The sequence below is a fragment of the Salvelinus alpinus genome, chromosome 28, assembly GCF_045679555.1.
Source record: "Salvelinus alpinus chromosome 28, SLU_Salpinus.1, whole genome shotgun sequence".
Lineage (NCBI taxonomy): Eukaryota > Metazoa > Chordata > Actinopteri > Salmoniformes > Salmonidae > Salvelinus > Salvelinus alpinus.
The window spans coordinates 24283074-24354284 of NC_092113.1; the positions used below are offsets into that span (position 1 = coordinate 24283074).

General features: G+C 42.0%; 4 protein-coding genes across 13 annotated transcripts; 1 reads left to right on the top strand and 3 right to left on the bottom strand.

Annotated features, from left to right (window-relative positions):
• Positions 1-1548: 1548 nt before the first annotated feature.
• On the bottom strand, positions 1549-20375 carry LOC139557470 (N-fatty-acyl-amino acid synthase/hydrolase PM20D1.2-like). 2 transcript variants are annotated; one of them, XR_011671396.1, is made up of 14 exons: positions 20073-20375; positions 19863-19949; positions 16184-16419; positions 15896-15982; positions 14088-14221; positions 9793-9912; positions 7131-7206; positions 6945-7006; positions 6708-6786; positions 5841-5912; positions 5192-5357; positions 4943-5042; positions 2578-2792; positions 1549-2442 (listed from the first exon to the last, which is right to left on the bottom strand). XR_011671396.1 is itself a non-coding variant. In XM_071372308.1 (13 exons), the coding sequence occupies exons 1-13, from the start codon at positions 20290-20292 to the stop codon at positions 2663-2665; spliced, it is 1569 nt and encodes a 522-aa protein (XP_071228409.1). In that variant the 5' UTR covers positions 20293-20375; the 3' UTR covers positions 1549-2662. The 2 variants fall into 2 exon arrangements, 1 of the variants encoding a protein (XP_071228409.1); XM_071372308.1 differs by having other exon boundaries at positions 1549-2792.
• A 258-nt stretch (positions 20376-20633) lies between these two features.
• Positions 20634-45282, bottom strand: lemd1 (LEM domain containing 1). Of its 9 annotated transcripts, none has more exons than XM_071372315.1 (12): positions 45032-45282; positions 42846-42924; positions 42353-42386; positions 40731-40861; positions 31499-31601; positions 31282-31404; positions 24749-24813; positions 22663-22755; positions 22430-22525; positions 22170-22259; positions 21627-21691; positions 20634-21323 (listed from the first exon to the last, which is right to left on the bottom strand). In XM_071372315.1, the coding sequence occupies exons 4-12, from the start codon at positions 40788-40790 to the stop codon at positions 21044-21046; spliced, it is 975 nt and encodes a 324-aa protein (XP_071228416.1). In that variant the 5' UTR covers positions 40791-40861; positions 42353-42386; positions 42846-42924; positions 45032-45282; the 3' UTR covers positions 20634-21043. The 9 variants fall into 9 exon arrangements, with proteins under 9 accessions (XP_071228416.1, XP_071228417.1, XP_071228415.1 ...); XM_071372316.1 differs by having other exon boundaries at positions 40731-40857; positions 42846-42921; positions 45032-45278; XM_071372314.1 differs by having other exon boundaries at positions 40731-40857; positions 45032-45278.
• Positions 45283-57907: 12625 nt separating this feature from the next.
• mfsd4ab (major facilitator superfamily domain containing 4Ab) lies at positions 57908-61940 on the top strand. The gene is made up of 10 exons (XM_071372309.1): positions 57908-58324; positions 59009-59207; positions 59306-59554; positions 59739-59901; positions 60101-60216; positions 60317-60490; positions 60668-60815; positions 61019-61089; positions 61169-61289; positions 61402-61940. The coding sequence occupies exons 1-10, from the start codon at positions 58095-58097 to the stop codon at positions 61488-61490; spliced, it is 1560 nt and encodes a 519-aa protein (XP_071228410.1). The 5' UTR covers positions 57908-58094; the 3' UTR covers positions 61491-61940.
• Position 61941: 1 nt separating this feature from the next.
• On the bottom strand, positions 61942-70092 carry LOC139557472 (acidic mammalian chitinase-like). The gene is made up of 11 exons (XM_071372310.1): positions 70018-70092; positions 69891-69920; positions 69174-69375; positions 69005-69061; positions 67978-68143; positions 67707-67831; positions 67401-67524; positions 67106-67291; positions 64346-64465; positions 62622-62763; positions 61942-62488 (listed from the first exon to the last, which is right to left on the bottom strand). The coding sequence occupies exons 1-11, from the start codon at positions 70040-70042 to the stop codon at positions 62184-62186; spliced, it is 1482 nt and encodes a 493-aa protein (XP_071228411.1). The 5' UTR covers positions 70043-70092; the 3' UTR covers positions 61942-62183.
• Positions 70093-71211: the final 1119 nt, after the last annotated feature.

Below are 71211 nucleotides of genomic sequence, written 5' to 3' on the forward strand. Positions count from 1 at the left end.
ATTTTGAGTGTGACTCCAAATCCAGACCTCCATGGGTTGATAAATTTGATTTACATTGATCATTTTTGTGTGATTTTGTTGTCAGCACATTCAACTATGTAAAGAAAAAAGTATTTAATAAGAATATTTCATTCATTCAGATCTAGGATGTGTTATTTTAGTGTTCCCTTTATTTTTTTGAGCAGTGTAGCTTACTTACTTGTGTTTTTATTGTTTTTATTTCTCGTGTTTTTGTTCTACTTTGAGACAAGGATATCCCTGCCGGCCAAACCCTCCCTAACCCGGACGACACTGGGCCAATTGTGCGTCACCCCATGAGCCTCCCGGTCGCGGCCGGCTGCGGCAGAGCCTGTGCTTGAACCCAGAATCTCTGGCGGCACAGCCTTAGACCACTGCGCCACCCGGGAGGCCATCATCTGCTCATTTATTCTGCTAAATTGTAATTACTTCGCTACTATGGCCTATTTATTGCCTTACCTCCTCACGCCATTTGCACACACTGTATATATACTTTTTTATATTGTGTTGACTGTACGCTTGTTTATTCCATGTGAAATTCTGTGTTTGTTTGTGTTGCACTGCTTTGCTTTATCTTGGCCAGGTCGCAGTTGTAAATGAGAACTTGTTCTCAACTAGCTAACCTGGTTAAAGGTGAAATAAAAAATATCACATTCATTTGTATACAGGCTAACCTCTGTATAGCCTACATGAAGTTGGTTCCTTTTTCAGTCATGTCTTTGGTCACATTCGTGTGGGTCAAACAAAAACACCATAATTACTTGACAAAAGTAATCCGCTCGAACGCGCCCATTGTATCATTCCATGCTTGACAATAACACATTTTGTGTACGACAAATTTGCCAACCCTTCCTCCCACGACCACTCCACCACCACTGTGCCTACATTAGTTTAGATTCTAATGTCAAAATATGTACACCAATATTTGGCTCAAAGTGAGCCAAAAATAAAGTACTTGTACAATGTTTGTATGTAATATTTGTTGATGCTGCTGATCGTGATTTGCCTTTCATTTGAAATGTTTGAAACCCTTGTTTGTTTGTTACGCCATTAATTCCAACTGTAAAGTAGGCTACTACTTAGTAGTAAGTATATAGTCTACAATAGGTGAATAAGAAAACAATATTGCGAGGCTACTTAATGTGGCATAGATTTAGACCTGTCTGAACACGGTTCGCTAACCGGGATTCCTTGGGACATCCCTACCCTGAACCCTACCCCAGGGTTTCCCAAACTCAGAACTCGGGACCCCAAGGGGTGGAGGTTTTATTTTTTTCCCTAGTACTACACAGCTGATTAAAATAATCAACTAATCATCAAGCTTTGATCAGCCGTGTAGTGTTAGAGCAAAAACCAAAACGTGCACCCCTTGGGGCCCCGAGGACAGTTTCAGAAACGCTGCAACCCTTACCCTAACCATCTTGAATGTCAACTTCAGTTGGGTAGAGATGTCCCAAGGATCCCGGGATAGCAAGGACTGTCTGACTACATTGTTTGGACACACCAACTGGAAACAAAGATTGCCGTCACCACAGTGCATCTTGTTTATTATCCATTATGTTCACTACACCCCCACATCAACGATATCTTTAGCGTCATTGGCACAGTACCTCTGACACTAGGCAGCAGTATTTCAAGAAAAATAGATACTTTCACAGTTATCATCTGAAACAGAGGATTAAGTATCGCACCTCAATTAACCTGTGTTTTATATTCACAATTAAAATTTAAAAAATGCTCTCATACCTCAGAAATCAGCAAGTAAAATAGCATGCAAAATTATCTCCTTTTAAAAGCTTGCGATTTCAATCTTCATACCATTAATGTGCATTGAAAATAATTGTTTTACATAATATCTTTATAATTGAATATTCATTTACAGATGCCATTCCACAGGGAGGAAATTTTGCCAGCAAATATCAGATAATATCTCTCACACATGCATGCTGCATACACTTCATCAATCACCTACTTCAAGCTTCATGTTGCCAATGACCAGTAACAAAATAATAGTAACATATCAAATTGATTTTGTACCAATTAAAAACAGCTTTTCTATGGCCATACCAACATCTAACTCCATATCTCTACTGCAATACTGTCACCAGGGGGGGTTATTTTCTTTATAAAATGTAACACAGATCAAAATCTCTGTTGTATTATTTCTGTTCCTCGTAAGACTTTGCCCCCTTTTGATGTCTTCGTAACATTGAATTGCTGTACTCATTAAAAATACAATCCGATTGTCTCATTCAAACTATAGCATTGATGCTAATGTGCACATGGTTTGTTGCTTATCATATAGTATCACCACGAGACAACTGTGCTTCTTCCAAAATATAGGAGGGACCAAACCTGACAGGGTAAACAGAATGTAACACAGTGTAATCTGGATTATGAATGTAAGAGGCTGCGTTTACACAGGCAGCCCAATTCTGAGATTCTAATTGGTCTTTTGACTAATCACAAACTTTTCACATCAGATATTTTTCAGATCTGATTGTCAAAAGACCAATTAGTTAAACAAATATTAGAATTGGGCTGCCTGTGTACACACAGCCAGAGTGGCATACACTTGCAGCAATGGATAAGTGAACCACCAAAGCACAACCACTGCCCCCAGTACCCATAATGCCCTACAACTTTAGAGCTCATGACCAGCACTGTGGGGAGAAGGGAGGTCCTTGATGTCACAGTTCTGGATTAGATTGAAGTAAAAGACCACCAGTTCCTCATAGTTCTTCTTAGAAATCCTCTCATTAATACCATGGAACCTGAAAATGTAGAGGGAAAAGATAGAAAGATCGTCTCAACTTAATGTCGCTTGGCCACTTTCTCATTTGTCGAATGCAGTATAGTGCATTGTTTAACCCTCCTTGTCGGCACTGTGTGTATAGGGCTGACTTACATTTTATGGTTCAACCGTGTCATATGGCTAGATCATAAGACTGTGGAGTATTAGTCTCATGATTAACAAAATAACAGGGCCTTGTGTTCAAACAATCTTATGACTACATCGTTATGACTACATTCAAAACCTTGCTTCCGGACAAACTAAACACCTTCTTCGCCCGCTTTAAGGACAACAGTGTCACCGACGCGGCACACTACCAAGGACTGTGGGCTCTCCTTCTCCGTGGCAGACGTGAATAAGACATTTAAGCATGTTAACCCTCGCAAGGCTGCAGAGCAAGACGGCATCCCTAGCCGCATCCTCAGAAGATGCGCAGACCAGCTGGCTGGAGTGTTTACGGACATATTCAATCTCTCCCTATCCCAGTCTGCTGTCCCCACTTGCTTCAAGATGTCCACCATTGTTCCTGTACCCAAGAAAGTAAAAGGTAACTGAACTAAATGACTATTGCGCATCATGAAGTGCTTTGAGAGGCTAGTTAAGGATCATATCATCTCTACCTTACCTGACACCCTAGACTCACTTCAATTTGCTTAACGCCCCAATAGATCCACAGGCGATGCAATCGCCATCGCACTGCCCTATCCCATCTGGACAAGAGCAATAGCTATGTAAGAATGCTGTTCATTGACTATAGCTCAGCATTCAGCAACATAGTACCCTCCAGGCTCATCATAAAGCTCAAGGCCCTGGGTCTGAAACCCGCCCTGTGCAACTGGGTTCTGAACTTCCTGACGGGCCACCCCCCAGGTGGCGAAGGTAGGAAACAACACCTCTACTATGCTGATCCTCAACACAGGGGCCCCAACAAGGGTGCTTGCTCAGCCCCCTCCTGTACTCCCTGTTCACCCATGACTGCGTGGCCACGCACGTCTCCAACTCAATCATCAAGTTTGCAGACGAAACAACAGTAGTAGGCCTGATTACCAACAATGCCGAGACAGCCTACAGGGAGGGGAGGGCCCTGGGAGAGTGGCGCCAGGAAAATAACCTCTCACTCAACAAAACAAAAGGAGCTGATTGTGGACTTCAGGAAACAGCAGAGGGAGCACGCCCCTATCCACAGACGGGACCGCAGTGGGGAAGGTGGAAAGCTTCAAGTTCCTCGGTGTACACATCACTGACAAACTGAAATGGTCCACCCAAACAGACAGTGCGGTGAAGAAAGCGCAACAGGAGGCTGAAGAAATTTGGCTTGACCCCTAAAACCTTTACAGATGCACAATTGAGAGCATCCCGTCAGGCTATATCACCGCCTGGTACGGCAACTGCACCACCCACAACTGCAGGGCTCTCCAGAGGGTGGTGCGGTCTGCCCAACACATCACAGAGGGCAAACTACCTGCAATCCAGGACACCTACAGCACCCGATGTCACAGGAAAGCCAAAAAGATCATCAAGGACATCAACCACCCGAGCCACGGCCGGTTCACCTCGCTATCATCCAGAAGGCGAGGTCAGTACAGGTGCATCAAAGCTGGGACCGAGAGACAAAAAAAACCAGACTTAAATAGCCATTAGTCGGCTTTGACCCGGTTACGCAAACCCGGCACCTTAAAGGCTGCTGCCCTATATGCATAGACTTGGAATCACTGGCCACTTGAATAAATGGAACACTAGTCACTTTAATAATGTTTAAATACTGCTTTACTCATCTCATATGTATACACTGTATTCTATTCTACTGTATTTTAGTCAATGCCATTCCGACATTGCTCGATCTAATATTTATATATTTCTTAATTACATTATTTTACTTGTAGATGTATGTGTATTGTTGTGAATCGTTGTTAGATACTACTGCACTGTTAGATACGACTGCACTGTTGGAGCTAAATACATTTTGATTTGAACACAAGCATTTCGCTACACCCACAACAACATCTGCTAAATATGTGCATGTGACCAATAAAATGTGATTTGATTGGAGCTGGAGAGAGCTCTTCTATACAGAATATTTCCTTGTGGGTGTTATGGCTCACAGTACTTCTGTTACAGTGTGTGTCCTACCTCTGGGCGTCCCCTGGTCTGAACCATGTAGGAGCAAAGCGATAGATGTCCTTGGCCAGGTCAGTGTAGTGACGGCTGTCTGTGTTTCCGATGCAGATACCTGCACATTGGAATATGATAGTAGGTCTCGACATAAAAATGATAAAACATTGCCTGAACAACCCATTTCATAAGCAGAAAACATTTTCAACACCATGGTGGGCAAACCAAACTAATACCATTCCCTCTCCACGTACTCCCATTTCTTACCAGGGGCAACAGTAACTTGTGGGAACTGGTCCAGCACAGTCTTCTTGATGATCTGGAACCCAAAGGATGTTTCATCGTAGGAGCTGACAGGCAGCGGGTCAAAGCCATCCACTAGCTCCATCTTCACCCTCTCATCTCCCACTGTGGACTGGATCAACTCCAAAACCTGACGGGAGGACAAATACACTATCATTGTGAAAACTGAACAGTTTCCTTCAACTGTACTTCAAAGTTGCGAGCATGACTAAATTAAATAAATGTTCTACTTTTGTGAGAGGGACATATGATTCTAGCTAATATAACAGATAAGTAACATGAGTTTTTAATATAGCATGTGGTTGAACCATATAGATAGCAGTAGATTTGCAATGTCACAGCACCATTCATTAGACCAGGGATCACCAAATAGATTCAGCCGCGGGACAATTTTCCTTGAGCAGATGGTCAGGAACATAATTACAAATAATTTGTAGACTGCAAATTGCCCGCAAACAGATATAATATTTGACTAAAACAATAATTTAAAATATTTTGGGCTCAGAAAACTTGGGGTGCCAAATAAAAATCACCCATTGGCCAATTTGGTCTGTGGGCCACCAGTTGAGGAACCTGGCTTTAGACAGAGCTTGCAGTAAATACTAATCCCCACCTCTTGTAGTGACTGTGCGGAATGTATCCGCAGATTCACATAGGCCTCAGCTTGGGAAGGAAGAATGTTAACCTGTGAAAAAATAAAACATATGTATGTAATTAAAGGACTCCCCCAGAGGAAGTTGAAGCCACTATTTCAACGTAATTTCCTGTCCTAGAGATGTAATACACATTTAGGTTCCACAACTAAAGTATGACAAAGGCTACTTATACATATTCACGAATTGGGTGTGGGAATTTCCACTTGGAGTTGATAAACATCAACCAATAGGGCACCGACAGCAGCATAGTTAGCATGCTAACCTTATCTAGCTAGCTAATGTTCTCCGTTGTTCCTGTTTATTTTTTTCTCTACACCGAATTCAAAATATTAGCTAGCTGGGTCTATGGCTGGTTCTGGAACTGGATCTGTCATAAGCACTGATTTAGGGAAAACTTTGCCGCAGATGGAAACCACTGGACGCGAATCCACCATAGAAATAGAAGATAATAAGATGAAGCTCCGGAAATACAGATAACTATTGAAAGATAGCTGATATGCATTATTCTATATTTGGAATGGAAACGATGCAACCTTTGGTAGGCTGCTGACAGGCTTTGGCACAGAAAAGCCAAGTCAGCCAGTGTTCAGGGTTCTCACAGGGGAAGTGAAATGATAGGCTACAATGACTTTGCTCATGATCATGCACGCCGAAAATGACTTGTAACTATAAGTTCCTTTGCATGTGCCTTCTCATTATCTGGATAGACACTTGTGGTTTCTGGCCATTGTCTTTCAGCTCCGAAAAGTGGATTTTTACTAGTGCGGGCATTTAACAGACAACTTTATGCACAATATATAATTTATCATGACTAGATATTGTACCTTAACTCCTGAGTTGAACATAGTGATTGCAGTTGTCGTTCTCACAAAAGCATTTGTATCAGGTCTTCTTTCCATTACTCTGCAAATAAAAGCTGTTAAATTAGGTTTAATAACTAAATCAACACCATAAATTCCCACAACATAAGGTATCTTTATTTTATAAGAGTCCCCTCTTACCTTTGTAATTCAAATAATCAAAGATGGAACAAGCCAGTGAAATTCAGAGTGGAAAATTACCTTCCAAGGAGTGGGGAGAACAGCCACATATTCGACATGACAAATTTGAGTGGGAGCCTAAACTGTGAGAAAGAAAGTGATAAAAAAAGTTTTTTACTGACAAATAGATGTTGTAATTTTATGGAACTTTCCCTTTAACACTCTATAGCACTCATAGGATGTCTGAGGCTAGAAACACAGCATTACCTTGTGAGCCAGGTGTTCAAAGGTCCCACGTTCAGGGCCTTCACCAAACAACCTGGGCATTGGGTTCTCCTCCAATCTGACGAGAATTTTGAGAATTTGGGTTTAGGTTCACAAAGGTTCCTCCCTTTAATGAGTTTCCTAATATTATTAACTGAAAAGGTCCTAAGAGGGAACTTGGACCTTGTAAAATGTTGTCTCATGCTCTATATACTGAGTACATCAAACATTAGGAACACCTTCCTAATATTAAGTTGCAACCCCCCCCTTTGCCTTCAGAAGAGCCTCAATTCATTGTCTCTACAATGTGTTGAAAGCGTTCCATAGGGATGCTGGACCATGTTGACTCCAATGCTTCCCACAGTTGTGTGAAGTTGGCTGGATGTCCTTTGGGTGGTGGACCATTCTTGATACAGTCGGGAAATTGTTGAGCGTGAAAAACCCAACAGTTCTTGACACAAACTGGTGCACCTGGCACCTACTACCATAACACGTTCAAAAGGGACTTAAATATTTCTTTAACCTGACATCAATAAGGGATAAAAGCTATAACCTGGATTTGCCAGGTCCGTCTGTGTCATGGAAAGAGCAGTTCTTAAATGTTTTGTATACTCAGTGTATGTTCATGGCTGACCATGCAAGGGAAATTGAATTCCCTTTGATTGCACAGTACCTGTAGTTGTTAAGCAATGGCTACACACAGTAGATCCATCTAGCCTTTGATTAGTAATGAAAAAAAAGTATATATATATATATATATATATATATATATAAATAAATAAATACACATTCGATACAGTTACAGTGGGGCAAAAAAGTATTTAGTCAGCCACCAATTGTGCAAGTTCTCCCACTTAAAAAGATGAGAGGCCTGTAATTTTCATCATAGGTACACTTCAACTATGACAGACAAAATGAGAAAAAAGAATCCAGAAAATCACATTGTAGGAATTTTTATGAATTTATTTGCAAATTATGGTGGAAAATAAGTATTTGGTCAATAACAAAAGTTTCTCAATACTTTGTTATATACCCTTTGTTGGCAATGACAGAGGTCAAACGTTTTCTGTAAGTCTTCACAAGGTTTTCACACACTGTTGCTGGTATTTTGGCCCATTCCTCCATGCAGATCTCCTCTAGAGCAGTGATGTTTTGGGGCTGTTGCTGGGTAACACGGACTTTCAACTCCCTCCAAAGATTTTCTATGGGGTTGAGATCTGGAGACTGGCTAGGCCACTCCAGGACCTTGAAATGCTTCTTGCGAAGCCACTCCTTCGTTGCCCGGGCGGTGTGTTTGGGATCATTGTCATGCTGAAAGACCCAGCCACGTTTCATCTTCAATGCCCTTGCTGATGGAAGGAGGTTTTCACTCAAAATCTCACGATACATGGCCCCATTCATTCTGTCCTTTACACGGATCAGTCGTCCTGGTCACTTTGCAGAAAAACACCACCAAAGCATGATGTTTCCACCCCCGTGCTTCACAGTAGGTATGGTGTTCTTTGGATGCAACTCAGCATTCTTTGTCCTCCAAACACGACGAGGTGAGTTTTTACCAAAAAGTTCTATTTTGGTTTCATCTGACCATATGACATTCTCCCAATCTTCTTCTGGATCATCCAAATGCTCTCTAGCAAACTTCAGACGGGCCTGGACATGTACTGGCTTAAGCAGGGGGACACGTCTGGCACTGCAGAATTTGAGTCCCTGGCGGCGTAGTGTGTTACTACAGGTAGGCTTTGTTACTTGGTCCCAGCTCTCTGCAGGTCATTCACTAGGTCCCCCCGTGTGGTTCTGGGATTTTTGCTCACCGTTCTTGTGATCATTTTGACCCCACGGGGTGAGATCTTGCGTGGAGCCCCAGATCGAGGGAGATTATCAGTGGTCTTGTATGTCTTCCATTACCTAATAATTGCTCCCACAGTTGATTTCTTCAAACCAAGCTGCTTACCTATTGCAGAGTCAGTCTTCCCAGCCTGGTGCAGGTCTACAATTGTGTTTCTGGTGTCCTTTGACAGCTCTTTGGTCTTGGCCATAGTGGAGTTTGGAGTATGACTGTTTGAGGTTGTGGACAGGTGTCTTTTATACTGATAACAAGTTCAAACAGGTGCCATTAATACAGGTAACGAGTGGAGGACAGAGGAGCCTCTTAAAGAAGAAGTTACAGGTCTGTGAGAGCCAGAAATCTTGCTTGTTTGTAGGTGACCAAATACTTATTTTCCACCATAATTTGCAAATAAATTCATTAAAAATCCTACAATGTGATTTTCTGGATTTTTTTTTCTCATTTTGTCTGTCATAGTTGAAGTGTACCTATGATGAAATGTACAGGCCTCTCTCATCTTTTTAAGTGGGAGAACTTGCACAATTGGTGGCTGACTAAATACTTTCTTGCCCCACTGTATATATCATCATATTATAAAATCGATACTTTGACTAAGTAACAATTTGTAAAAAATAAATAAATAAAAAATAAAAATCTAGGTAGCGCGAGTGTCCTGTAGTTTTCACCAAAACTGTGGTATTTTTCATTCTATAGCTTGTTCTCCATCTTCTTTTGAATAGCAAGCCAACCTCAGCACCTAAGTATTGTGATAATGTATCTGGAGGTCCCTGACAATTAATTCCCAGCCGTACCTGTGACGATTCACTAATCCCCTCTTACCTTTTGACTGCTCCTGCCAGGATGCCTATGCTGCTCTCACTGGGAGGCATGGAGGAGTGACCCGGGGCCTTGGAAACGCTCAGCTTCACCGTTGCTAGGCCCTTCTCACTGATCCCAATCCTGACATATACACACACAGGCAAATCAAAATCTAATATTATTTGTCACGTGCTGACCTAAGACAGGGACATTTTACTAGGATTAAATGTCAGGAATTGTGAAAAAAGGAGTTTAAATGTATTTGGCTAAGGTGTATGTAAACTTCCGACTTCAACTGTACAAGCGTTTGAAAAAGGAACACAAAGTAACAATAACGAGGCTATATACAGGGGGTACTGGTACCGAGTCAATGTGTAGTTGCACAAGTTAGTCAAGGCAATTTGTACATGTAGGTAGGGGTAAAGTGACTATGCATAGATAATAAACAGCAAGTAGCAGCAGTGTAAAAATAAAGGGAGGGGGGGGAAATCAATGCAAACAGTCTGGGTGGCCATTTGATTAATCGTTCAGTAGTCCTATGGCTTGGGGGTAGAAGCTGTTGAGGAGCCTTTTGGACCCAGACTTGGCGCTCCAATACCGCTTGCCGTGCAGTAGCAGAGAGAACAGTCTATGACTTGGGTGACTGGAGTCATTTTTGGGGCCTTCCTCTATAGGTCCTGGATGACAGGAAGCTTGGCCCCAGTGATGGAATGGGCCGTACGCACTACATTCCGTAGCGCCTTGCGGTCAGATGCCGAGTAGTTGTCATACCAGGCGGTGATGCAACTAGTCAGGATGCTCTCGATGGTGTAGCTGTAGAACCTTTTAAGAATCTGAGGACCTATGCCAAATCTTTTCAGAGTCCTGAAGGGGAAAAGTCATTGTTGTGCCCTCTTCATGAGTGTCTTGGTGTGTTTGGACCATGATAGCTTGTTGTTGATGTGGACACCAAGGAACTTGAAACTCACGACCCGCTCCACTACAGCCCTGTCGATGAGAATGGGGGAGTGTTCGGCCCTCCTTTTCCTATAGTCCACAATCAGCTCTTTTTTCTTGCTCAAGTTGAGGGAGAGGTTGTTGTCCTGGCACCACACTACCAGGTCTCTGACCTCCCTATAGGCTGTCTCATCATTGTCGGTAACCAGGCCTACCACTGTTGTGTCGTCAGCAAACTTAATGACGGTATTGGAGTCATGCTTGGCCACACAGTTGTGGGTGAACGGGGAGTACAGGAGTGGACTAAGCATGCACCCATGAGGGGCCCCCGTGTTGAGGATCAGCGTGGCAGATGTGCTGTTGCCTGCCCTTACCACCTGGGGGCGGCCCATCAGGAAGTCCAGGATCCAGTTGCAGAGGGAGGTTTTTAATCCCAGGGTCCTTAGCTTAGTGATGAGCTTAGTGGGCACTATGGTGTTGAACGCTGAGCTGTAGTCAATGAACAGCATTCTCACATAGGTGTTCCTTTTGTCCAGGTGGGAAAGGGCAGTGTGGAGTGTGACAGATTGCGTCATCTGTGGATCTGTTCAGGCGGTATGCAAATTGGAGTGGGTCTAGGGTTTCCAGGATGATGGTGTTGATGTCAGCCATGACATGGGGCAGCAGGTAGCCTAGTGGTTAGAAAGTTGGGCCAGTAACCGAAAGGTTGCTGGATCGAATCCCTGAGCTGACAAGGTAAAAATCTGTTGTTCTGCACCTGAACAAGGCAGTTAACCCACTGTTGCCTGGTAGACCATCATTGTAAATAAGAATTTGTTCTTAACTGACTTGCCTAGTTAAATAAAAAGGTAAAAAATAAAAAATAATTTAAAAGGCCAGCATTTCAAAGCACTTCATGACTGCCCGACGTGAGTGCTACGGGGCGGTAGTCATTTAGGCAGGTAACCTTTGCTTTCGTGGGCACAGGGACTATGGTGGTCTGCTTGAAACATGTAGGTATTACAGACTTGATCAAGGAGAGGTTGAAAATGTCAGTGAAGACACTTGCCAGTCGGTCCGCACATGCCCGGAGTACACGTCCTGGTAATCCATCTGGCCCCGCGGCCTTGTGAATGTTGACCTGTTTAAAGGATTAGTGTCCGGATTAGTGTCCCGCTCCTTGAAAGCGGCAGCTCTAGATGTTGCCTGTAATCCATGGCTTCTGGTTGGAATATGTATGTATGGTCACTGTATGGACGATGTCGTCGATGCACTTAAGCCTGTGACTGAGGTGGTATACTCCTCAATGCCATTGGTTGAATCTCAGAACATATTCCAGTCTATCCTAGCAAAACAGTCCTGTAGTGTAGCAGTCGCATCATCTGACCACTTCCGTATTGAGTGAGGCATTGCTTGAATTTTTGCTTGTAAGCAGGAATCAGGAAGATAGAATTATGGTCAGATTTGCCAAATGGAGGGTGAGGGAGAGCTTTGTAACCATCTCTGTGTGTGGAGTAAAGGCGGTCTAGAATTTTTTCCCCCCTCTGGTTGCACATGTAACATGCTGGTAGAAATTAGGTGAAACAGATTTAAGTTTGCCTGCATTAAAGTTCCATGGCCACTAGGAGAGCCGTTTCTGGATGAGCATTTTGTTTGCTTACGGCCTTATACAGCTCGTTGAGTGCAGTCTTAGTGCCAGCATCGGTTTGTGGTAAATAGACGGCTACAAAAAATATAGATGAAAACTCTCTTGGTTAGATAGTGTGGTCTGCAGCTTATCATGAGGTACTCTACCTCAGGTGAGCAATACCTCAAGACTTCTTTAATATTAGACATCGCGCATGAGCTGTTTGACAAATAGACAAACACCACCACCCCTCGTCTTACCAGAGATAGCTGTTCTGGCCTGCAGATGCACGGAAAATCCAGCCAACTGTATATTATCCGTGTCGTCGTTCAGCCACGACTCGGTGAAACATAAGATATTACCGTTTTAAATGTCCCGTTGGTAGGATAGTCTCAAACGGAGCTCATCCAGTTTATTCTTTTTCACTTGGCAGGCACTTGGCAAGCATATACACTTTTAATATATTGTGATAGCAATCTATGACGTAAACCATATTTAAGTTGTGTTTTATATCATATTGTACAACAGCTGATGAAACTAACACCGTAAATGTGAGAAACTTTGATCAGTAACCAGGTTTCCATCCAACCACTTCATGCAGATGAACTACGCGACGCATGGGGAAAAAATCATGACCTGGTTGATGGAAACAGCTGGTACAATTTTATAAATGTGGACAGACAATTTATTCATTTGACATAGTGGGATCTTTTTGTGTGCGTAAAATTAATTACACGAGAAATGACGCAAATATCGATAATAAGCATCATATCGAAGTAAACTTGGAGTCACGAGACGATATGTTGTGTGTTCCTCCCACTACGACTCGGGAAAGCATGCAGTTTATTAGGCTACAGATGAAAGAAGTTATGATGAACTTCACAGGGTGGTGGAAGTGCACAGTGATGATCTTGATGCTCCTTTCCAAGAAATATTGAGGATCTTATTCTAGTGACATGATGATCAATGCTTGGCTTCCATTTGACAATTAAAAATGATCTTGCTCTCATCCATAATAATCTCATCATGTAGGTAGCCTACCAGCAATCTATCTGCAAGCCGTTGGCTAGAGTGGTCACATTTGCTATATAAACGCAACAGTTTTGGTTACAAAACTATCAGTAGAGTTGAAAATGCGATAGAGACCCATTTAACTTTTTTTGTTTTTATTCGGGAACTTAACCGCAAAAGTTATGTTATCACACATAGCCTTTTATACACAATAAGTCCGGTTGATGGAAACTTCTCTGGTGGGAAAATGTGTATATTGTTGTACGCACATTTTTAAATAGTCGCATGAAAATCTGTCGCCAATTGGATGGAAACCAAGCTAATGTCATTTTCTGATAGTTTCTGGTTGAAAATACAATTTACTACGCAGGACCTTGTAATCAGCAGTTTTTGCAAGGGAGGAGTTTTGGCTTGCCTGTTGACATCACCAGGCAGTATAAGTTAATAGACCAATAAAGAGATTTCCAAACCTCTCTGCCAATAACAGATAGTTTTTTCAGGTTACATATCCCTCCCATTAGGACCTTCCAATTACACCCCTCACTCAGACCACTCCCACAGTCCTAACTAAATTCTGTCTAAGAAATTATTTTTGCAAAAAATCTATTTGGATTTTTGACAATTTTAATGGAAAACTATTATAAATGGTACTTAATTGTTACCCAGAAATGAGTTCATACTGAGATAAAAATGGCTACATTGGGCCTGTGGTTAGTCACTTACAAAGACACTAAATATGAGAAAAGAGTGAATGAATGCTTACAGAGCAGCAGGCCCCTGCAGACCACTGATGACTCCATCCAGCACAGCCAGACCCTCATCCAGTACAAACGCCAGCTGTACCCCTTTCTTCTTCAGCACCCTCACTATGTTCATTGCCCCCTGGTAGCCACTCACCTACAGTAGACAGACAAAATCCTTTTTTTGATTTCTGTCCCTTTTCAGTTAGTGAAATAAAGTTGAAGTCGGAAGTTCACATACACCTTAACCAAATACATTTAAACTCAGTTTTCACAATTCCTGACATTTAATCCAAGTAAATATTCCCTGACTTAGGTCAGTTAAGATCACCACTTTATTTTAAGAATGTGAAAAGTCAGAATTATAGCAGAGAGAATGATTATTTCAGCTTTTATTTATTTCATCACATTCCCAGTGGGTCAGAAGTTTACATACACTCAGTATTTGGTAGCACTGCCTGTAAATTGTTTAACTTGGGTAAAACATTTTGGGTAGCCTTCCACAAGCTTCCCACAATAAGTTGGGTGAATTTTGGCCCATTCCTCCTGACAGAGCCGGTGAAACTGAGTCAGGTGTGTTGGCCTCCTTGCTCGCACGCGCTTTTTCAGTTCTGCCCACAAATTTTGTATGGGATTGAGGTCAGGGCTTTGTGATGGCCACTCCAATACCTTGACATTGTTGTCCTTAAGCCATTTTGCCACAACTTTGGAAGTATGCTTGGGGTCATTGTCCATTTGGAAGACCCACGTGCGACCAAGCTTTAACTTCCTGGCTGATGTCTTGAGATGTTGGTTCAATATGTCTACATAATTTTCCTCCCTCATGATGCCATCTATTTTATGAAGCACCCCCACAACATGATGCTGCCACCCCGTGCTTCACGGTTGGGATGGTGTTCTTCGGCTTGCAAGCATCCCCATTTTTCCTCCAAGCATAATAATGGTCATTATGGCCAAACAGTTATATTTTTGTTTCATCAGACCAGATGGCATTTCTCCAAAAAGTACGATCTTTGTCCCCATGTGCAGTTGCAAACCGTAGTCTGGCTTTTTTATGGCGGTTTTGGAGCAGTGGCTTCTTCCTTGCTGAGCGGCCTTTCAGGTTGTGTCGATATAGTACTCGTTTTACTGTGGATACAGATACTTTTGTAACCGTTTCCTCCAGCATCTTCACAAGGTCCTTTGCTGTTGTTCTGGGATTGATTTGCACTTTTCGCACCAAAGTACGCTCATCTCAAGTAGACAGAACGCGTCTCCTTCCTGAGCGGTATGACGGCTGCGTGGTCCCATGGTGTTTATACTTGCGTACTATTGTTTGTACAGATGAACGTGGTACCTTCAGGCGTTTGGAAATTGCTCCCAAGGACGAACCAGACTTTTTTCTGAGGTCTTGGCTGATTTCTTTTGATTTCCCCATGATGTCAAGCAAAGAGGCACTGAGTTTGAAGGTAGGCCTTGAAATACATCCACAGGTACACCTCCAATTGACTCAAATAATGTCAATTAGCCTATCAGAAGCTTTTAAAGCCATGACATCATCTTCTGGAATTTTCTAAGCTGTTTAAAGGTACAGTCAACTTAGTGCATGTAAACTTCTGACCCACTGGAATTGTGATACAGTGAAATATAAGTGAAATAATCTGTCTGCAAACAATTGTTGGAAAAATTACTTGTGTCATGCACAAAGTAGATGTCCTAACCGACTTGCCAAAACTATACTTTGTTAACAAGACATTTGTGGAGTGGTTGAAAAACGAGTTTTAATGACTCCAACCTAAATGTATGTAAACTTTCGACTTCAACTGTAAATACCTCTACCAACTTCACAAACCTCCTCATCATGACCCAGACCAATGAAGAATCCCCTTCGCGGTGAATAACCTCTTATCAACAGGTACTCCAGCGCCTGGAGAATTCCCTACAGTGAAAAATTTGTCTGGTTAAATTCTCACAATGTGAAATCGTATTATTGGGTGAGAAAAACAGCAACCGCATTGTTGATTACGCAATGCTCTTGGGCCTCTAGCTCAAAGATAAAACATATCATAGATTTGGTCCTTGTTCTTGGAACACCCAGGTTCCATAAACATCTACCCACTGTCAACCCTCACGGCCTCACCATGACAGACTGCTTGTTATCGATGGTCCCTCTCCCGTAGATGAATCCATCTATCTCCTTTGCAGAGAATGGTGGGGCCTCCCATCCGTCTCTCTCCTCAGCAGGCACCACATCTATGTGGGCCAGCAGCATGTAGGGGACGAGGGCCAGGTCAGAGCCTGGCACCCAGAACAGGTGGCTGTAGTTGGCCACAACCTCATGCTGGACCAGGTGGGAAGAAAACACTGTAGGGAAAGCTGGCAGAGGGGGGGGGGGGGGGAATCTGTTAAGTGTTAGGAAATGCAGGACACCACCCTTACGAGAAAAAAAATGCACTCAGAGTGCAGTATAACTGCAGTATTCTGCAGTTTCAAAACTGAAATCTTTTTTTGTGAGGGCATTTCTAATAAGCTTTTAAAATAGTGGATTTGAAGTAAACGCAGATGCATTTCTGCTTGAGTATCAGAAAGCAGTGTCGAAATGCTAATTGGTAACTTTATATGCTCAAAGCCCAAAGGACGGCAGATGGCGATATTGAGTCGTTTCATCTTATGGTCTAAAGGGAATGCATGCAGCAGGCTATACACTAATGTCCCCCGTGAACAGTTTTGTTGTTGTACATTCTCCATTCAGGCTGCAAAGACATCAATTTACTCATTAACTCAATTTAAAAGCGAGAAGGCAGAATTTATTTGGAAAGTATGCATACTTTCTTGATGAAACAACATTTTTCACCCCCATGGTAGTGGCTAATGCTACTTCCTGATGTTTAGCCAGGGTCATGTCTAGATGGGACACAGCTTGTCAAAATTGAGGTCAAAAGTTATTATTTTTACATTTTAGCTAACCGTACTCTTTTCCTAACCTTAACCAAATTATCCTAACCTGGGGGGTTATGAAGGAACCAATGGGATGCTCAAGGTGGGGCATTCCTGCAGGGAACCCTTAAAATATTATCGTGCAGTTGCACACATGGATTTATCGGGCTTCACTAAGGGGCTGTAACATTAACGTTGTAACAAAGTTGACATTTGGGTATAGCAGCCATTGTTTGTCACGACCCCCAACACCCTACCATAATACTTCACCTAACAGTATATGGCCAGTGCGCATTTTTAGCACTTCACTGAGCTGGCAAGCCTCCAGCTACACAGCACTCACGTAGAAGCAGTAATAGTTAGTTCAGAGTATTTCTGAGTCAACTCTTTAGATGACATGCGTCCTATTATGCCTGATTTAAACCAACCACTGCATTCCACAGTAAGAACCTCATACCAACAGTCAAGCGTGGTGGTGGTGTGATGGTTTGGGGATGCTTTGCTGCCTCAGGAGATATAGGCCTATGGGTTAGGCAACAATGATTTGAAAGTCGCAAAATAAAGCAAATGCTGTTTCTTGCCTTAAGCTGGGAATCACTCACAAGTAATAGGCTAATATTGTCACCCATCAAACTATTCTTGATTTAATCTTATCGTTGCATATACTAAATATGTGAAATTTGTTTTGATTTAGGTGCATGATAATGGTCAGTTCTATCTCGAAACAAGGGCAGCAGAAGAAATACTTGTCATCTATGCACTTAAATAGCAAATAGAGGACGCTTTTCCCGTGATTCATTATCATGCCAGCCAGGTAGGCTATACTCCTGTTGTAAGGAGAAGCAATGTGCTTAATATTAGGATAATGTATAAATATATATATAGTAGGCCTAGCCTATAGAATGCTGGATGGGAACCTCTTCTTTTAATCTCTTCGTTCTCTCACGCAACAGCATAGCCTATAGAAATGTTGCGCAACATGAGCTCTCATGAAATGTTTGATTTACATGTTCGAATACATTTGCATTGATTTCAGAGTGATTAGAGGGACAATAGAGTGCTGAGTACCAGGCAGTTAACAAGCCTGGTAGGCTACTAATGACCATCAGCAGCATCAGAGCTTTTTAATTTATTTTAAATTTAACCTTTATTTAACTAGGCAAGTCAGTTAAGAATACATTCGTATTTACAATGACGGCCTAGCCCGGCCAAACCGGAAGACACTGGCCCAATTGTGCACAGCCCTATGGGACTCCCAAACCCGGCCGGTTGTGATATAGCCTGGATTCGAACTAGGGTCTGTAATGACGCTTCTTGCACTGAGATGCAGTGCCTTAGACCGCTGTGCCACTCGGGAGCCTAATTACCGTGACTAAGCGGTCACGTGGAATTAGACTGCCTTCATGACTCGTCCCCGCCGTTGTGACGGTAATATGGTCACCGTAACAGCCCTAGTCCACATACACATATCTGTCATGCTGCTGCTCCAGTTACAACTGTTCTGCCTGCGGCTACCTTGTCCCAGACCTGCTGTTTTGGACCCGCTCTCACCCTCCCTCTACCACACATGCTGTCTCAACCTCTTAATGCTCAGCTATGAAAAGCCAACTGACATTTACTCCTGAGGTGTTGACTTATTGCACCCTCTACAACTGTGATTATTATTTGACCCTGCTGGTCATCTATGAATGTTTGAACATCTTGAAGAACAATCTGGCCTTAATGGCCATGTACTCTCAATCTCCACCCAGCACAGCCAGAAGAGGACTGGCCACCCCTCAGAGCCTGATTCCTCTCTAGGTTTCTTCCTAAGTTCCTGCCTTTCTAATGAGTTTTTCCTAGCCACCATGCTTCTACATCTGCATTGCTGTCTATTTTAGGCTGGGTTTCTCTATAAGCACTTTGTGACATCTGCTTATGTAACAATGACTTCATAAATACATTTGATTGTTTTATAATGTTAGCTAAATGTAGTAATAAATAAATAGGCTACATTTCTTTAAATGGACAATTCTGTGAACTGTCTTGTGAAAGTTTTAAATTGACACAATACCCATTAGTAAAGGTATCAGCTAGAGATGACATGCAGGAACTTGCAGAGATTTGTAGTTTTGACATGATGTCTAAATTGATGCCAATTAGCATTTTTGAACCTGAGAGTAAATAGAGCCAAATATATTGATATAAGAGAGAGAGATGTACATGGTTATCAAAACCTCAAGCCAAGGTAAGCCTACACCAAACACAGCCCTTATTTTAAGTGTTTCTAAAATCCCTTATGGGGAAATGGGGTAAAAATGATTGGAACCATTTCCCTGTTTGACTACTAGGTTTTATGAGTATTATGACACCTCCACTGTGGGATTCTACTCAGAGATGTGGTGAGGCTACACCTCAAATTACATACTAGTCATGAAAAACATGCAGTTACTTGCTGTATATAACTGATAGAGCTAAAATGTGCGCAATTGTTTTGCATGGAATAAACATACATTTGTAGTTCTGACTATGTTCTTCAAGAGGTGATGACATTCCAAATAGTTAACATGTATTTAATATTTCCTTAAACGGCACGCAGTTGTCAATGCTTTCTGCGGAGCTGGGGGACTACATGCACCCCAGCAGGCAAATCGAATCCTCTCTTATTGTGACGTTTTGTTGAAAACGACCAGCGCCATGCATTCCTTTTGGACGGTAAAATTAAACGAATCCTTATCGCCATTTGCCGGCCTTGTGCTCAGTGGGCTAATGGGCCTTGTGTTCAGTTGGCTAGTGTACTCAGTGAAAACATGTTTCCTACAGTAACCGGTTATAATATAACCGCCTATGCAGCATGTACCTGCTCCTAAACCAAGTATAACAGTAGGTATCCGGTAGCTTACCTTTCCTCAGGAGGCCGTCGAACTCGCGCAATGCGGTGGTGTTGAGCTGTGTCTCCGTGGTTGACACGGTGGGAATCCGGATTGCGTCTGCGTACAAAAAAGCAGGCGGCGTTGAGCAAATTTAGTGAGCACATTATAGCGATTATTCATTCACACAACATAGGTTGACAAATCTGCTCAGCTTGATGATCGAATTAGTCCGGATCTCACCTCTGAAATTCGCTAGAAGCTCCTCTCTCTGGTGCTGGTTTATGTCAGACGCAATATTGTTCGTCTTCTCCCAGTGTGCAAGTTGAAGTCCTGCATTCACATCAAACGTTAGTGTCCTTACAGTGGCTGCAACGAAAAAGGCTAATATAACTAATAACAAGCTAAACGACACAATTTTCACAAACTTGAGAATGTTCAATTTTGCACTGCGTTCGGTCATTTTTTAATTCGACAGTGCACAGCGTGTTGTTGTGAAGAGTGCAAGCTGCTCGTGACGTGTTCTGCTAATTTGATCTATGAATGATCGTTTGAGCGCCACCTTTTGGGCTGGAAATAGGTCACCAGATAATAATTTACCTTATGCACTTCCAATCAAATTGCCATGTAGCACTTATTTTATTAGACAGAACATGTCAAATGCTCTTTATTCAAATTAACTCAGACAACTACACAATAAGCAACTCTTGAAAAATAATGTTTTCATGTTTCATATTACACTGAAATCCCTGACATCTGGTGAGCTCCACATAACACAAACAAAACCAACAGTGTAACTTATACTGTAACTCCATGAATGTCATTGAGACATACTTTTATTAAATAGAAAAACTCCATTAAGTTAAATTTCATACATGTTTTTATTATTTTAAAAAATGTAGGCCTAGTCATTCGTTTTCTGCACTTGCACTGATCCTGTATGCATTTGAACAGCACACAGTAGGTTCACCGTAACATTTTCGAACCAACAGGATTGTCCAAAGGAGAATGACACCAGAGCCATATATAGAGATTTTTTTAAAGGCTTTGAATGATGGTAACAAAATGATGTGTCGCTCTGGATAAGAGCGTCTGCTAAATGACTTAAATGTAAATGTAAATGTAAATGTTCCGCACAACTGTAAACCAATGTGTGGAGTATTGAGGAGGAGCAGGGGAATTATGCCTCCCTAGAGAACGAGCTGAGGAATATCCTAGGGTTCAGCCTGGAGGGACAGGCCCTCAGTCTCCGTCTCCATGCTGAGGTTGTCCAGCAAAGCCACAAAGGGATTGGCCAAGCTATCCTCTATGGCAGCATAGATGAGGTAGAGGAGGCAGGCCACGATGAAGAAGACCAGGATCTGGACCCACAGAGGAACCAGGCGATGCTCCACTGCCCATCGCTGTAGGGTCATGGGACTAGCAGGGAGGTCTGGGTATTTAAACTGGACCGGTCGCCCCGCTGCACCCTTGATAGGCCTCCGACGGGTGGCACTGAAATAAAGGGGGGAATTAGCAACATTGTAGTACCCAAATACTATAGGTACATGGAATATAAATAGACTTAGGTAAACCAGAATTGTCCAACCCTGGTCCTAAAGAGCTGCTGCATTTTGTTTTAGTACTGTATATGAAGGAACCAATAGATTGCAGAATAACCCAGACAGGGTACCTTTCAATTAAAATACCGGTAGCAACTGACTGCTTAACCAGGTTTGGATAGAGGCTGATGTGACTGCAGGCTTCCTTAATTTCTCGTCTACTGTGTAGTGTATTTTTATGAGAGACTGGACTTACGCAATGCCAGTTGGTGTGGGTTCTGTCTCTGGGAACATCTCCATCAGAACATCTGTGACTGGCTCCTAAAGATCAGACAAACAGACGCACATATCAGAGACTGACACACACCAAAATAGATGAGAGGAAAGAGAAGTGTCCACACCAGTGTCCACCCTCACCACCTTAAAACAGGTCAGGTAGAATGCCAAAAATAGATAATTAAAAGTTAGGGGAAACAGGAAAGTCAGATAGACACTTGTGGTTATTGTGCTAGCTAGACCATAAGATTAAAGTCCTCAAGTGACAGTCAACTAATGTATCAACCTTTTCTTAGTAAAACATTAATTAAGGTATGAATGAGCACTAATTAAACCACTGGCTTGGTTATATACATGAAGACCCACCCAATTAAACTCACATACTGACAGTCAATTTATAAACAGAGTAATAGAATGAGCCCTGCAGATCTGCATGTAGACATGAAAGCACAAGTATATGAACTGTTGAAAAAGCGTAAAGAAAGAATCTAAAAGACTTGGATAAACAAGCTAATGTATGTGCCTTGATTTGCCGTTTGAAAAGGGATGTCTTAGGGGTGATGAATAGGGATCTGTTAGTCATCGTGTACTTGTCCACCGTCGCCGCTTCCTGCTAAAATAGGTGAGAAACAACGCAAATTAAATGTTACATCCTTGTTTCCCTCTCAGCCCTGTACACCCACACAATGTTTACCATAGCCCAGTGAATCACAGAAACCCTATAACCACCAACACCAGCCTGTCACTGATAAGATTATTGAACTGTTTGTCAGTACTACTGACCCAGTAGGGCCTGGGGCAAGGTCCTTGATTACTACTCCTGTTATTCCCTCTCTTGATTTCTGGTCCACTACTGGACAGAGGGATCCGACTCTCAAACTGTAGTTCCAGAGGAAAAGGTAAATACAGCATATCACTCCCTCATCACTCCAGTGAAGATTGATAGAATTGCATATTTTACATAGTAAATATGATCATTAAGACTAGATACCAAAACCAGTTCAAAACAAACTTCCCTCCTCCACCATCTGAGTAATGCTGAAGCTCTTAGAGTACGAAGAGGAGTCAACATCACAACCGCCTCTCAGAGACACTGACTGTGGCGACACCTGCAGGGGTTAGGACAGAACTTAAAAAGAAATATACACCAACAGCTTGCTGAATCCCTTAGAAGATACTCTCCATAAGTGAAAGAAACCCACCAAAATCCTTGCACCATCTTTGGAGTGAGAAAAGGGTGCCCAGACTCATGCACATTTTATAATGAACAAAAATATAAACGCAAAATGTAAAGTGTTGGTCCCATGTTTCATGAGCTAAAATCAAATATCCCAGAAATGTTCCATATGCACAAAAATCGTATTTCTCTCAAATTTTGTGCACAAATATGTTTACTTCCCTGTTCGTGAGCATTTCTCCTTTGCCAAGATAATCCATCCACCTGACTGGTATGACATATCAAGAAGCTGATTAAACAGCATAATCATTACACAGGTGTACCTTGTGCTGGGGACAATAAATGGCCACTCTTAAATGTGCAGTTTTGACATACAACAAAATGCCACAGATGTCTCAAGTTGAAGGAGCGTGCAATTGGCATGCTGACTGCAGGAATGTCCACCAAAGCTATTGCCAGATAATTTAATGTTAATTTCTCTACCATAAGCTGCCTCATATTTGGCAGTATGTCCAACCGGCTTCACAACCACGTGTAACCACACCAGCCCAGGACCTCCACTTCCGGCTTCTTCACCTGCGGGATGGTCTGAGACCAGCCACCCAGACAACTGATGAAACTGAGGGAGTATTTCTGTCTGTAATAAAGCCCTTTTGTGGGGAAAACTCATTCTGATTGGCTGGGCCTGGCTCCCAAGTGGGTGGGCCTATGCCCTCTCAGGCCCACCCATGGCTGTGCCCCTGCCCAGGACTACTCTCTGTTTATTATCTATGCATAGTCACTTTAACTCTACCTACATGTACATATTACCTCGACTAACCGGTGCCCCTGCACATTGACTCTGTACCGGTACCCCGTATATAGCCTCGCTATTGTCATTTTACTGCTGTCGTTGAATTATATTGTTATTTTATTTATTTTTTACTTAAGAAGATTTAAGAAAAATAAGTGTTAAAGCATTGTTGGTTAAGGGCTTGTAAAGTAAGTATTTCACCTGTTGTATTCGGCGCATGTGACAAAGAAAATTGTATTTAATTTTTATGAATTTATTTCAATTGACTGATTTCCTTATATGAACTGTCTCAGTAAAATCGTTGAAATTGTTGCAAGTTGCGTTTATATTGTTGTTCAGTATATATAAAATTAATTGCTAGCAGAAGGGGAGAGATCCCATGCCCATTGAAGAGGAATGTCCGTAAAAAGTAAGTCGTTATGAAAGTGTCACAGTAGGAGGAAGTTAGGTGAGTGTAGTGGTATATCCCTAAATCTGTGGGCAGTCCTAGTACAGAGGATGTTCTGCTCAGCACATGCCCATGTGAGGGGGGAAGCTGCTGCCCCCACTCTGCTGTGGCAGACGACTCAGCCACATTCCCATGATACCCTGCATTCCTCCTGTGATCGAATTCAAAGCGGCCCGGATCTCTTCGAACCAGCTGCCAGGGTGGCACTATTATCATCCCATTACACAAAAGCATTACCCTCATGAAATAATTCCATCACCCATTTTAAAACATTGAATTTGTGAATAAATAATACATAATGGTGTTGGTGGTATAATGAATAGGCAGATTTACCATTCTGGACAAAGGCATAAAACACTGATGATAGTGATATTCCGTGTTTTTATTATTCCGTGAGTGCGGTACCATCTATTAAAAGTAAGGAATAACTTAGCTGAGAACCACTCCTAAAATATAACTTATCTTTACATTGAGAGTTTTCATTATTAGATCCATGTCCAGAGATACCAATTACTGCCACCAGATGGCACTGCAGGCAATGTTCTCTCCTTTCATATCTTGAGTAACATGACATACTGTAACTGCAAAGGACATTTACTATTCTTAAAGGAATGAGAGGCTGAACATAGGTACTGATCTTTGCTTTGATCACAGGTCTGAAAACCAGAGTATGAATGCACTCACCCGCATGTCAACGTGCAGGTTTTCCTCCATTAATGAAACCGTCTCTGGGCTTCCTTGTTGTGAACCTGCAAAATCAGAGGCAGAAACCCATTAGATTAGATTGATTGCTGGTATATCAGCACAGTATGAGGGCAATTTATTTATATATTCAGTACCAGTCAAAAGTTGACATCTACTCATTCAAGGGTTTTTATTTATTTTACTATATTATAGAATAATAGTGAAGACATCAAAACTATGAACTAACACATATGGAATCATGTAGGAACCAAAAAAAGTGTTAAAAACAAATAAAAATATATGTTATATTCTTCAAGGTAGCCACCCTCTGCCTTGATGAGTTTTGCACTCTTGGCCTTCTCTCAACCAACTTCATGAGGTAGTCACCTGCAATGCATTTCAATTAACAGGTGTGCCTTGTTAAAAGTTCAAATGTGGGATTTATTTTCCTTCTTAATGCGTTTGAGCCAATCAGTTGTGACAAGGTAGGGGTGGTATAAAGAAGATTTGGTAAAAGACCAAGTCCATATTATGGCAAGAACAGCTCAAATAAGCAAAGAGAAACGACAGTCCATCATTACTTTAAGACAGGAAGGTCAGTCAATCCTGAACATTTTAAGTACTTTGAAAAAGTTTCTTCAAGTGCAGTCCAAAACCCATCAAGTGCTATGATGAAACTGGCTCTCATGAGGGCCGCCACATGAATGGAAGACCGAGTTACCTCTGCTGCAGAGGATAAGTTCATTAGAGTTACCAGCCTCAGAAATGGCAGCCCAAATAAATGCTTCATAGAGTTCACGTAACAGACACATGACAACATCAACTGTTTAGAGGAGACTGCGTGAATCAGGCCTTCATGGTCGAATTGCAGCAAAGAAACCACTACTAAAGGACACCAATAATAAAATACTTACTTGGGCTAAGAAACACAAGCAAAGAACATTAGACCAGTGGAAATCTGTCCTTTGGTCTGATGAGTCCAAATTTGAGATTTTTGGTTCCATCCGCCGTGTCTTTGTGAAACGCAGAGTAGGTGAACGGATGATCTCCGCATGTGTGGTTCCCACCGTGAAGCATGAGGAGGTGTGATGTGTGGGGGTGCTTTGCTGGTGACACAGTCAGTGATTTATTTAGAATTCAAGGCACACTTAACCAGCATGGCATCCCATCTGGTTTGCGCTTAGTGGGACTATCATTTGTTTTTCAACAGGACAATGACCCAACAAACCTCCAGGCTGTGTAAGGGCTATTTGACCAAGAAGGACAGCGAAGGAGTGATAACCCGATCACAACCTAATTGAGATGGTTTGGGATGAGTTGAAGGAAACGCAGCCAGCAAGTGCTCAGCATATGTGGGAACTCCTTCAAGACAGTTGGAAAAGCTGGTTGAGAGACTGCCAAGAGTGTGCAAAGCTGTCATTTAACACTTTTTTGGTTACTACATGATTCCAAATGTGTTATTTCATAGTTTTGATGTCTTCACTATTATTCTACAATGTAGAAAATTGTAAAAAATTAAGAAAGATCTTTGAATGAGTAGGTGTGTCCAAAGTAATATATACAGTGGGGAGAACAAGTATTTGATACACTGCCGATTTTGCAGGTTTTCCTACTTACAAAGCATGTAGAGGTCTGTCATTTTTATCATAGGTACACTTCAACTGTGAGAGACGGAATCTAAAACAAAAATCCAGAAAATCACATTGTATGATTTTTAAGTAATTAATTTGCATTTTATTGCATGACATAAGTATTTGATCACCTACCAACCAGTAAGAATTCCGGCTCTCACAGACCTGTTAGTTTTTCTTTAAGAAGCCCTCCTGTTCTCCACTCATTACCTGTATTAACTGCACCTGTTTGAACTCGTTACCTGTATAAAAAGACACCTGTCCACACACTCAATCAAACAGACTCCAACATCTCCACAATGGCCAAGACCAGAGAGCTGTGTAAGGACATCAGGGATAAATTGTAGACCTGTACAAGGCTGGGATGGGCTACAGGACAATAGCCAAGCAGCTTGGTGAGAAGGCAACAACTGTTGGCACAATTATTAGAAAATGGAAGAAGTTCAAGATGACGGTCAATCACCCTCGGTCTGGGGCTCCATGCAAGATCTCACCTCGTGGGGCATCAATGATCATGAGGAATGTGAGGGATCAGCCCAGAACTACACGGCAGGACCTGGTCAATGACCTGAAGAGAGCTGGGACCACAGTCTCAAAGAAAACCATTAGTAACACACTACGCCGTCATGGATTAAAATCCTGCAGCGCACGCAAGGTCCCCCTGCTCAAGCCAGCGCATGTCCAGGCCCGTCTGAAGTTTGCCAATGACCATCTGGATGATCCAGAGGAGGAATGGGAGAAGGTCATGTGGTCTGATGAGACAAAAATAGAGCTTTTTGCTCTAAACTCCACTCGCCGTGTTTGGAGGAATAGAAGGATGAGTACAACCCCAAGAACACCATCCCAACCGTGAAGCATGGAGGTGGAAACATCATTCTTTGGGGATGCTTTTCTGCAAAGGGGACAGGACGACTGCACCGTATTGAGGGGAGGATGGATGGGGCCATGTATCGCGAGATCTTGACCAACAACCTCCTTCCCTCAGTAAGAGCATTGAAGATGGGTCGTGACTGGGTCTTCCAGCATGACAACGACCCGAAACACACAGCCAGGGCAACTAAGGAGTGGCTCCGTAAGAAGCATCTCAAGGTCCTGGAGTGGCCTAGCCAGTCTCCAGACCTGAACCCAATAGAAAATCTTTGGAGGGAGCCGAAAGTCCGTATTGCCCAGCGACAGCCCCGAAACCTGAAGGATCTGGAGAAGGTCTGTATGGAGGAGTGGGCCAAAATCCCTGCTGCAGTGTGTGCAAACCTGGTCAAGAACTACAGGAAACGTATGATCTCTGTAATTGCAAACTAAGGTTTCTGTACCAAATATTCAGTTCTGCTTTTCTGACGTATCAAATACTTATGTCATGCAATAAAATGCAAATTAATTACTTAAAAATCATACAATGTGATTTTCTGGATTTTTGTTTTAGATTCCTTCTCTCACAGTTGAAGTGTACCTATGATAAAAATTACAGACCTCTACATGCTTTGTAAGTAGGAAAACCTGCAAAATTGTCAGTGTATCAAATACTTGTTCTCCCCACTGTATATATACACATAGTATGTATACATCATATAGACATATATATATATACACACACACATCATATAGACATATATATATATATATATATACAGTGGGGCAAAAAAGTATTTAGTCAGCCACCAATTGTGCAAGTTCTCCCACTTAAAAAGATGAGAGAGGCCTGTAATTTTCATCATAGGTACACTTCAATTATGACAGACAAAATCAGAAAAAAAATCCAGAAAATCACATTGTACGATTTTTAATGAATTTAATTGCAAATTATGGTGGAAAATAAGTATTTGGTCACCTACAAACAAGCAAGATTTCTGGCTCTCACAGACCTGTAACTTCTTCTTTAAGAGGCTCCTCTGTCCTCCACTCGTTACCTGTATTAATGGCACCTGTTTGAACTTGTTATCAGTATAAAAGACACCTGTCCACAACCTCAAACAGTCACACTCCAAACTCTACTATGGCCAAGACCAAAGAGCTGTCAAAGGACACCAGAAACAAAATTGTAGACCTGCACCAGGCTGGGAAGACTGAATCTGCAATAGGTAAACAGCTTGGTTAGAAGAAATCAACTGTGGGAGCAATTATTAGGAAATGGAAGACATACACAAGACCACTGATAATCTCCCTCGATCTGGGGCTCCACGCAAGATCTCACCCCGTGGGGTCAAAATGATCACAAGAACGGTGAGCAAAAATCCCAGAACCACACGGGGGGACCTAGTGAATGACCTGCAGAGAGCTGGGACCAAAGTAACAAAGCCTACCTGTAGTAACACACTACGCCGCCAGGGACTCAAATCCTGCAGTGCCAGACGTGTCCCCCTGCTTAAGCCAGTACATGTCCAGGCCCGTCTGAAGTTTGCTAGAGAGCATTTGGATGATCCAGAAGAAGATTGGGAGAATGTCATATGGTCAGATGAAACCAAAATATAACTTTTTGGTAAAAACTCAACTCGTCGTGTTTGGGGGACAAAGAATGCTGAGTTGCATCCAAAGAACACCATACCTACTGTGAAGCATGGGGGTGGAAACATCATGCTTTGGGGCTGTTTTTCTGCAAAGGGACCAGGACGACTGATCCGTGTAAAGGAAAGAATGAATGGGGCCATGTATCGTGAGATTTTGAGTGAAAACCTCCTTCCATCAGCAAGGGCATTGAAGATGAAACGTGGCTGGGTCTTTCAGCATGACAATGATCCCAAACACACCGCCCAGGCAACGAAGGAGTGGCTTCGTAAGAAGCATTTCAAGGTCCTGGAGTGGCCTAGCCAGTCTCCAGATCTCAACCCCATAGAAAATCTTTGGAGGGAGTTGAAAGTCCGTGTTGCCCAGCAACAGCCCCAAAACATCACTGCTCTAGAGGAGATCTGCATGGAGGAATGGGCCAAAATACCAGCAACAGTGTGTGAAAACCTTGTGAAGACTTACAGAAAACATTTGATCTCTGTCATTGCCAACAAAGGGTATATAACAAAGTATTGAGATAAACTTTTGTTATTGACCAAATACTTATTTTCCACCATAATTTGCAAATAAATTCATTAAAAATCGTACAATGTGATTTTCTGGATTTTTTTTTCTGATTTTGTCTGTCATAGTTGAAGTGTACCTATGATGAAAATTACAGGCCTCTCTCATCTTTTTAAGTGGGAGAACTTGCACAATTGGTGGCTGACTAAAATACTTTTTTGCCCCACTGTATATATATACACTGCTCAAAAAAATAAAGGGAACACTTAAACAACACAATGTAACTCCAAGTCAATCACACTTCTGTGAAATCAAACTGTCCACTTAGGAAGCAACACTGATTGACAATAAATTTCACATGCTGTTGTGCAAATGGAATAGACAAAAGGTGGAAATTATAGGCAATTAGCAAGACACCCCCAAAAAAGGAGTGATTCTGCAGGTGGTGACCACAGACCACTTCTCAGTTCCTATGCTTCCTGGCTGATGTTTTGGTCACTTTTGAATGCTGGCGGTGCTCTCACTCTAGTGGTAGCATGAGACGGAGTCTACAACCCACACAAGTGGCTCAGGTAGTGCAGTTCATCCACGATGGCGCATCAATGCGAGCTGTGGCAAAAAGGTTTGCTGTGTCTGTCAGCATAGTGTCCAGAGCATGGAGACGCTACCAGGAGACAGGCCAGTACATCAGGAGACGTGGAGGAGGCCGTAGGAGGGCAACAACCCAGCAGCAGGACCGCTACCTCCGCCTTTGTGCAAGGAGGTGCACTGCCAGAGCCCTGCAAAATGACCTCCAGCAGGCCACAAATGTGCATGTGTCAGCATATGGTCTCACAAGGGGTCTGAGGATCTCATCTCGGTACCTAATGGTAGTCAGGCTACCTCTGGCGAGCACATGGAGGGCTGTGCGGCCCCACAAAGAAATGCCACCCCACACCATGACTGACCCACCGCCAAACCGGTCATGCTGGAGGATGTTGCAGGCAGCAGAACATTCTCCACGGCGTCTCCAGACTCTGTCACGTCTGTCACATGTGCTCATGTGCTCAGTGTGAACCTGCTTTCATCTGTGAAGAGCACAGGGCGCCAGTGGCGAATTTGCCAATCTTGGTGTTCTCTGGCAAATGCCAAACGTCCTGCACGGTGCTGGGCTGTAAGCACAACCCCCACCTGTGGACGTCGGGCCCTCATACCACCCTCATGGAGTCTGTTTCTGACCGTTTGAGCAGACACATGCACATTTGTGGCCTGCTGGAGGTCATTTTGCAGGGCTCTGGCAGTGCACCTCCTTGCACAAAGGCGGAGGTAGCGGTCCTGCTGCTGGGTTGTTGCCCTCCTACGGCCTCCTCCACGTCTCCTGATGTACTGGCCTGTCTCCTGGTAGCGTCTCCATGCTCTGGACACTACGCTGACAGACACAGCAAACCTTTTTGCCACAGCTCGCATTGATGCGCCATCCTGGATGAACTGCACTACCTGAGCCACTTGTGTGGGTTGTAGACTCCGTCTCATGCTACCACTAGAGTGAGAGCACCGCCAGCATTCAAAAGAGACCAAAACATCAGCCAGGAAGCATAGGAACTGAGAAGTGGTCTGTGGTCACCACCTGCAGAATCACTCCTTTTTTGGGGGTGTCTTGCTAATTGCCTATAATTTCCACCTTTTGTCTATTCCATTTGCACAACAGCATGTGAAATTTATTGTCAATCAGTGTTGCTTCCTAAGTGGACAGTTTAATTTCATAGAAGTGTGATTGACTTGGAGTTACATTGTGTTGTTTAAGTGTTCCCTTTATTTTTTTGAGCAGTGTATATATATACACACAGGACAGACAGAGACACACACATTTCACTCTGATTCCAAAGTTGACATTAGAAAGTTACATCTTAATGATCATACCCGACTCTTCCTCCCCTTCACTGTCTGAGTACTGGTCTGCATCCCCTGTGCCACCGTTCTGCCTGGGCTGGGCAGGTTTTAGTAGCCTCTGCAACTTCCTCTCATATATAGACCTAGTGGTGGCTATCACACACACAAATATTAGATGAGAATACATTGTATAATAATATAGATAAATCGACCGTCTGTAAACAGTGTAGTCTGGGAATAATCTCACCTACAATGGGTCCAGCTTCCACTCCATATTTCAGTAGTGTGGTCTTGAGCTCATCATCTGTCAGTACACTGGGGTCTAACATCTCTGGATCTTTCTCCTCTTCCTGTGGGGACAACAAATTACCATGTATGATGAAAACACATTACACAACTTTTACCATAACTGAGAACTGTCTTTTAAACTAGACAGGGTAAAACAGTCATGTTGATCGTACTGATAGAAACATATATGTATCATGTCTACTATAATGACAATTGAATGCTGAATCAAACATCACGATAAGCTAGCTGTTACAGCAGAACATCAATATAACGGCAAGTTGTACAAAGTGGTTTAACAGCGGTTCAAATTCCACCCCCATTACAGCTTCTATAGAAGACACCCTGTTTTGTCTACAATTCAACTTATCCATAATGCTTGGTTCTAGCCTTTATTGAAAAATACTTCAGTGTTCATATATATTCTTTGACAGACTAGCAGACTAGCTGACAGTGCTGTAAGTTGCAAAGACGGCAATCAGGTACAGCATCAGCAGCCTTTGAAAGCATCAAGCATGTGTTCGACCAGAGAAAGCAGCTGAGAAGACATCTGAGAACACAACCCGGGTGTTAGTTACCAGAGCCAAAGTCACTATTACAGCTAAACCAAATCAAATCGGATTTGTCAAATACGCTGAAAACAACAGGTGTAGACCTTACCGTGAAATGCTTACTTACAAGCCCTTATCCAACAATGCAGTTAAGAAAATATTTACTAAATAAACCAAAAAAAAGTAACACAATAAAATAACAATAATGAGGCTATATACAGGGGGTACCGAGTCAATGTGAATGGGGTACAGGTTAGTCAAGGTAATATGTACATGTAGGTAAGGGTAAAGTGACTATGGATAGATAATAAACAGCAGCGTAAAAAAAAAAGGGGGGGGGGGGTCAATGCATATAGTCCGGGTATCCATTTGATTAGTTGTTCAGCAGATTTATTGCTTGGGGGTAGAAGCTGTTAAGGAGCCTTTTCGACCTACACTTGACACTCCGGTACCACCTGCCATGCAGTAGCAGAGAGAACAGGCTATGACTTGGGTGGCTGGAGTCTGACAATTTTTTGGGCCTTCCTCTGACACGCCTAGTAGAGGTCCTGGATGGCAGGAAGCTTGGCCCCAGTGATGTACTGGGCCGTATGATAGTGATGCGCGGGTTGACTCATAACCCGCCAGTCCCCACAGGCTGGGTTTAGGGTCATTAAATATTGTGTGGCTGTAGGGCGGGTGGGTAGCGGGCAGGTGGAATAAAGAGAAACAATACCTTTAAAAAACAGAAATGTATCATTATTGTGCAATTTACATAATGTACATTGAGGTTTTTCTTTCATTATTTTAGGCTATCTGGAATGAGTGCATAACCCTAAACTTTAGGGCTTAACTGTATGCGCGCCAAATTGCCTACACAGCCAATCCCCAAATGATGCTTTTGGGAATGGGCAGAAAAAGTTATCAATCCACAGAGGCAAAAAGAAAAAGATAAATGCTGCGAAATGAGAGTTGAAAATAAAGAGAAGGGAGGGCCAGACAAGTAATGTTAGGAAAAGATTTGGTGAAGTGGTAAAAGAGGATGATAGCAGTGCCGGCGATGTTATGTGACCCGATTTAGGAAACTAGGCGTATGTCACAAGTCACAACTTCACAGGAGAGCTGTTTGAATGTAAAAAAATATTTTTATGTGATGATTGTGAGGTGCTTTACAAATTTGACAGTCACAAGACAGGACTTCAAATAGGCCTATGGCATGTCAGGGGAACTGTAGCCTACTGTTTAGATGGGTTAAATGAAAACTGAAATCTAGACGACTAACCAGAATAACCTACTGTTAATAATACTAGTCCAGTGTGAATCGACATCCCTGTGTTTTGAGAGAAAATGTCTGAGTTTTACAGGTGTTGCTCACGGTTTGAGCAAGAAAACAAGACCTGAGTGGATAAATTGAACAAAGTGCTACACATAGCCTATATATGAATGGCCTACACGTAACAACTTTCACAGTGAATGCTTTTGTTTATATGTTTTGTGCAAATGAATTGAACATCACCAAATGCACCATTAAAAAAATATTGTGCCTGTTTAACGCAACCCTTGCTGTTAATAGATCGCAAAGCAGCATCCAACTGAGCTACACGTTTGGAACAAGTTCACTTTCTCATCCATAGCCTGAAAACGCATATCAAGCGCAAGTTAACTGTTAAACACATCTGAAGGTTGGGGGGCATTTAGGAAGTCTTCTACTGCGGATCGGTAAAATATCCTAATGATTATGATCACACTTCCTCAATTCAAATATTATGGCGACACTATAATAAAGATGGTTTGGTATGGTTTAGAAACTTGGGAACCAAGCTCGAATTATCAGTGTATCCTGTTATCGCCTGGACTTGTTGAAATATCTTCACACCTAGAAAAACAAACCTCCAGGATTCCGTCAAAACGGTCAATTTAAAAAACAATAATTACTGGGGGCATATCCCGTCTGAATTGTCCTCAGGAATAACGTATATTCTGGGGTAATAAATACATAACCAACGTTCTCTAGTAAAAACTAGTCCTGTGCAAATTGGGCTATAGTCTTAAGCAATAAGGCTTAAGGTTTATGGCCAATATACCACGGCTAAGGGCTATTCTTAGGCACGACGAGTGCCTGGACACAGCCCTTAGCCGTGATATATTGGCCATATACCACGAACCCCCGAGGTGCCTTATTGCTACTGGTTACCAACGTAATTAGGGCAGTAAAAATAATATGTTTTGTCATACCTGTGGTATACGGTCTGATATACCATGGCTGTCAGCCAATCAGCATTCAGGATTGGTAGCACAGTTTATAATTAATAATAACTCATGCAAAATTAAGCATTTCTTGCAGTAAAATAATACACCAAATGTCATCAAAATTTGGATTTGGTAACAGGAGTGGAGAAATATGATTGATTTCTTTCTGCATCTTGAGAGAATGCAATGCTCAGTTAGATACGATCTGTAGAGGTGCTGTCTTCATAATAAAAGTTGATAGTATTTCAACTACATAAAATATGCATTGCTTTATTGTATTTTCATCCCAGTCCATAAACGTCTTTGCTCCGCAAAAGATGACAGAAAAAACTTTACCGATGTCAACTACTATAGATTGAAGAATTAATTCTATCGATCTATTACATTATTCTTTTGTGCAAGGGTATATTTAGTCGTCAAGGGCAACATATGACAAAAGAAAAGCTATAAGTATCTCATTATAGACAAGTTGACTAACAAATAGCCTACCAACATGTTGTAAATTATAAGCAGAAACATATCTAAATCGGGCAAAACAAAATCGTGCACCCCCTGTCAAAAAAATCGTTCCGCAGTCTTTGAATGTCGCCTATAGCGCATTTTCTATATTTGCGGGTTAGGGTTGGGAGAGAGCCTCAGATTTTCATTTTATCACATATAGTCGTGCGGTTGCAGATGGGTTATTAGAAATGTCTTGCCGGTGAACAAACAGCTGACCCGAGCACCACTACAGTAAGCACTACCCTCAGTAGCGCCTTACAGTCGGATGCCGAGCAGTTGCCATACCAGGCGGTGATGCAACCAGTCAGGATGCTCTCGATGGTGCCTATTTCTACAATGTATCTTCTTAAAATCTGATTTGAAACCTAACATTAACCACACTGCTAACCTTAAATTAAGACCAAAAAGCGAATTCTTGTTGAACGCTCTAGTTAAGTGTGAAACCACACTGAATGATGGCATGGCATTGGTGACTCAGTTCTGGAAGACCCCCCCTTCATGGGCCCCTCCCTGCTCCCTTCACCCTCCCCTGCCCCCCCTCTGCAGACCAGCCAGCCAGCCAGGCCGACTATATAGCTGACCTTGCAGAGTTCAGGGTATTAGTTGATATGGGGTTACAACAGCTGCATGCAACCTTGTGTCCTGCCTTTACTATAGGCAGTCACCCTGGGACAGTATCAAGAACATGTTTAACTTAGTTTACCAGAAGATCTGACCCCATAGACATAGCAAACACTGCATGCTAAATGTTAGTATAAAGTACAGTAAAGTATAGTATTAGTTTATAGTTGACTACCTCTGCTAAGCTAAAAACCATTTGAACGTTCCCTGGTGAGCAAATGACTGAATAAGGGAGGGACACATAATATTAAACAACGGGTGGGTCTAATCCTGGATGCTGATAAAACCGCATAAATTACTTATGATCAGAGTTTATATGAGATCGATTCCTATTCCCAAATAGATTAGGAGGACTGGGTATAGAAAGCTCAATTGATCTAGATCAGAACACATATGTTGGCTTGATCCAGTATACGTTATAAAGCGTTTCACTCGAGCTACTTGATACAAAATAATTAGCTAGCCATCCGATTGACATGATAGGTCTACTTACAAAGTCCTGACTGTCCTGTACTTCAACAACATCGTCATCTTCCTCATCACTAGAGAAATCTGCAGCACTTTTCTGAACGATATGTTTCAAATATAGTTCCACATAAACTTGCTTCTTGCTCTCCACCGCAGGCAGGGTAACGTTGTGGGCTATTAACTCCGACTTCAGTCTCGGCTTGGAGAACTGAGCGGGGTCTTCTACAAACACGGGCATGTCACGCGTCCAGGGGCCGACCAATACACCAAAGCAAGCAATATGCCAACTTGTTTAGCAAGCTAGCTATTCAAGTAAAGAGACGGTCCAATGCCAATGAACCAGCAATCGTTGCTAGCTAGCTACGGCGTCACTCAGCCGGAGAAACAGGTGCTCACGCCTGGAAGAGGGCAGAGGGGACGAGTTACTTGATTTGCCAGCCAACATGGTCAAGCAAGCAGCTGCAACTGTAGGAGCTACAGTAAGTTAGCTAACTGAGCTAATTGAATCAGACTAGTCATGATTTCTTAGCTACGTCAGTGGCATTTCACTTTAATAGTATTAACTGACATTAGTTGTTGATACCGTTTTTATGCATTATTTAGCGCTTATAGCCTTAAAATAGTTACCTTTGTTTGGCTGGTACTGCAATGCAGGCACGGTTCGGTTGTCGTCTGTTTCTCTGATTTGGCGCCGAATTACTTTTGTGTCGCTTCTTGATTAAATGCTTTTTCAAGTCACACTTGCTTGCGTTTACAACTGTCACTTTGACTAAATACTTTTCTACATTTACATGTGAGGCTGGCTGGGGCATCATTTGGTGAAGCAACAGGTAGATTTTTGTACTTTACCAGGTTTGTCATATATATATATAGATACAGTTAAAGTCGGAAGTTTACCTACACCTTAGCCAAATACATTTAAACTCCGTTTTTCACAATTCCTGACATTTAATCCTAGTAAAAATACCATGTTTTAGGTCAGTTAGGATCACCACTTTATTTTAAGAATGTGAAATGTCAGAATAATAGTAGAGAGAATTAATTATTTCAGCTTTTATTTCTGTCATCACATTCCCAGTGGGTCAGAAGTTTACATACACTCAATTAGTATTTGGTAGCACTGCCTTTAAATTGTTTAATTTAGGTCAAATGTTCAGGTAGCCTTCCACAAGCTTCCCACAATACGTTGGGTGAATTTTGGCCCAATCCTCCTGACAGAGCTGGTGTAACTGAGTCAGGTTTGTAGGCCTCCTTGCTCGCACACGCTTTTTCAGTTCTGCACACACATTTTCTATGGGATTGATGTCAGGGCTTTGTGATGGCCACTCCAATACCTTGACTTTGTTGTCCTTAAGCCATTTTGCCACAACTTTGGAAGTATGCTTGGGGTCATTGTTCATTTGGAAGACCCATTTGCGACCAAGCTTTACCTTCCTGACTGATGTCTTGAGATGTTGCTTCAATATCTCCACATAATTTTCCTCCCTCATGATGCCATCTATTTTGTGAAGTGCATCAGTCCCTCCTGCAGCAAAGCACCCCCACAACATTATGCTGCCACTCCCGTGCTTCATGGTTGGGATGGTGTTCTTCGGCTTCCAAGCCTCCCCCTTTTTCCTCCAAACATAACGATGGTCATTAAGGCCAAACAGTTCTATTTTTGTTTCATCAGACCAGAGGACATTTCTCCAAAAAGTACGATCTTTGTCCCCATGTGCAGTTGCAAACCGTAGTCGGGCTTTTTATGGCGACTTTTCAGGTTATGTCAATATAGGACTCATTTTACAGTGGATCTAGATGCTTTGTACCTGTTTCCTCCAGCATCTTCAAAAAGTCCTTTGCTGTTGTTCTGGGATTGATTTGCACTTTTCGCACCAAAGTACGTTCATCTCTAGGAGACAGAACGCGTCTCCTTCCTGAGCGGTGTGATGGCTGCGTGGTCCCATGGTGTTTGTACATGCATACTATTGTTTGTACAGATGGTGGTACCTTCAGGCATTTGGAAATTGCTCACAAGGATGAACCAGACTTGTGGAGGTCGACAATTTATTTCCTGAGGTCTGGGCTGATTTCTTTTGATTTCCCCATGATGTCAAGCAAAGAGGCACTGAGTTTGAAAGTAGGCCTTGAAATACATCCACAGGTACACCTCCAATTGACTCGAATTATGTCAATTAGCCTATCAGAAGCTTCTAAAGCCATGACATAATTTTCTGGAATTTTCCAAGCTGTTTAAAGGCACAGTCAACTTAGTTTATGTCAACTTCTGACCCACTGGAATTGTGATACAGTGAATTATAAGTGAAATAAACAATTGTTTGTAAACAATTGTTGGAAAAATGACTTGTGTCATGCACGAAATAGATGTCCTAACCGACTTGTCAAAACTAAAGTTTGTTAACAATAATTTGTGGAGTGGTTGAAAAACAAGTTTTAATGATTCCAACCTAAGTGTATGTAAACTTCCGACTTCAACTGTATGTGTGTATATATATATATATGTGTGTGTATAATGTGTGTGTGTGTATATATATATATATGTGTATATATATGTGTGTGTGTGTACATATATATATACTGCTCAAAAAATAAAGGGAACACTAAAATAACACATCCTAGATCTGAATGAATGAAATATTCCTATTAAATACTTTTTTCTTTACATAGTTGAATGTGCTGACAACAAAGTCACACAACAATTATCAATGTAAATCAAATTTATCAACCCATGGAGGTCTGGATTTGGAGTCACACTCAAAATTAAAGTGGAAAACCACACTACAGGCTGATCCAACTTTGATGTAATGTCCTTAAAACAAGTCAAAATGAGGCTCAGTAGTGTGTGTGGCCTCCACGTGCCTGTATGACCTCCCTACAACGCCTGGGCATGCTCCTGATGAGGTGGTGGATGGTCTCCTGAGGGATCTCCTCCCAGACCTGGACTAAAGCATCCGCCAACTCCTGGACAGTCTGTGGTGCAACGTGGCGTTGGTGGATGGAGCGAGACATGATGTCCCAGATGTGCTCAATTGGATTCAGGTCTGGGGAACGGGCGGGCCAGTCCATAGCATCAATGCCTTCCTCTTGCAGGAACTGCTGACACACTCCAGCCACATGAGGTCTAGCATTGTCTTGCATTAGGAGGAACCCAGGGCCAACCGCACCAGCATATGGTCTCACAAGGGGTCTGAGGATCTCATCTCGGTACCTAATGGCAGTCAGGCTACCTCTGGCGAGCACATGGAGGGCTGTGCGGCCCCCCAAAGAAATGCCACCCCACACCATGACTGACCCACCGCCAAACCGGTCATGCTGGAGGATGTTGCAGGCAGCAGAACGTTCTCCACGGCGTCTCCAGACTCTGTCACGTCTGTCACATGTGCTCAGTGTGAACCTGCTTTCATCTGTGAAGAGCACAGGGCGCCAGTGGCGAATTTGCCAATCTTGGTGTTCTCTGGCAAATGCCAAACGTCCTGCACGGTGTTGGGCTGTAAGCACAACCCCCACCTGTGGACGTCGGGCCCTCATACCACCCTCATGGAGTCTGTTTCTGACCGTTTGAGCAGACACATGCACATTTGTGGCCTGCTGGAGGTCATTTTGCAGGGCTCTGGCAGTGCTCCTCCTGCTCCTCCTTGCACAAAGGCGGAGGTAGCGGTCCTGCTGCTGGGTTGTTACCCTCCTACGGCCTCCTCCACGTCTCCTGATGTACTGGCCTGTCTCCTGGTAGTGCCTCCATGCTCTGGACACTACGCTGACAGACACAGCAAACCTTCTTGCCACAGCTCGCATTGATGTGCCATCCTGGATGAGCTGCACTACCTGAGCCACTTGTGTGGGTTGTAGACTCCGTCTCATGCTACCACTAGAGTGAAAGCACCGCCAGCATTCAAAAGTGACCAAAACATCAGCCAGGAAGCATAGGTACTGAGAAGTGGTCTGTGGTCACCACCTGCAGAACCACTCCTTTATTGGGGGTGTCTTGCTAATTGCCTATAATTTCCACCTGTTGTCTATTCCATTTGCACAACAGCATGTGAAATTTATTGTCAATCAGTGTTGCTTCCTAAGTGGACAGTTTGATTTCACAGAAGTGTGATTGACTTGGAGTTACATTGTGTTGTTTAAGTGTTCCCTTTATTTTTTTGAGCAGTGTATATATATATATATATATATATATATATATATATATATATATATAATGTGTGAGTATATGTTATAGATGTTTCATTCTCAGGATAAACCGAAACATGCCCATACAGTACCTATGAGGAGGTCCACAGGTGACGTAACCTACCTCTGGCTCAGTCGTTTTCCATATCCTCCGGACCCTCCATAGTTATCAATTTTTCCTGTCGTCTTCTGTCATTTAGGCTGGCATAAAGAACCCAAGACATAGAAAGAATGTGGAAGCTTGAGCATACAGTCATGCTTGCGGAAGAAAAGAGGATGCTTATTGGTTTACCGGCTTCGAAAGGTAGGCCTAAGCTATGCCCTGTACTATAGGACCTGAGTAACAAATATCCTGTTACCAGTTTGTCTACCTGTATGTAGGCTATGTGTCTGGGTTTGGTTTGTTTCCCATGAGATCACAGTGGCGGGCTTGGGTCCTCGTTTTGTCACAATTGTCTTACATTATTACACCCAGTGGCTTCAGCAGCCATTCCCTCTTCCTGGCAGTTTTCTCAGAGACAGGTTTTATTTACTCCTTGAAAAGGTGGATGATGTGAGTACAACAGCTGTTTTAAAAGGATACACATGCCAAACAAGGTGACTGAGGCAGATTTACTGGCATGTGGACATAGACAGTGATAGAGTACCAACCTCATTGCATTTGCTCCAGGCAGGGAGGAATGCCAGATTTTTAAACAGTGCTCTAGGCATCTAGGCAGATGTAGATAGGGGACTGAGCAGCTGGAGGGAGGATAAGGATCTGACAGGATACTACATCCTATCTCCAACACAAAGGATAGAAGGTGTTACTGCTTTAGGCTATCACTAAATGATGGACAGCTGATTTGATTAATTTTCAGACAAAAAATATTATTTGGCTATTTAAAATGTTATATGAAGATCCTATTGTTGATTTGGAGAACAGATTTTGCGATATCTATGGTTATTTTAATTTTATTTAACTTTTATTTAACTAGGCAAGTCAGTTAAGAACAAATTCTTATTTTACAATGATGGCCTACCCCCGGCCAAACCCTCCACTAATCCTTACAACGCTGGGCCAATTGTGCGCCGCCCTATGAATCAATAAGTAATAGATGTACAATAATTAAAGAGGCTATGACTATATGCAAGTGATAGAAGCAAAATTATATTCCTTCCTCATGGTCTATGTTTAGAATAGAGTCGATACCCTGGTTGCGTTTCCACTCTGTACACAATGGCTTTAAACCCTACATGACATACCAGAGAGAAATCACATAGGAATAGAAAGCCATAGAACACAGGCGTGACTAAATGATCAGGGAAAACAACAAACTTCTGAATAGTCCCAATGTGCTTCTTTTGTTTATTAGCCTCCAAAATGTTATGCAGCAATATGTTGAGACACATTATTTTAATATCAAAAGCTGGAAAAATAGTAATTATAACGGGCAGGTTGCAGGGAGGCACTGGTCAGGATTTAAAACTCATATCCCTTTGAATAATTGACCAAAGAAACTGAACTGGTAGTATTCAAGGCCTCGAAGGAAATAAATTATAGTATCTCATTATTCTTTTATTTTTCCAACTGATTCCTCGGTGAATGAACATGAACATGTGTTTTTGACGGAGGAAACTCAAATATTAGGCTATACGTACAGTGATCCCTATTCAACGCATCATTCTAAAATATCTATCTGCAAGCCATTTAATACCCAATTACAGAAATACTCTTTCCAAATCTTTCAATCAATGTCTAAAGGGAAAAGGTAAAGCGTTAATCAAAAGGGTGTTTGTGGTTTTAAAGGGAAGCAGTGAATACAAGACAGATTATGTAAACAGTTATTTCTATTCAGTGGCAGGCCTCTTCCTGACGTTTGGAACCACAGACAAAGGATTGGAGAATGACCTCAGCATTGATTCATTCATGACTGAGACACAGAGAACTAAGCAGTTTTGGGTAATTAACTAAATCTTTGTGCAAACAGAGGCAATATTTGGGATTGGGAACTGGACGATAAGCTTTAGTTGCATGGACAGAACAGTCTGCCCATTTAAGATATGCTATTTTTAGAGACTCAGCCTTGTTCAATCAAAACTGGTAGCCTAACAGTGTTTCCAGGATAAGTCCAAAACACACAACCCTCACACCTCAAGAATTCTTTTTAATCAAAAACAATGCAATAGAAATGAATGTTCTTCTGTTGCAAACCAATTCCCTATACAGCATACCCAAAGCTATAGAGAGACATCCAAACACATTATTTAACAAACGGGCCAACTGTACCTACCATTAGTGCAATGTCTTCTGTGCAGCCCTTCTGACTGAAATACATACATAAATCACTGTTAAAGGTCAAATGCAGCCATTTTTATCTTAATATCAAATCATTTCTGGGTAACTATTAAGTACCTTACTGTGATTGTTTTTGTTTAAAATGTTCAAAAGCTTCTTAGTAAAGAGCAATTTCTCAAGCAAGAATTTTGCTAGGACTCTCTGGGAGTGGTCTGGTGGGGAGGGGGAAACTGAACACTAGCTGTTTTTGACAGAGAGGTTTGGAACTCTGTTTCTTATTGGTCTATGAACTAATTCACCGCCTGCTGATGTCACCAGGAAGGCCACAAGAACAGGCTGAAATTTCAGGCTCTATTTTCTAAATGTTCTTACACTAAAATGGCATTATCATCATTTTCATAATTTCATAGTGTGGAAATATATATAAAACACAGGAGAATCATGTTTTTGACTACATTGGGCTTTTAACTCAATCACTGTTAACTCACCCCTTCTCTTTATTGGTCTGTACCAGTCAGACACATCCCCTGTTCACTTTATTCGGGTCATTCAAGCTGGCCATCTCTGCTGAGGAAAAAGTACAAACATAAAATGCCTGGATGCTGTAGTCTAGCTCAGGGAAGAAAATGGGGAACTGAGGAGGACAGAGGCAGTATTTGTTGAAATTGTATCGAGAGCAAAGCTGAGGTATTTGAGGCACAGGGGGGCCAGGTATTTGTCAGTCAGTGTTCAGGGTTTCTGGTGCTTTCTGTGTCTCCAACTCAAACAACAAAAGCCCCATTGAGGCAAGCTTTTTTTTCTCTGAACTCGAGCACAAAGCTTCCTGTACGGCTGTGACTGTCCACTGCAGAACAGGGCTTCTGCTCTGCAGTGGACAGTTATTCAGACAAAACACAAAGAGGGTAGGACGATTATAGACTGCCAACCAATTTTGTTCTTAAACCTGCACTTTTCTATGTGGGGTTTGTAGACTGAGTATATTAAAACATTAAGAACACCTGCTCTTTCCATGACATAAACTGACCATGTGAATCCAGGTGAAAACTATGATCCCTTATTGATGTCACTGGTAAATCCACTTCAATCCTTGTAGATAAAGGGGAGGAGACAGGTTAAAGAAGGGTTTTTAAGCCTTTAGACAATTGAGACATGAATTGTGTATGTGTGCCATTCAGAGGGTGAATGGGCAAGACAAAAGATTTAAGTGCCTTTGAACGGGGTATGGTATTAGGTGCCAGGCGCACCGGTTTGTGTCAAGAACTGCAATGCTGCTGGGTTTTTCATTTTCAGTTTAAATTTCCTGTATGTATCAAGAATGGTCCACCACCCAAAGGACATCCAGCCAACTTGACACAACTATGGGAAGCATTGGAGTCAACATGGGCCAGCATCCCTGTGGAACGCTTTCGACACCTTGTAGAGTACATGCCTTGACAAATTGAGGCTGTTCTGAGGATAAAAGTTAATACTTAATATTAGGAATGTGTTCCTAATGTTTGGTACACTCAGTGTATATAGCTGTATTATAGGTGAAAAAGAGTCAGGCCATCTTAAGACAGAAAGTGTACAGAGGACAGGCCAAAATGCAATAGAACTAAGGCTACAGTACATTCAGCTTGATTTGCACTGTCCTTTGTACCTGGAATTAATGCTTTAGATATGAAGGCCCTACAGTACCTAAAATTATATGACAATGTTCTAGTAACTTACTGTACCATCTTGCCTGTCATTGTACTATTGTCCCATCTCATTATTATTCTGTTCTAATAGTCTCCCAGCCAGCCAGGGTGATCATTCATTTGTCCGGCAGACATTAGATGGCTATTATTGGTGAGAATATTCCCTGCTCACTTTTTTGGAAGGCAGTGAGCTCTCACACCCCTAATAAGTCTCCTTTCCCCAGACACCCAATTCAAACCTTGGGTTGACAGCCTCCTCTGGCCCCCTCCCTCCTCCAGATCCCATAACGCCAGGGAGCCTACTGATGCATGTCCAGGCATAAATTAGCAAGGCCTCTGCTCTGCTGTGTGTCAGACACTGGCCAGACGATAAGGTGAATCTCAGGGAAGCACAGCCAGGAGGATTAGCACTAATCCCAAACATCCTACAACGTTTCATCTCCACTGGGAGCCAATTGAAGTCATTGTCACACTGTCAGACACACCAGAAGTGTATGTCAGTGTGCATGTAATATATGTCTGTGTGGAATGTAATCACATACATACTGTGGAGTAATGGACAAAACAAAATGAAGATAAAAGAGATTCTAAGTGCAGAGGTTCTGGGTTGCCCTTCACTATTACAGTGCAGGATACGATACATTCCATTATTTGCAGTTGTGTTTTAAACTCCATCTCACAGAGGTATTTGCTTGTTTCCCTAATACACAGGAATAAGGGAGAGCAATCAAATGTCTAGCGAGTCACATTGCAACCCACTATTCATTCAATACACATGCACCTACTACTGTCAGACTACACAGTCACTATCACAGACCAAACACTGCATTCTGTAAGCAGAAGAACAACAGTAAGATCTTCTTATTTGAAGCTGCCTTTTTCATACAACCAGATAACAATTATCAAAACATGGACAAGTAGCTTTCACACACTAGCCCTAAGCCCACAGTTTACTGATGGGCAGATTTATTCGATGTAATAAATCTTTCACTTACCTCCATTTCCTCATCTTCTGGCTGTGTCCTCGCTGGAGCGAGTAGGCTATGGCATCCCCTCAGCCTGATACTGTAGAGAGACAATGGGTAGTGGGGGGGAGGAGTTAATGTGTAAGCAGGAGGCGAGAGAAGACTGGAGAGACCGAGGGAGTAAAGCAGAATGAAAACTGAAAGAGAGAGAGAGACTTTTGGAGGATCAATTGCTGACAATACTCATAAATTCACAAATCTGACGAAATGCTGCTGGAATGGCAATTTTAGAAACCCCAGTTGCCATGATGGAGAATAATCAAGCAAAAATCCCTCTTCACATGGGGAAATGAAAGGGGAAAAACACAAGGACTGGGAGAGAGAATGTGTCCTGGCTTTTAACAAGTCCTTATTTTAGGGGGTTTCTTTGAATGAGAGTTCTTAAGATTCCGAGTTGGCAGTGTGCCCATGTGTGTTGGAGCCGGGGAGAAGAGGAGGGATGCAGAGGATAAAAGAGAGGGTTGAGGTAGGGGGGGGTCTATTGTGTCCCCTTCCTTTCAACCATAGCACTCCAGTTGATCCTTGCAGGCAGTGGGCGGCTGCTGATTATTCTCAAAGAATCTTAGTTTATCAACATCCAGATTGGAAAATGTTGTACATTTTGTTTAATCTGTTAGATTATAACTGCCGAAATTGACATGAACTTCGACATCTACTCCCAGCACAGAAAATTTGTGGATTTACAGGGAAGAAAAGAGCAGGCAATCCAAACATGTCAGAGAAGCACTGGGACTCAAATCAATGCAGGAAAATCCTCATTCCTCAAAGAGCTTTTTCACTATTCTTTGTTCATGCCTTCTTTATTCCTTCTTTGTCCCCTTAAACAGTCCATCACTGGCAGAGGAAGAATGTAGTGTGCAGGGATGAAGCCAGCAGGTGCTATGCCCCTCTCTGAGCCACATTCACACTCTCTCTCTCAGCTTTCTTCTCCCTCCTTCCATCCGCCTCCCCTGTTAACACATTCCCCTTTGAGAAAATGGGGTGAAGGGAAGGGGGGAGAATATGAGCTACTGTATACGTAAGTGGAAGGGGAGAGAAATAAAGGGCAAGAAACCAGAGGGAAGAAGAAATGTGTGTGAATTGTTGAAGATTTAATTAGTAAAAAGGTTTAGGTCACGATGTCCCATGAGGCTCAGTTGGTAGAGCATGGCGCTTGCAATGCCAGGGTTGTGGGTTCGATGCCCACATTGCGACTAGTAAGGGGAAAAAATGAACATGGATGCACTCACTACTGTAAGTCGCTCTAGGTAAGGGTGTCTGCTAAATAACTAACATGTAAAATGTCACGACATCTTGATCAGCTCTGTAGTACAAGACTGATGAGGAAAAGGAGAAGAGAGTGTGTTGGAGAATGGTTAGATGGTGGGGAGAAATTAATCTTCATCCCTCCTCTTCTCCCCGGCTCCCTGTACATTCAGATCACAGCTTGTACCGCATCAATGCTTCAAGAAAAACCCAGTTTCACTGTCTCCCTGCCGCTGCCAGCCCCAGACCCGACTCTATTCTGTCTCTCCTTCTCCCTTTCCATCAAATAGACATACAGGCTCAGTTCATTACTATTCACCAGGTCTCACTAAGACATGCTTCACTGCCCCACTCACTACCACTGGGTGCAGGGGAGGGGAGGGGAGGAGGGAAGGTAGAGACACAGATAAATCTTACAATGGAGGAGAATAAATCACAATAGACTATCCAGATGTGTGTAAAAAAAAAAAACACTTACTAGACTGTTATGTGCTATGTATCATCTGGTGGTTTGTTTTTCTGTTGTGTGATAGCATATATCCAGGTAAACAACAATGCTAGTTGTATTCTAATCCGCACCACCCCTAATATCCCTGAGTCTGGCAACAAATGCAGTGAACTAATGGAGCTTTCTGCTGTTTAGATTGAATCTCCATTACTAACGCACAATACAGATGTATTCAGTACATTCAGAAAGTATTCAGACCCCTTCCCTTCCCTTTTTTTTTGTTACGTTACAGCCTTACTCTAAAATTGATTAAACAAAACATTTTTCCTCATCAATTTACACACAATACCCCAGAATGACAAAGTGAAAACAGTTTTTTTTTTTTTTTTTTTAGCAAATTTATTGAAAATAAAAAACAGATTACTTGTGTAAATAAGGTTTCAGACCCTTTGTTATGAGACTTGAAATTGAGCTCAGGTGCATCCTGTTTCAATTGATCATCCTTGAGATGTTTCTAAAACTTGATTGGAGTCCACTTGTGGTAAATTCAATTGATTGGACATGATTTTGAAAGGCACACACCTGTCTATATAAGGTCCCACAGTTGACAGTGCATATCAGAGCAAAAACCAAGACATGAGGTCGAAGGAATTGTTCGTAGAGCTCGTAGGGTACTCGTAGGGTACCAAAATATTTCTGCAGCATTGGAAGGTCCCCAAGAACACAGTGGCCTCCATCATTCTTAAATGGAAGAAGTTTGGAACCACCAAGACTATTCCTAGAGCTGGCCGCCCGGCCAAGCTGAGTAATCGGGGGAGAAGGGCCTTAGTCAGGGAGGTGACCAAGAACCCGATGGTCACTGACAGAGCTCCAGAGTTCCTCTGTGGAGAGGGGAGAACCTTCCAGAAGGACAACCATCTCTGCAGCACTCTACCAATCAGGCCTTTTATGGTAGAGTAGCCAGACGGAAGCCACTCCTCAGTAAGAGGCACATGACAGCCCACTTGGAGTTTGCCAAAAAGCACCTAAAGGACTCTCAGATCATAAGAAACAAGATTTTCTGGTCTGATGAAACCAAGATTGAACTCTTTGGCATGAATGCCAAGTGTCACATCTGGAGGAAACCTGGCACCATCCCTACAGTGAATCATGGTGGTGGCAGCATCATGCTGTGGGGATGTTTTCAGCGGCAGTGACTAGGAGACTAGTCAGGATCGAGGGAAAGATGAATGGAGCAAAGTACAGAGAGATCCTTGATGGAAAACCTGCTCCAGAGAGCTCAGGACCTCAGACTGGGGCGAAGGTTCACCTTCCAACAGGACAACGACTCTAAGCACACAGCAAGACAAAGCAGGAGTGGCTTCGGGACAAGTTTCTGAATGTCCTTGAGTGGCCCAGACAAAGGCCAGACTTGAACCCGATCGAACATCTCTAGAGAGACTTGAAAATAGCTGTGCAGCAACGCTCCCCATTCAACCTGACAGAGCTTGAGAGGATCAGCAGAGAAGAATGGGAGAAACTCCTCAAATACAGGTGTGCCAAGCTTGTAGAGTCACACCCAAGACGACTCGAGGCTGTAATCACTGCCAAAGGTGCTTCAACAAAGTACTGAGTAAAGGGTCTGAAGTCTTATGTAAATGTAATATTTCAGTTGTATAGTTTTATACATTTGCAATAATTTCTCAAATCCCATTTTTGCTTTGTCATTATGGGGTATTGCGTGTAGATTGATGAGGGGAAACAATTTAATCTAGTTTAAGATAAGGCTGTAACGTAGCAAAATGTGGAAAAAGTTAAGGGGTCTGATTACTTTCCGAATGCCCTGTATGTTCATCCATGTAAATTGTTAAAACGCTTATGCCTTTTGTGCATGATATGTATACATTATTCACACATCAATCTAGCCTAGTGTTACATCCAAACGAGAGTTCACTATAGTTCACCTGTTGCTTTCAACCACATAAAACATCTGGGTTTTCAGCCATGTACTCACCTCCAACATGAGCACTTAAAAGATACTGTAAAAAATACCTCTGATAAAAGGTTGCTTGCTTTGTCAAGAACAATTTTAATGTTGTGGCTCTTCAAAATAATCTAAAAGTATGTCTTAAAGAGGATCTTGATATGATAATGGACTTGCACTGAGTATACAAAATATTTCTTTCTATGACAGACTGACGAGGTGAATCCAGGTGAAAGCTATTATCCCTTATTGATGTCACTTGTTAAATCCATTTCAATCAGTGTAGATGAATGGGAGGAGACCGGTTAAAGAAAATTTTAGACAATTGAGACATGTATTGTGTATGTGTGCCATTCAGAGGGTGAATGTTCAAGACAAAAGAAAATATGTGCCGATGTATGGTAGTAGGTGCCAGGCTCACCGGTGTGTCAAGAAATGCAACGATGATGGGGTTTTCACGCTCAACAGTTTCCTTGTGTAGCAAGAATGGTCCACCACCCAAAGGACATCCAGTCAACTTGACACAACTGTTTGAAACGTTGGAGTCAACATGGGCCAGCATCCCTGTGGAACACTTTCAACACCTTGTAGAGTCCATGCCCTGACGAAATGAGCTTGTTCTGAGGGCGAAAGTTGGGGGTGCAACTCAATATTAGGAAGGTGTTCCTAGTGTTTGGTACACTCAGTGTATGATGCAGCAGTGACTAGGCTGCCTAATCTTAACTGTTTTTTGGGGGGGTTCATTCGTGTCCTTTGACATCAGTTGTTCCAGTTTTACTGTTGTTCAATTAGGTGAAATCTTACTCTAAGAAATTATTGATTACGATTTCTATGAGCAACGTTGAAGAGTTAATGGAATGGCACCACAGAATAGCCATTGCTGCTGTTGTAAACCTGTGTGCCAGCTAGGGGAAACTAGCTGGCACATCTGATTATCTTCTGAGGCCTCTGCATCTGATTGGACTTTGATTCTTTAGGAACACTGGGTGGGTATTTTTCTGACAGCAGTGCTTGTGTCACGTCTGCTCCCGCTCTTCCCTCCCCCTGGCGCTTGAGGGCGCTAGGTTGCCCTGCATCACGCACTCCTACCATCCATCACGCACACCTGCCTTCCCTCGTCACGCACATCAGCGTTATTGGACTCACCTGGACTCACTTATCACCTGTTAATTTCCTCCCCTATATTTGTCAGTTCCCCAGCTCTGTTCCCCACTGCTGCATTGTATTGTTTTTGTCTTTAACATTGGTTTGCTGACGCTGTTCCTGTCTCGTTCCATGTCCGTCTTTATTAAATGTTTTACTCCCCGCACCTGCTTCATCTCTCCAGCATCAAACCATGTGACAGCTTGGGTGATCAGAGCTGCTTCACTGAACTTTAATCTAGTATAGGGATATCATGGGAGGACTTTTCAAGGATTTATGCTTCATGCTCATTTGACCACAGCCATTTTCTACTGTAAGTGACACTTCTCACATTCAACCACATTTTGACCCCCATCCCTGAGACTGATACATTAGTTGACTTGTTTCTATGAACCATGGTTACAAAAACGGCTCATATTATTCTTTTGGATAATTCATCTTGCATCATGTTGTTATTTTAAGTCTGTCATATTGTAATACACTGGAAACCCTAGGATTCATTCATTGCAACCGCCAAGGTCCTGTAAAGATGGAGAACTTGCAGGCATTTGTTGCTGCCACTTAAGAACCTGATTAAATTAGCTTCTACCTCGCATTCAGAATTAGGAAAATAGTTTACAAGACTTCAATAAAATAGGTTTTCAGTTTTTTTTTCCTGAGTGGTAGTGCTATTTTGCTCTGCAGTGCTAACATTATGCTATTGCTCAGCTGCCTGTCTTTTGCATTCAACATATCCTTGACTCTATTTTTGGCCTTGGAAAGGGGTAGCATGGGGGTATCTCTGTCTGAGGGGAGGGGTGGGGCCAGGTTTGACACAACTCATGTCTCTGTGCCCTCCAAAGCACTGAAAGGTGAGTGACAGATTCTCCATTGCTAGAAGCGTGAAGAGTCAATTTCAATTCCAGAGCCCATTTAGAAACTAAATTGAACATGGACATTTATGGCTTATCGTTATAGCTCTCTGGACAATCTGAACATTACCTCAGAATGGAGCGCTGTCTGGTTGGGACAACAAATCTTTAGTCTTATAACTTGTTTACTCTTTAAAAATCATTGGCACTCTTCTCTTTAGGCATTTTAGTCAATTCTAATTTCAAAGTAGGCCTACATTAAAATGTACTTTTAGATAAATGTCAATAGCACTAGCTACATTATCTTAAGGGATTGTAGGGCTGGTGTGAGTTATAGCAGTATAAATGTCTCTTGATGAAAGAAGTGAGGCAACATGTTCTCCTTCTTATTACAGTGACAGCTTCAACAGCAAAACAATCTGCAGTCCCTCCCCCTTACTGCAGCCAGTCTTACTAGAACCCTGGGGGAAATACAAGAGAGACCCGCAGCAAAAACAGTGAGGAAGAATAGGGGGCCGGGAGTAAAAAAGTGAAACTAGCAGATTAAGATTCCATACACAGTTTGACCTCGCACTGTCTTAGGCCTCTGATTAAGTGTTGGCTAAATGTCAGACTATGGAGATGAGACGGAGTTGAGAGGCCTGAACCGCTTCTCTCTAGTTTATGCCCGGCTACTGATGTTGATGTGGCCAGCATACTAAATGTCAGAAGGCTTCAACAGAAAAAATGTGTTTGTGTGTGTGAGCGAATGTGTGCCTATATGCGACACACCGAGACAAAAGAGGTGACAAAGAGAAAAAATATTAGAGGTTGATTCATGGGCATTAATCCTGCAGAGAAAATGAAAAACTGTCTGCCAGAACTCAGTTTGTTTTCATTTAATATGATCGATAACGCATGGATCAAGATACGTGACAAAGTTTGTCTTCTATTCAGAGTGTAAAAGTGTTCATCTCAGAAACATTCAGTATTAGAGACATCTGACTTGCAGGATTAATCAGCATATTTTCTCTTCACTAAATCTATTTACAGAACATCTACTATGGCTAAATAAATAATTCTGTGTCATAATCTTATTTCATTTCTACATTCTGTCGCCAATCTTATGAAGAAGGGCCGTCTTTATGTTCATATTGCCATAATTGGCATTTAATTTCATTGGATACAATTACTGAGCAGTAAATGTAATTTCATGTTGACAAAATGCAACCACCCAACCATCCAATGATGGGATTTATAAATCAATTATCTGGGCTCCCGAAAGGACTGATCTCTATAATATACAGTGTAAACAACTTTTGGAAAGCTCATATTCTAAGCTAGCCATTAAAAAAGTATGGTCCACAGACCTAATTGAATCTGAACAACCCTTTAAGTTAACTGGAACAGAGTATGGAAAAATATGAGTTTCAAGTTTTAATGTCACATGCACACGTATAGTGAAATTCCTTTCTTGCTAATTTAAAACCCAACAATGCAATAATCAATAGCATTGTATTACTAGAAAAAAAACACAAGTAATATGAAATACACAAAGTAAGTAAGTATGCATACTATATAAAGGAAATACGATACCATATTTACATGTGCAGGGATACTTGAGTTGTGGAGGTCAATATGTATCGGGGTAAGGTGACTAGGCAACAGGATATAAGATAAACAGAGTAGCAGCAGCTTGTATGTGTGCGGGTGTGTAGAGTCAGTATAAATGTATGCACGAAAATAGTATGACAATGTATGCACACAGTACTGTAAGTCGCTCTGGATAAGAGCATCTGCTAAATGACAAAAAAGACATGTGTGTGCATATTATGTGTGAGTGAGCAGATGATGGAGTGACAGTGTGTGTGTAGGCCCTGTCAGTGTGCATAGAGAGAGTCCAAATACTGAAATAAAAGGTCAATAAAGATACAAGGCTAACTCAGTCTGTGTAGCTATTTTGTTAGCCATTTATCAGTTGTATTGCTTGAGGATAGAAGCTGTTCAAGAGCCTGTTTGTGTCACACTTGATGTACTGGTACCTCTTGCCGTGCGGCAGCAGAGAAAATAGTCTATGGCTTGGGTGGTTGGAGCCTATGAAGATTTTCCAGGCCTTCTTTTCACACCGCCTGATATATAGGTCCTGCATGGCAGGAAGCTTGTTCCCAGTGATGTACTGGGCGGTCCGCACAACCCTCTGTAGCTCCATGCGATCGAGGGTGGTGCTATTGCCATACCTAGCAGTGATGTTCGTGACTTCTTCACAACTGTGCGTGTGTGTTTGGACTATTTTAAGTCTAGTGATTTGGACACAGAGGAACTGAAGCTGTCTACGTGCTCCACTGCCCCCCCTCCCCCCACAGTTTTTTTTATTTTTAGTGGCAATCTATGGGTACATGTTTCATAAAAGTATCATTTGAAATGGATAATGTACCTATACATGATAATGTATCCCCAACAAAAAATGGGGTTCACATTTTTTTTTAAGGTAAGCTAAAGGAAATGCAACGTATGTGCACCATCTAGTGTTTAAAGTCAACAACCTCAACCCCACTATAATCAGAGCGTTAGTACGCAAGCGGTACTTCATTAGATGTGATATTTTGATGATGTAGTTGTGGATTATAACTCTGGGATATAATAAAAACAATATACAGTATTAACACTTTAAAAGATATATATAGTATAATAGTAGTATGTAACAAATAGTGATTGTGATAGTTAGACCAGGTTTCTTAACCAAATATTTGAGAGATTGAGTAAAAAATAATACTTTGTTTGCAATAGACACCAATTCTTATAATTCTGCTTGTGACAACTTTGGCAGAACCAGTTCTACCAACCATGGAAAACCACCATCTTCAGCCTCATTCAAATTACAATGTAGTTGAAATTTAACAACCGCCTTACAAATCTCTGCAAGGATGTTAGTTTGTTGACATTGTTAGTTGACAATTACCTAAAACGTTACTTGTGTGTTGGTGTAACCTTGAAAGAGGAAGTGTGCAGGCTGATTGTCGTTAATCAATGCCTTTTCTAAAAACATATACAGTATTTCTCAGGGGCCATGACTCAACCAGCATCTCCGCTCCAAGGAATAGACTTGGCAAATCAGTTACACAATATGAACCCAGCAAGTTGTTCAATTTTGGGCACAGTTTATCCACTTTCACACACATGGAACTACGTTGCCTTCGGAATATATTCAGACCCCATGACCTTTTCCACATTTTGTTACGTTACAGCCGTATTCTAAAATGGTTTAAATAAATAAAAATCCTCAGCAATCTACACACAATACCCCATAATGACAAAGAAAAAACAGGTTTGTAGACTTTTTTGCAAATGTATAAATAAATAAATAGAAATCCCTTATTTACATACAGTTGAAGTCGAAAGTTTACATACACTTAGGTTGGAGTCATTAAAACTTGTTTTTCAACCACTCCACACATTTCTTGTTAACAAACTATAGTTTTGGCAAGTCGGTTAGGACATATACTTTGTGCATGACACAAGTAATTTTTCCAACAATTGTTTACAGACAGATTATTTCACTTATAATTCACTGTATCACAATTCCAGTGGGTCAGAAGTTTACATACACTAAGTTGACTGTGCCTTTAAACAGCTTGGAAAATTCCAGAAAATTATGTCATGGCATTAGAAGCTTCTGATAGGCTAATTGACATAATTTGAGTCAATTGGAGGTGTACCTGTAGATGTATTTGAGGCCTACCTTCAAACTCAGTGCCTCTTTGCTTGACATCATGGGAAAATCAAAATAAATCAGCCAAGACCTCAGGAAATAAATTGTAGACATCCACAAGTCTGGTTCATCCTTGGGAGCAATTTCCAAACGCCTGAAAGTACCACGTTCATCTGTACAAAAAATAGTACACAAGTATAAACACCATGGGGGGCCTCCCGGGTGGCGCAGTGGTCTAGGGCACTGCATCGCAGTGCTATGCTGCGCCACCAGAGTCTGGGTTCGCGCCCAGGCTCTGTCGCAGCCGGCCGCGACCGGGAGGTCCGTGGGGCGACGCACAATTGGCTTAGCGTCGTCCGGGTTAGGGAGGGTTTGGCCGGTAGGGATATCCTTGTCTCATCGCGCTCCAGCGACTCCTGTGGCGGGCCGGGCGCAGTGCGCGCTAACTGAGGGGGGCGGGTGCACGGTGTTTCCTCCGACACATTGGTGCGGCTGGCTTCCGGGTTGGAGGCGCGCTGTGTTAAGAAGCAGTGCGGCTGGTTGGGTTGTGCTTCGGAGGACGCATGACTTTCGACCTTCGTCTCTCCCGAGCCCGTACGGGAGTTGTAGCGATGAGACAAGATAGTAATTACTAGCGATTGGATACCACGAAAAATTGGGGAGAAAAGGGGATAAAATTAAAAAAAAAAAAAAAAAAAAAAAAAAAAGTATAAACACCATGGGACCACGCAGCGGTCATACCACTCAGGAAGGAGATGCGTTCTGTCTCCTAGAGATGAATGTACTTTGGTGCGAAAAGTGCAAATCAATCCCAGAACAACAGCAAAGGACCCTGTGAAGATGCTGGAGGAAACGGGTACAAAAGTATCTATATCCACAGTAAAACAAGTCCTATATCGACATAACCTGAAAGGCCACTCAGCAAGGAAGAAGCCACTGCTCCAAAACCGCCATAAAAAAGCCAGACTATGGTTTGCAACTGCACATGGGAACAAAGATCGTACTTTTTGGAGAAATGTCCTCTGGTCTGATGAAACAAATATAACTGTTTGGCCATAATGACCATTGTTATGTTTGGAGGAAAAAGGGGGATGCTTGCAAGCCGAAGAACACCATCCCAACCGTGAAGCACGGGGGTGGCAGCATCATGTTGTGGGGGTGCTTTGCTGCTGGAGGGACTGATGCACTTCACTAACTAGATGGCACCATGAGGAAGGAAAATTATGTGGATATATTGAAGTAACATCTCAAGACATCAGTCAGGAAGGTAAAGCTTGGTCGCAAATGGATATTCCAAATGGACAATGACCCCAAGCATACTTCCAAAGTTGTGGCAAAATGGCTTAAGGACAACAAAGTCAGGGTATTGGAGTGGCCATCACAAAGGCCTGACATCAATTCCATAGAAAATTTGTGGGCAGAACTGAAAAAGAGTGTGCGAGCAAGGAGGCCTACAAACCTAACTAAGTTACAGCAGCTCTGTCAGGAGGAATGGGCCAAAATTCACCCAACTTATTATGGGAAGGTTGTGGAAGGCTACCCAAAATGTTTGACCCAAGTTAAACAATTTAAAGGCAATGCTACCAAATACTAATTGAGTGTATGTAAACTTCTGACCCACTGGGAATGTGATACAATATATAAAAGCTGAAATAAATCATTCTCTCTACTATTATTCGGACATTTCACATTTTTAAAATAAAGTGGTGATCTTAACTGACCTAAGACAGGGAATATTTATTAGGATTAAATGTCAGGAATTGTGAAAACTGAGTTTAAATGTATTTGGCTAAGGTGTATGTAAACTTCCGACTTCAACTGTAAGTATTCAGACCTTTTGCTATGTGACTCCAAATTGAGCTCAGGTGCATCCCGTTTCCATTTATCTATGGTAAATTCAATTAATTGGACATGATTTGGAAAGGCACACACCTGTCTATATAAGGTCCCAAAGTTGACCGTGCATGTCAGAGCAAAAACCAAGACACGAGGTCGAAGGAATTGACCGTTGAGCTCCGAGACAGGATCGTGTCAAGGCACAGATCTGGGGAAGGGTACCAAAAAATGTCTGCAGCATTGAAGGTCCCCAAGAACACAGTGGCCTCCATCATTTTTAAATGGAAGATGTTTGGAACCACCAAGAATTTTCCTAGAGCTGGTCGCCCGGCCAAACTGAGCAATCGGGGGAGAAGGGCCTTGGTCAGGGAGGTGACCAAGAACCCGATGGTCAATCTGACAGAGCTCTAGAGTTCCTCTGTGGAGATGGGAGAACCTTCCAGAAAGACAACCATTTCTGCCCACTTTTTTTTGTATCCATTTTAGAATAAGGTTGTAACATAACAAAATATGGAAAAAGTTTAGGGGTATGGAAACTTTCCAAAGGCACTGTATTTAGCCTTTCACAAGGATATGAAGCATATGTAGCATATTGCAGCATGAATGTGTAGTAAATGTGTAGCATAAATACTCTCTTCCAAATTACATGAAGGTCGATGTGTTAGCATCTATGTGGAGGATACTGGCCTGGGTGCAATATGGTAAGGAATAGGATTAAATAAATGCTTTTGATTCTTCGAATTGCTACCATTTGTTGGTCCCCATTCCTACTCTTTGACCTTGTTGTGACCCGAAAATTCATAACTGGCCATTAGCCTCAGTAAATCAATTCAGGGATGAGTTGTATGCCAGCAAACCAAGACGCTCACCAAGACGTTGCTGCTGCTAAACAATTTGATCTTCCTGTCATGGTTGAAGTTTTACAACAAATGTAAGGCAATATAAAACTAGTGGTGTTGTGTGATGCACATCCTCCAACCCCAGTCAACCTCCTAGACTTTAGACCTGCAAACAAGTTCATGTTGGTATACTTTATTTAACCTATATTTAGCTGGGGAGTCATTGCTAAAGTCTGCCATTTTAAATATACAACTGACAGCGAGTATAAGTGACACTTTGTCAATGACTTGCGATAATACTTTTCCCCACCTTGACTCTCATCACTTTCAGTACTTTCCCTTGCCGCCCACACAGAGAAAGTCTCGGGTCACAAACACTGGTAAAGGAGGAAGAGAGTCTGCCATATAAATGATCAAGAGCATGTTGTAGTCCTTTTGAAGTTATATTCCAATAATATATAAAGTATGATGCTTTTACATCTATGGGAAGTTATTTTGGGCCCTCCACAGGTTAGGTCCCCTAAGCCCTCCTGGTGATACAACTCCATGATGGCACCAAGGGAAGCCAAGGCACTCTTTCATCCTGTGTCATTTCCTGACCTAAATGAATGAATGAATGAATGAATGGAGGGACATGAGTGACTAGGACAGATAAGACAATAGTTAGCTTTAAAATATAATTTTGACACAGTTTGACGCTTAACAGCAAATCATTGACACTTGAAAGATGCCCAATGTTCATAGAATCTCCTCTACCCATTAACTACAAAGGACATCCTTTCAGTTAAGTAATTTTGGTGGGAACTTGAAAATATTTAAAAGAGAGCAAATCACTCAAATATTATACTGCAAGACCTTCAGCAGGTAGAGACAGAGTAGTTACTAATCATACTGTTGACTGGACACCCAATAACATAAAGGCTAGTTAGGTCTACTACTGGACAATTCTCTTTGCAAAATTGTGGACTGACTTTTGTTCATAATTTCTCAATTTGAATTTCTGAAGCTTGTGGAACAATAATGTTTATAGAAGAGCGGATTATAACACTTTTTAAAAGGAACTTTCACCACACCTGTACATACTGGAGTGTGTTCTTCAGTTTTGGACTGTGTATAGCCTTCCTGGGACCCACCATATTGGACTTGCGATGTCAAACCCAGTCTACACTGAGCCAGATCACCTGGGTCTTCTTCTCCCAGCAGTTCTGCCTGCTCATCGGCAGCTCGATCGGAGGGGTCTTCAAGAAAACGTGAGTGACTATTCAAACAGTTCTCTGATCCCTGTGTGAAGCATAGGGTCGAAAAAATCTGGGAACTTAAAAAAAAAAATCTGGTTTTCCCGAAATCCCGGTTGGTGGATTCCCGAAATCCATAATGTGCAACCCTATACTTTTGGAAAAAATGGTGCTATCTAGAACCAAAAGTGTTCTTCGGCTGTCCCCATAGGAGAAACCTTTGAAGAACCCCTTTTGGTTCCAGGTAGAACCCTTTTGGATTCCATTTAGAACCCTTTCCACAGAGAGTTCTACCTGGAATCAAAAAGGGTTCTCCTACAGTATGGGAACTGTGTTCCTTGGATTCTCACTTTAAACCAATTCATGACAAAAAGATAGCTGTAATTTAAAGGGCTTTCTACGTAGTTCTAGGTACTGCATTTTTTTTTCATGCACTGGAAACAGAGTTCAGTAGCTTCTTTTTGCTTAAACTGTGAAATCACTGTGCAGAACCCTTAAGAGTGTGAGGGTTTGTGTATGCATCAGTTGGCAATTATCTCTGTAGCCTATTCTATCAACAGTGAGCCCCTAGCCAGCAGGCCTTTGCATATTTCAACCATAGTGTTGGCATACATCTTGTTCAATGTTTGAGCCATTCAAACCTCTAGTATATGTGTATGTTATTTCTAGTAGTAATAACTCCTCCCCTCTCTCCCAAAGGTTGTTCAGTGCTCTAGCTGCACTGTTCTTGTCCTCGCTACTCATCTCTATAATATTTGCCATCATCCCCCTCTGCCATAATGTGCTGCTGTTGGCTATTGCCATGGCTGTGTCCGGTCTGGCCATGGGCATCATTGACACCATCGCCAACATCCAGCTGGTCGCCATATATCAGAAGGACTCGGCTGTCTTTCTCCAGGTGAGAGAGTAACTATGCCCAGTTCAGTTCAGCTTTCAGAATATACCCAAAGTGCATTATATTTAGAATGAATGATAGAAACTTTGTTGTTTTTGCAGGCCCTCCACTTCTTCATTGGGTTCGGGGCGCTGGTGAGTCCTCTGATTGCTGATCCCTTCCTGTCTGAGACAGGCTGCAGGGTCGGGAACGTGACAGAAAATGTGACCGAGATCATGCACCACTTCAGGAACACGCTGAGGAACAGCCCCATTGTGATGCACAACGTGTCCGTGGACCACCTGCCCCTAGCAGAGGAGCCAGAGGAGTCCATCGTGTCCTACGCCTTCTGGATCATGGCAATGATCAATGTAAGATCTTGGAAAAGCATAGTGAGGTGAAATATAGTGTGTAAGCTCAAGCATAATGCTCCTAATATTGATTCCGCTCACTCTTAACTTTTAATAATGTTGATTGATTATTGCAAAGGCTTTGATCCAAGATTTTACATTTTTTCCCATGATACATCATTTGAATGATATTTTCCTCTCCCAGCTGCCAGTGCCAATGGCAGTGTTATTCCTGATGTACCAGGAGCAGTTGATCCCCTGCTGCCGCAGCACCACACCTCATTTGCTGGACAAAGACGAGCTGGCCATGGAGAACCAGGGGGCCGAGGGGCCTGACACAGAACCTAAAGACCAGGAGGAGGGAGGAGGTAAAGGGCAAAACTTAGTGTTTTGGATCTGATCTGAACTCCTCATTTCCTTTATAAGATGACAGTATAACCAAGATAATTTTAAAATTATAATACTTGGATCACATCAAAGTCTCAGAGTTTGGATCAGTTGAGAATTCACACCTACTGTACTAGCCAAGTGGTTTAGATCTCTCCTAATGTTTCTCTCGGTTTGCAGGTCATGGGGATATCTTCAGCTGCTGTCAGAATAACAACCTGCGTGAGTTGCCTGTGTCCTTCTTTGGGATTCATATCGTTGGTGGAATGGTCCTGTTCATGACCGATGGCATTGTGGTGAGTAGTACAGATTCTGTTATAACTATGCAGTCTGCTCCATATTAGTGTATGTATGCAGCAATGGATTCATCTGTGGACCTTCACTTTCTATTCCTAGGGTGCGTATGCAGGCTTTGTGTACACATATGCAGTGTCTCCCCCCATTTCTCTACCTAATAAGACTGCGGGATACCTGGTCAGTATCTTCTGGGCAGCCATTACTGCAGGACGTCTGGTGTCCATCCCTCTCACCTTCCGCTTCCAGCCCGTTCGACTGCTCATGATTAATCTGGTAATGCCAATGATAGAATATTTTATTAATCCCTAAAGAAAATGTATTAACATTAATGAAGGTGTGTAATAAAATATTTATTGTCTTTCAATTCCAATATGTTTATATTTAAATGGGCATTTCTCTCAATAATTGATTGTCTATATATCCAATTGAAGTCTTTCTTCATCTCTGCAGGCTGGTGTCATTGTCACAGTGTTGTTGCTGCTCGTCCTCGACACCAGCAGTATATTCCTGTTTGTTGGGACCACTCTACTGGGCCTGTTCCTCAGCAGCATCTTCCCCTGTATGCTGGCTTACACTGAGGACATCCTGGACTACCAAGGTACATTCATCAATCACCAGCACAATAAGTGTCAATGACTCAGTAACAACACAGTGACGACTCAGTAACAACACAGTAACGACTCAGTAACAACACAGTAACGACTCAGTAACAACACAGTAATAGAGTGGTTTGATAAATGATGAGATACTACAGTATATAATCTCTCTGTTTTACTCTCCTTCTCTTTTCTCTCTTGGCAGGATGTGCAACCTCAGTTCTGGTAACAAGTGCTGGGATGGGAGAAATGGTCATGCAAGTCCTTGTTGGATCGGTAAGACTGCACAGAGACGTAGTATATGTTAAAGAGAGGGGAAGATAAACAGTCTAATATTGTGCTTTGCATTCTCCAGATCATCCAGAGTGAAGGCAGCTATAGTTTCCTGCTCTGTGGCATGATCATCGGTTGTATGGGCTCCATCCTCTTCTTCGGGCTGCTGTTCTTACATCGCATGCACAGGAAATACCTCACTGGTACTAGGACCTCCTCAGCCATATCACAGTTGAACAAACTGTACATAGAGAAAAAAGTACATAATTTATCTGTAACCCATCTGTTCACATTCTAACCTTTCTCCCCCCACAGGAACCTCAGTGAAGTCAGCCATGGTGGAGGAGCTCCCACCAGCAGCAGCAGCAGTAGACAGTAAAACAGAACAGAAGGAGAGTAGCTGAGAGGATATGTAGCTGGGGCCATTTGATGCCCAGTATTGTTATTGACCAACAATGTAAAGAGGAAGAAAACACGCTGTTAGTGAAGACAAATACATACAGTACCAGGACCTGTGTAATGTTTTATCCATCCTGAAGGCTGCAATAGCCAGAGGAGTGAATAAGTCATGTTTAAGTTATTAATATATTCCAAATGATTTAGTCCCTCCTTTTTTCCTTCCTGAAAATGCCGCTACTGCTTCTTATTCCAATCATCATCATCCCTTTAGATATGCTAATGTTACCTTCTGTTTAAAGCCCCTATAGATAATTACTTTGTAATAAGTGTGTGAGCAAGGGGTAGTTAGGTTATAGTATATGAAAATAATGTGCTTTATTTTCAAGGCATTTGGATTGGTATGCATTGTTGCTCATTGTCACAATGTTGAAATGTTTAAAAAAAAATGAACATGAGTTGAATGACTACTTTTTTTATTTCAACAGATAAGACAGTGAACTCTATTTTGCTTTCATTAATAGTTGTTCACAAGAAGGGGATAATTCAAAACATTTTAGAACAATTTATTGAAATAAGTCTTTTTTTTTATTGCTATCTGAAATATAATGTAGGATATATACTCAAAAAGGGATGCCTCCAGTTCTAAAATGGAGGATATCTGACCATGAAATATCACCTGTCATTCTGAAATAGGGACTTTAGGACCAGTTGCAGCAAGAGCATGAGGTGTCGAAGACCAGGCCAGTAGCACAGTACTGGAAGTAGGTCTTGCCCTGACTGCAGTTGTAGAACTGGTTCTTGTTCTTGGGGTCGGCGTACAGCCCAGCGGCCTTGCCAACACAGAAGTTACTGTCCATGCCACTGGTCCCACTGGTGTTCCCACCGCTCGAGCTGCCTCCACTGGAACTGCCTCCGCTCGAGCTGCCTCCAGAGTCCCCACCATCATCACCTCCATTGGTAGTTCCCTTAATAAGGGGCAGGGGAGTTGCAGGGGGATTGCAAGCTGAAATGGATATTTAAAAAATAAAACAAATTTAAAGAACATATTTTAGGTGTTTGATATAATTCTGTAGCACAGCAGTCAGAGATGTCATACATTTCTGCTATCGAACCCAATCTAGTGTGCAGGTCCTTACGTGCTGATTCCAGATTGAGGCCTTTCTTGAGGACGTTGATGAGAGGATATTTTCCCTGGCCACAGTAGGTGCCGGTATAGTCATCCATATCAAGAGTCCAGACCATGGCTCCTCCAAAGTTGTTCTTCTTCAGCCAGTCAACCTATAAACAGTGGTGTAAAGTAACTAAGTACAAATTCTTTGAACTAATACTTAAGTAGTTTTTTGGGGTATCTTTACTATTTATATTTTTATTACTTTTACTCCACTACATTCCTAAAGAAAATATATACTTTTTAGTCCCATACATTTTCCCTGACACCCAAAAGTACTTGTTACATTTCGAATGCTTAGGCAGGACAGCAATATGGTCCAATTCACACACCTATTAATATAACGCATTGTCATTCCTACCCACTGAGCACACACTGGTTGTTTCCACGTCATTTCATTGAAATGACCTTGAACCAACGTAGAATAGACATTGACGTGCCCAGCATGTACTGCCTCTGATCTGGAGGACTCACTAAACACAAATACTGCATTTGTAAATTATGTATGAGTGTTTGAGTGTGCCCCTGCAGTCAGTAAATAAATAAAAACTAGAAAATGTTGCCATCTGGTTTGCTTTATATGAGGAATTTGATGTATAGCTTTTACTTTTACTCAAGTTGACAATTGAGTACGTTTTTCACCACTGTACTTAAGTACCAGATACATTTAGACTTTTACTCAAGTAGTATTTTACTAGCTGACTTTTAATCATTTTCTATTAAGGTATCTTTACCTTTACTCAAGTATGACTATTGAGTACCTGTTCCACAACTGCCTATAGACAGCTAGAGGCACAACGTAAAATGTTAGCTGGCAAAAAGGTGCAACATGTTTTGTGGAGTTCAACACATGCAGAGAAACCCGGTTGAACAACTTGATGCACTACTATAAGGTAATCCCTAGAGAGCAGCCACACTAATAATTTCTATGTTATGAATGCACATTCATGTGCAGTGCAATATTGATGCTGTCGTGTGTGTTGAATTTACTTGTGTATATAAAAGCATGCCATAAATACATATTTTTCATATTACCATCTTAAGGGTGTGTGTGCTGGAAACACATTTAGCAGACTGTTTGATCGAGTCTCGCCACTCACGTTTTATACACTGAGTGTACGAATCATTAAGAACACCTTCCTAATATTGAGTTGACCCCGTTTTGCCCTCAGAACAGCCTCTATTTGTCAGGGCATGGACTCGACAAGGTGTTGGAAGAGATCTATAGGGATGGGGGCCCAGGTTGACTCCAATGCTTCCCATAGTTGTGTGAAGTTGGCTGGATGTCCTTTGGGTGGTGGACCATTCTTGATACACACGGAAACTGCTGAGCGTGAAAACCAATCACCATTGTAGTTCTTGACACACTCAAACCGGTGTGCCTGGCACCTACTTCCATACCTCGTTCAAAGGTGCTTAAATCATTTTCTTGCCCATTCACCCTCTGAATGGCACACATAGACTATCTATGTCTCAATTGTCTCCTCCCCTTCATCTACACTGATTGAAGTGGATTTAACAAGTGACATCAATAAGGGATCATAGCTTTCACCTGGATTCATCTGGTCAGTCTATGTCACGGAAAGAGCATGTTCCTAGTGTTTTGTACACTCAGTGTATGTCACCATAATGCTTAAAAAAAAGTAGTTTCACATTGCAACAAATACTATTTTTTTATTGTATTGTTCTTACCTTGATCCCAAAGCTCTTGACATTGTCATAGCCCACCCACTGGGTTCCTTTGTAGGCGTACGGCACGTCCTGTGGTGCGTCCCAAACCTCAGTGGCTCCGTCTTTCAAAAACCCACAGATCTGTGATACAGTTGAAGTCGGAAGTTTACATACACCTTATCCAAATACATTTAAACTCAGTTTTTCACAATTCCTGACATTTAATCCAAGTAAAAATTCCCTGTCTTAGGTCAGTTAGGATCACCACTTTATTTTAAGAATGTGAAATGTCAGAATAATAGTAGAGAGAATGATTTATTTCAGCTTTTATTTTTCATCACATTCCCAGTGAATCAGAAGTTTATATACACTCAATTAGTATTTGGTAGCATTGCCTTTAAATTGCTTAACTTGGGTCAAACGTTTCAGGTAGCCTTCCACAAGCTTCCCACAATAAATTGGGTGAATTTGGGCCCATTCCTGTAACTGAGTCAGGTTTGTAGGCCTCCTTGCCCTTGCACACTCTTTTCCAGTTCTGCCCACAAATTTTCTTGGATTGAGATCAGGGCTTTGTGATGGCCACTCCAATATCTTGACTTTGTTGTCCTTAAGCCATTTTGCCACAACTTTGGAAGTATGCTTGGGGTCATTGTCCATTTGGAAGACCCATTTGCGACCAAGCTTTAACTTCCTGATTGATGTCTTGAGATGTTGCTTCAATATACCCACATCATTGTCCTTCCCTCATGATGACATCTATTTTGTGAAGTGCACCAGTACCTCCTGCAGCAAAGCACCCCCACAACATGATGCTGCCACCCCCGTGCTTCACAGTTGGGATGGTGTTCTTCGGCTTGCAAGCATCCCCCTTTTTCCTCCAAACATAACGATGGTCATTATGGCCAAACAGTTCTATTTTTGTTTCATCAGACCAGAGGACATTTCTCCATAAAGTACGATCTTTGTCGCCATGTGCAGTTGCAAACCGTAGTCTGTCTTTTTTATGGCAGTTTTGGAGCAGTGGCTTCTTCCTTGCTGAGCGGCCTTTCAGGGTATGTTGATATTGGACTTGTTTTACTGTGGATATAGATACTTTTGTACCTGTTTCCTCCAGCATCTTCACATGGTCCTTTGCTGTTGTTCTGGGATTGATTTGCACTTTTCGCACCAAAGTACATTCATCTGTAGGAGATAGAACGCGTCTCCTTCCTGAGCGGTATGATGGCTGGTGTTTATACTTGCGTACTATTGTTTGTACAGATGAACGTGGTACCTTCAGGCGTTTGGAAATTGCTCCCAAGGATGAACCAGACATGTGGAGGTCTACAATGTTTTTCCTGATGATTTTCCCATGATGTCAAGCAAAGAGGCACTGAGTTTGAAGGTAGGCCTTGAAATACATCCACAGGTACACCTCCAATTGACTCAAAAAATATGTAAATTAGCCTATCAGAAGCTTCTAAAGCCATGACATAATTTTCTGGAATTTTCCAAGCTGTTTAAAGGCACAGTCAACTTAGTGTATGTAAACTTCTGACCCACTGGAATTATGATACAGTGAATTATAAGTTAAATAATCGGTCTGTAAACAACTGTTGGAAAAATTACTTGTGTCATGCACAAAGTAGATGTCCTAACCGACTTGCCAAAACTGTAGTTTGTTAACAAGAAATTTGTGGAGTGGTTGAAAAACGAGTTTTAATGACTCCAACCTAAGTGTATGTAAACTTCCGACTTCAACTGTACATGAAAACACAGGGAATCAACAACACCTATCTCCATCAAGTGTCATCACTTTCTTTTGTTGTTCTTGAAAGTACACTGAACAAAAATATAAACGCAAAATGTAAAGTGTTGGTCCTATGTTTCATGAGCTGAAATAAAAGATCCCAGAAATGTTCCAGACGCACAAAAAGCTTATTTCTCTCAAATTGTGTGCACAAATTTGTTTACACCCCTATTAGTGAGCATTTCTCCTTTGCCGAGATAATCCAGCCACCGGACAGGTATAACAGATCAAGAAGCTGATAAAACAGCAGGATCATAACACAGGTGCACCTTGTGCTGGGGACAATAAAACGGCACTCTAAAATGTGAAGTTTTGTCACACAACACAATGCCACAGATGTCTTAAGTTTTGAGGGAGCATGCAATTGGCATGCTGACTGCAGTCATGTCCACCAGAGCTGTTGCCAGAGAATTGAATGTTCATTTCTCTACCATAAGCCGACTCCAACGTAGTTTTAGAGAATTTGGCAGTACGTCCAACCGGCTTCACAATCGCAGACTACGTGTATGGTGTTGTGTGGGCGTGTGGTTTGCTGATGTCAACGTTGTGAACAGAGTTCCCCATGATGGCGGTGGGGTTATGGTATGGGCAGGCATAAGCTACGAACAACGAACACAATCTCATTTTACTGATGGCAATTCAAATGCACAAAAATACTATGACGAGGTCCTGAGGGCTTTAGTGAGGCTTTAAAGGTATCTGTGACCAACAGATGCATATCTCTATTCCCAGTCATGTGAAATCCATAGATTAGGGCCTAATGAATTTATTTCATCATATGAACTGTAACTCAGTAAAATCAATGAAATTGTTCCATGTTGCGTTTATATTTTTGTTCAGTATGATTTCCCTTGTTATGATAAAGCCATCAAATAAGAAGCAACCAGTTGAGTCGAAGTTGAGATACAATTGAAACCAGATCATAAGGAGGCCCTCAACAGTTAGAGTTCACTTTTTATGATGTAAGAAATAAATATCACCATTTAAAGTACCTCAAAGTAAGCCAGCTCTCCAGCCTCCTGTGTGTATTTGCCTGGAGTTCCAGCCCCGGCAATAGATGCTCCGATTCCGTTGTCAGCTGCATTCGTCAGGGTGAACGTGTTGCCGTAGGTGGGGAACCCAACGATCAGTTTCTCTGCTGGGGCTCCATGGTTCTTCCAGTAGTTCATAGCATAGTCCTGAAACACAATTATATGTTAGTGTTTGCTGCCTGCTGGGTTAACTTCGCTCTTCAGCAGACTCATCACACCCACAAAGAGCCATCCACCCTTGTCCTGACATACTCACCACATTGAAGTAGATGAAGCCACCATTGTCAGCAGGGCTCTTGTACATGGGGCTGCACTCTCCAGTGAAGGGATCCCAGGAGCCGTGGAAGTCATATGACATGACATTGATCATGTCCAAGGCCCTAGAGGTTGCAAAAGTGGCAAACTGTTATTATATGGTCAGTATCATAGCCTGAATAGCAGTAATATCTTTTTGAGAAAGACAATGACTGTATGGTAGTATACAGGCTACAAAGTACAGTAGATAGGCCACTACAGAGTGAGTGTAGAGTGGATAGGTAACTACAGAGTGGATGGTGCCTACTGTCCAAGTTTAGGGATTTCGTAAGCAGAGCTGATGGTATCCCTTCCAGCGGAGACAGCAGCAGACAGCAGGAGACGGGCCTTGTTAGTCTGCTTAGCCTCCTTCTCAAATGCTGCCCTCATTTCCTGTTATCAACACTTTTTATTTATTTAACCTTTATTTAACTACGCAAGTCAGTATTAGGGTTTTACTATTTACTCAATAACTATTGCAACAGAAAAATATTAAACTCTCAGTTGTATTATTGTTGTTCTTGTTTAGTCAACTTTACCTCCACAAGAACAGAGTAGAGCTGCTGATCCTGAGGAGGGCTCCCTCTGTTGGCTGGGTACTCCCAGTCGATGTCCAGACCATCAAACTCATACTTCCTCAGAAACACTATCACAGAGTTGATGAAGGTCTGGCGGTTGGTGGGGCTGGCCACCATGGCAGAGAATCTGATGGGGGAATAGAATGACTCTAATCACGTTTCCATCCACAGTTTTTAGGCGAGTAAAGTCATACCTTATAAAAAAAAATCACGACAGCTGTGATGGAAACATTACCTTTCGCTTAAATGTTATAAAAGCCTACAGATAATTTGTTCGTTTGACATGGTGGAATCGTTTTGTATCTGTAAAATTATGTTTTGCAAGATATGGCGGTGGAAACGCCTTTATGCTCAAATAATAATATAATGACCATCATATTGAAGTAAACTTGGGAGTCACGCGATGATATGGTGTGTGTGGTCATCCCACTACGACTCGGGAAAGCATGCAGTTTATTAGGCTACAGATTAAATACAGTATGAACTTCACAGGGTGGTGAAAGTGTACAGTGATGAGTTTGATGCTTCTTTCAATTAATATCGAGGGAATTATTTTATTGACATGATGATCGATGCTCTTAACCATAATAATCTCATAATGTAGACTGGCCTACCGGCACTGTCGGCCTATCTGCGAGCTGTTGGATAGATCGCACATTCCAAGACCATATTTGCTATTTTGCGCAACAGTTTATGTGACAAAACTATCAGTAGAGTCGAAATGCAATGGAAACAGATTGAACTTCAGATTTGTATTCGGTACATGAAAATGTAAGCGAAAAAGTACATCTTATCTGCAACAAGTCTGTTTGTGGAAACACAACTGGGGGAAAATACATATTTTCATCATGCCAATTTTAGAATATTCGCATGAAAAAAATCTGCGAATATTCTGATGATCTATAGAGAGAAATAGAGGGAAATAGAGAGACACTGATGGCCGTTATCAAGAGGAAAGTATGCGAACAGATATAACGGATCATCTTACCCAGAAGAGCCGAAGTTCCATCCTCCAACAGACAGAAGAGTCTTCAAGTTGCCATTCCTGTTGAAATACAATATGTTATTCCATAGTAAGGGAAATTAAAGTAATAAATTGATGACATTTGTCTCTCGACACAATCTCATGACGTGTTAGTTTCTCAGTAGGGGCTCACTGGTTCTTCAGGCCATTGAACTGGCTATAGAGCTCTACGTCATTCCACTCGAAGGTGGCCAGTTCGTTGTTCTTCATGGTGGCGAAGGCGTAGAGAAGATGGGTACACAGACATGGGTCAATGTCATTGGGCATGTAAATGGCGGGGGGTGGTCTGTACTGTGCCCAGTTTGTGAAGTAGCATGACAAAATGTAGGAGGACCCTGAGACACAAGTTAAAACAGGATATGAATAGTTTGATATTTGCTCATTCACTTGTTTATAGGATTGAATTACTTCATTTTCAACTATAGTCTCATAATCCACTTAGATTACATATTCTATTGCCCCATATTTAGTAAATTACAGATGTAGGATCTTAATTTGATCACCCTGTTGCAGGATAACTTTCCATCAATGCAGGAAATGTAAAACATGTGGTGTATTTGAGGTTTTAAAAGGCTTCTGAAGTTTGTAATTTTCACTTAGACATTTCAGACTAGATTTTACCTTGTGAAAAATGCATAAACCACTACAAAAATGAATGTAAATTAATTATAATCCACATAATAATTCACATTTCCTGTTACTGCAGGATTATTTTCCTGCTATAGTAAACTGGCTCAAATTAAGATACTACATACAGTATGCACTGTACTTGGTCTATGGACCACAACTGAGTTCAATTGAGACCCCTATCCCCAGCCTACAAAGAGTTTGTGTTCTGGAGTCCACTTACCGAGCTGTGCATGCAGCAGCAGGGCTAGAGCTATGGAAAGAGAAGACACAGATTACATTTTGTTATGCATACATTGGATGCATACCATACAATAATGTAGTGTTGAGCTTTCACCATAACTACTTACCCGTCACAAACAGAACTTTGCCCATGATTGCTTGAATAAAGACTGTGTCTATGGTTACCACTTTTATACAATCTGCATTTGTTCAAAACGCCTTGACATGCATTTTTGCAATAAAAGGGAATATTTACTAAAGATTATTGTGCATTACCAAAGATTAACATATTTGCTGGCTGTGAGGTGTGATTACCTATCTTTCCATTATGTTCTGCAGGTACACTGCCAAATTGGATTTCTCCTTGTGTGAAGGACTTTTATGATAGATTGTTTCATGAACATACTGATCATAACAGTAACTAACAAGTACACGTGGCCTACTTTGGGCCTTGTTTTGGTTGATACTTGGCACCTAAGAAAAGATGTATGCAAATACAGTGGGGCAAACAAGTATTTAGTCAGCCACCAATTGTGCAAGTTCTCCCACTTAAAAAGATGAGAGAGGCCTGTAATTTTCATCATAGGTACACTTCAACTATGACAGACAAAATGAGAAAAAAATCCAGAAAATCACATTGTAGGATTTTTAATGAATTTATTTGCAAATTATGGTGGAAAATAAGTATTTGGTCACCTACAAACAAGCAAGATTTCTGGCTCTCACAGACCTGTAACTTCTTCTTTAAGAGGCTCCTCTGTCCTCCACTCGTTACCTGTATTAATGGCACCTGTTTGAACTTGTTATCAGTATAAAAGACACCTGTCCACAACCTCAAACAGTCACACTCCAAACCCCACTATGGCCAAGACCAAAGAGCTGTCAAAGGACACCAGAAACACAATTGTAGACCTGCACCAGGCTGGGAAGACTGAATCTGCAATAGGTAAGCAGCTTGGTTTGAAGAAATCAACTGTGGGAGCAATTATTAGGAAATGGAAGACATACAAGACCACTGATAATCTCCCTCGATCTGGGGCTCCACGCAAGATCTCACCCCGTGGGGTCAAAATGATCACAAGAACGGTGAGCAAAAATCCCAGAACCACACGGGGGGACCTAGTGAATGACCTGCAGAGAGCTGGGACCAAGTAACAAAGCCTACCATCAGTAACACACTACGCCGCCAGGGACTCAAATCCTGCAGTGCCAGACGTGTCCCCCTGCTTAAGCCAGTACATGTCCAGGCCCGTCTGAAGTTTGCTAGAGAGCATTTGGATGATCCAGAAGAAGATTGGGAGAATGTCATATGGTCAGATGAA

Coding starts and splice junctions, on each gene's coding strand:
- mfsd4ab (XM_071372309.1), top strand. CDS start 58,095: ATGTTTATAGAAGAGCGGATTATAACACTTTTTAAAAGGAACTTTCAC. Junction 59,208..59,305: donor ACTCGGCTGTCTTTCTCCAG/GTGAGAGAGTAA, acceptor TTGTTTTTGCAG/GCCCTCCACTTCTTCATTGG. Junction 59,555..59,738: donor GGATCATGGCAATGATCAAT/GTAAGATCTTGG, acceptor TTCCTCTCCCAG/CTGCCAGTGCCAATGGCAGT.
- LOC139557470 (XM_071372308.1), bottom strand. CDS start 20,292: ATGACCGAACGCAGTGCAAAATTGAACATTCTCAAGTTTGTGAAAATT. Junction 7,207..9,792: donor CTGGCAGGAGCAGTCAAAAG/GTAAGAGGGGAT, acceptor AATTCTCGTCAG/ATTGGAGGAGAACCCAATGC. Junction 7,007..7,130: donor TTGAACACCTGGCTCACAAG/GTAATGCTGTGT, acceptor TCTTTCTCACAG/TTTAGGCTCCCACTCAAATT.
- LOC139557472 (XM_071372310.1), bottom strand. CDS start 70,042: ATGGGCAAAGTTCTGTTTGTGACGG. Junction 62,764..64,345: donor TCAAGAGCTTTGGGATCAAG/GTAAGAACAATA, acceptor CACTGTTTATAG/GTTGACTGGCTGAAGAAGAA. Junction 62,489..62,621: donor CCTCAATCTGGAATCAGCAC/GTAAGGACCTGC, acceptor TATCCATTTCAG/CTTGCAATCCCCCTGCAACT.
- lemd1 (XM_071372311.1), bottom strand. CDS start 36,144: ATGCCCGTGTTTGTAGAAGACCCCGCTCAGTTCTCCAAGCCGAGACTG. Junction 31,602..35,931: donor TACAGGACAGTCAGGACTTT/GTAAGTAGACCT, acceptor TTGTCCCCACAG/GAAGAGGAGAAAGATCCAGA. Junction 31,405..31,498: donor GGAAGCTGGACCCATTGTAG/GTGAGATTATTC, acceptor TGTGTGTGATAG/CCACCACTAGGTCTATATAT.